Here is a 72,089-nt window from a genome sequence, read left to right as displayed (position 1 = left end):
GATCTGGGGAGTTCCCATCGTGGCGCAGTGGTTAATGAATCTGACTAGGAACCATGAGGTTGCGGGTTCGGTCCCTGCCCTTGCTCAGTGGGTTAACGATCCAGCGTTGCTGTGAGCTGTGGTGTAGGTCACAGACGTGGCTCGAATCCTGCGTTGCTGTGGCCCTGGCGTAGGCTGGTGGCTACAGCTCCGATTAGACCCCTAGCCTGGGAAACTCCATATGTCACGGGAGCGGCCCAAGAAATAGCAAAAAGACAAAAAAAAAAAAAAAAAAAAAAGAAATCCAGATCTGGGAGCTCCTGTGGTGACTCAGTGGTTCAGGAACCCAAGTAGCATCCATGAGGATGCGGGTTTGATCCCTGGCCTCGCTCAGTGGGTTAAGGATCTGGTGTTGATTGGACCCCTAGCCTGGGAACCTCCAAATGCCCTGGGTGTGGCCCTAAAAAGACAAAAATGACCAAAAAAAAAAAAAAAATCCAGAACTGGCTGTTAGGTGTGCACACGGCATGTGCTATCATGACTCTTTTTCATTATTTATAACTTCTCTGAGAAACCCAGCTCTCTTTAGCTGTATACACTTATGCACATACATGTGTATATACATATACACATATGTATAATAAGTGCTTCAGAATTACTAACTTGTACACTTGTAAGAAAATATTTACTAAGAGGATTACCTTTCATGTGCACAGTTCTTTTTTTTAGCTTTACAGTTAAAGTATTGTTTTGCAAAGTTATTTAGTTTTTCTCTTCCTCAAGCTCTTCACTCTTCGTTGTATTATTCAATAGTACAGTTATGTTGTTACTTTTATATTCCATTTCAGATTCATGCAGGCACACATTTCCTGATTAGTTTTCACTATTTTCTTTAAAGTATTGCTTGTGTAAAATATTACCATAGCTTTAAGTCCCAGAGCTATATAAAAGGGTATATTAAAAACTGTGCCACTTCCTTGTCATCTCCAGTACCCAGACCCATTGTTCCCTTTTTTCTACCCCTTCACCGACCACTCCTATTGGTAAAAGATTTTTTCAGTTTCTTCTTCTTTTTTTTTTTTTTTGGTCCTTTTGCCATTTTCTTGGGCCACTCTCGCGGCATATGGAGGTTCCCAGGCTAGGGCTCTAATCGGAGCTGTAGCCACCAGCCTACGCCAGAGCCACAGCAACGCTGGATCCGAGCTGCGTCTGCAACCTACACCACAGCTCACAACAATGCCGGATCGTTAACCTACTGAGCAAGGCCAGGGATCGAACCCGCAACCTCATGGTTCCTAGTCGGATTTGTTAACCACTGCGCCATGACGGGAACTCCCCAATTTTTTCAGTTTCTGATTGATCCCTCCTCATTCTTTTGCACAAATGAGCAGGTATATGTTTATTACATCTACTTCTTTCTTAGATAAAAGATAGCATTCTGTAACTACTATTTTACACTTAGCTTTTATAGCTCAGCAGTTTATACTGGAAATCACTCCATGTCAGCTCACTGAGGTCTTCCTCTATTTTACAGCTATATAGTATATCCTCATGTGGATGCAAGCATAGATTACTCAGCCACTTTCCTGTAGTATTTGCACAGTATTTCCAAGCTCCATCCATGTTGCAGCATGTATTGACATTTAAAAAATTTTTTTTATTTTTAGGACAGCACTTGTGGCATATGATAGTTGCCAGGCTAGAAGTCGAATCAGAGCTGTAGCTGTTGGCCTACACCACAGCTCACCACTGCTGGGGATCCTTAACCCACAGAGCGAGGCTAGGGATTGAATCTGCATCCTCATGGATACTAGTTGGGTTCGTAACCTGTTGAGCCATGACGTGAACTCCAATATTTCATTCTTTTAATTGCTGAATAATATTCCATTGTATGGATATACCAAGTTTTGTTAATTGACCTGTAGAATTAAAATCTCCAAAAAAATCAAATGGAGACTTTTTCAAATCAAGTGGAAATCAGATTCTCCCCCTTCATAGGTTTTGCTTTTTTTTTTTTTTAATTGTTGAAAGCTGTAGTAGTACATTTATTCACTGACTTTCACAAAGTATTTTTGCAAAGGCTGAATTCCTTGTTGCCTGTGGTTACTGAAGTGTCTCTCTTTCTTAGCTTCTTTTTAGCTAGTTTTTTGTTTGTTTTCTTTTTATGGCCACATCTGTGGAATATGGAAGTTCCTGGGCCAGGGGTTGAATCAGAGCTGCAGCTGGGGCCTATGCCACAGGCACAGCAACACTGGATCTGAGCCACATCTTCGACCTATGCCCCAGCTTGCAGTAATGCTGCATCCTTAATTCACTAAGTGAAGTCAGGGATCAAATCGAATCCTCACAGAGACAGTGGTAGGTCCTTAACCTGCTGAGCCACAAGGGAATTCCCTTAGCTAATTTTTTTGACAGGGATTTCCTTGAATTCCAGGTGCTTTTATTTAAAAAAAAACAAAAAACAAAAACCACAAAACATCCCCACAACAAAACTTTTTTTTTTTTCTTCGCTCAGATTGGCTCTGTGTTGCCCCCACCCCCCCACCTTTAAGGGCTGCACCTAAGGCATACGGAAGTTCCCAGCCTAAAGCACAGCAATACCGGATCCAAGCCGCATCTGCAACCTACACCACAGCTCAAGGCAATGCCAGATCCTTAACCCACTGAGCGAGGCCAGGGATCAACCCTGTGTCCTCATGGATCCAAGTCAGGTTTGTTAATGGCTGAACCAAGAAAGGAACTCTGACCCTTCTTTAACTTTTAGCCTGGCTTGTGCTAAGCCTAGGGATAGCCTGAGGTGAAATCTTAGTGTCTTCTTAAATTTGTCCTGAGTTTGTGTCTTTCTCTCAGCATGCATGAGGTTTTGTAAACTCCCCAATATATACAGTACCTTGGAATGCCATAATTTCCCAAAGGAACTCTTCCCAGCTTTTGCTCCTGGACCTTGGTCCAGGAATGGGATGGGGCAAAGGCAAGTAAAAATGCCACTGCTTTGAAGTCATCCCTTTCTTGATTCAATGTTCACTTGGTCTTGCAAACTTTTGACTGCTTTTTTTCAGTTTCTGACATATTTGGTTCTGGCAGTTCCTGCTTGTGTTTTTGATGTTTCTGTGTGGGGATGAAAGCTTGGTGCTTCAAACTCTGCCATTTTGCTGATGTTACTCACCAGCATTTAATTTTTTTCTCTGTCTATAGAATGCTGGTTTGACAGTTTTTTAATCCTTTACATTTTAAAGTTGTCTCCTACCTTTCTCAGTTTTTAGTTCATAACATAATGTGCCTTTTTACTTTTTATTTTCAGCAGATCACTATGTGCCAAGAATATTGACCTTTCAATTAACCTTTGGCGGGATGGCTGAACTTGTTGCCTTATACTCTGTCCCATATTTTTAAAATCAGTTATAATCCTCTTTTCTTCTACTTTTTGAAACATATGAATCATAGCAATTTTGACTGCTCACTCCCAGTCTAGGTCATTTCTGGTCTTGTTTCTATTGACTGTTCATTCTGTTATCGCTCACCTATTTTTCCCTTTTGTGCATGTTGATTTTTTTTTTTCTGGTCAATGGGGATGAAAAATATAACTTTTAGCAGCTCCAACTTGATTACACTTTCTTTCCTCTGACTTGTAAAGCCATGAGCACTGGCCCCAAAGAGAAGCCACTGTGAGGGAGACAACAGCTTTTCCCTTTGAAAACCTGAGTCCTGAGGGGAGTTTCCCACTAAAGGAAGAGGGCAGTGATGCTGTCACACCAATTCTCTTCTCACATCTCTAGATATACCTGGGTTTCCTGCGTATCTACTGCCTGGGGATGTGGAACATCAGGATTTTCTATGGTGCTCTGTTCACATGAAGGGTTTGGAGAAATTCTTGGTGCAGGTGGAACAGCAGGAGTTGAAAGTTTTCTCTCAAAGATTTGGATCCCGCTAGCCTCAATTATTTTGCTATTCTCAAAAGCTCATTTCCTTCTTCTAGAGATTTTATGCGAGAAGAATAAGGCTTCTTTTCCGATTTGTATGGGATGACTTAGTGGAGCAAGGTCAGAAGAGCAATTAGGGAAAAGGAGGTGATGTCCAAAGTTGACAAAGATGTGGGGGCAGGAGGCACTTTCATGTGCGACTCGTTACCAGTCCAGAGCTTTTGGAGGGCCTTTGGCATGTGTACTGAAAGGCCTTACCAGTATGTGTACTTGGCCCCAGAAAGGCCATGTTTATGATCCCATGGAAAACAACTAGGGATGTTTGCAAAGATTTTTTCCAATAGGGGTATGAAAATTCTGTTTATAATAGTGAACAATTAGAAGCATGTTTAGCTGCTCTGTTCCATAAGCAGAGTCTTGATTTTTAAAATACAAGAGGAGGAAGGAGACTCTTTCAGGTTGGGCTCTCCAGGAAGTCGACTCTGAGACGGACATTTGCGTGGAGGCTTTTGGGATCACAAGGTGTGGAGGAGAAAAGAAGGAAGCAGGACTGGGTAGAGAAAGAGAGGGGGGCTATTACGCAGTCTCAGTACAGGCATCAGCAGACCACACGATGAGCTCCAAAGTCACAGCTGCTCCAGCATTAAGTGGAAGGGCCAAATCTTTGCTTTTGTGTCAACCAGTTATTGGACATGGGCTGTCTCAGGAACGGGGGCTGCTTGGGGGCAAGGTGACTCTCTTAAGTGGAGGACTGCCTGCTGGTGGCAGCACTTCCAGGGGCTGGAAAGTAAACTCTTCCATCCTGAGCGGGGGGGCCTGGTGGGCTTGGCAGCATCCACTGCAGCCCATGATTTCATCACCTGGATTCACTTCTTCCTGAGTTTTGGCAGAGGTAACACCAGGATCCTGGTGGGCCCTTTTTCCTGGAAGAAACTTAGGAGAGGGATGAACTACAGTCTCCCCTCCCCCTGCTGCTGGTCTTAGGGCCACACCTGCATTCACTGGTGCCCTCGCCAACCTCAGTTAGCTCCTTCGCTAGCCTTGGCTTTGCTGGTGGCGAGACTCAAACACTCGTCCCTAAGGCCCTGGTCTCCGTGTGCTTCTCAGGCTATGACTGCTGTGCTTATAATTTACCACCAAATGGGCAAGAAAGTAGCAAGAGATATCCTAGAACTATGGGGAATTACCTGGGTGCCAAACCTATGTCTCCCTTCTCCCACTGTGTGATATTAGCTCTGCCTCCTCCCAGTGATCAGGGTTGAACACCCCTGTCTCAATATAGATACCTCTTGCTGCTGGCTGGCCCCTCAGCAGCAGCTCTAGTTTCTATCTCAACAGGGCTATTGATGTGTTTCCTGAATGACTTGTCTGCCTTGGGAATCAAGCCTGTAAACCTGCAGCACCTAGGTTTGCGGGATGGAGAAATACATATTCCTGAGTCAGCAAATCTCTCCCACTTCTGCTCCTTGGTTCCTAGTCTGTACATTCCATTCCCAGGAACACAGCTTCTATAAGCTGACTTAAGGCATAAGCTGCTCCCTGAGGATGGTGCCCGTCCTTGTAAAGTACTGCCTTCATGCTGGCACTTAGGGTGTGCCTTCGACAGGCTGTTCCACCTCCAACATCTATCAGCCGAGCAGCTTCTGGGGATGTGGTATGTGATATGACCAGTGGAGGCCATGATAATATGCATGCTCCTTTACCGCCTCTGCTATAAAGTGTGACAGCATATGGATGAATCATTCCATAAACCCCAAGACAGTGAGTGGTTTTGTCTGAGGCCTTGCAAGCAGGAAGGGCAAATACCTAGAGTACGGGTTGATCCAGTCATATGAACTGCTGTTGCTCCCAGAACAGAAGGGGTCCAGGGTAGCCCACTTGCCATCAAAGGTCTGGCTGGTCACCTAGCGGGACGGTAACCACATTGGGGACTTAGCACTGGAAAGCTTGTTGTGAAAAGGTTGGACATTCAGCAGTTGCAGAAGATAAATGAGGCTTGGGAAGGGACAGCCTGTGAAGCTGGGCATATGCAGAGCTTCTACCTCTGCCAGCAGGGCCCCTCCATTCATGTTTGTACGGCCCGCACTGAGAGACTGAACAGAAGCTGACTGACATCCACTGAGATCTTTGATAGAAATGAAGTGTAAAAGTTGAACTTACATTTACCTGGTTTTTCCTTTGTTTATGGAGCCCAGGCAGAAAATAACACTCTTATTGTCAGAGTTGGGGTGTAGCTGGCAGGTAAGGGGCGATATCCTACAGGAGACAGCCCTGCAATTTGCATTAAAAATTCCCTCAAAGCTTTAGCTGACTCCTAAGCTATAAACAGTGAAAATAAGAGCTCTGTAAAAAGCAGCACCTGAGCGGCTAAATGGACGAGCAGATTTCAGTACTGGAGGAGAGACGTTATAAAGACCAAGACCGATCAAGTTAGAAGCAGCATGCTGGAGAGTAAAGACCAAAAACAGACCAGCTGTAACTCAGCCTCCCGTCAATCACAAATGGGATCAGGGTGACCCACTTGTACTGTAGCTCTTTGCTAAAATAAAACTTGATCCTCCTTAGAGGAAGATAAACCAGGGGCTTCCAGAATTTTTTCACCTATAATATCTGGCATCAAATGAAACATTAGAAAGCATGCTAAAAAAAAAAAAAATCAGCTGACCAAATAGCAAGAAAAATAACAGATACAGGAACAGGCCCAGAAGTGATTCAGCTACTATAGTTAACTATCAAGAAATTCTAAATAACTATTATCAATACATTCAAGAGAAGAGAATGGAGAATTTCAACAAATACCTAGAATCCATATAAAGACAGGACAAAAATTCCAGAAATAAAAAATCTCACTAAAATTAAGAATCCAAAATGTGGGTTGAATAACAGATTAAAAACAGCAGAAGAGGTATTAGTTAATGGAATGGCAGGTCAGGGGAAAGTATCAAGTCTGATGGACAGAGAGAAAAAAGGATGGGAAATAACAGAAAAACTTGAGAGAGACCTGGACCACCATGAAAGGTCTAACCTGCATATAATTAGAATCCTAGAATAAGGGAGGGAGGAAATGGGGCAGAGGCAATATTTAAAGAAACACTGGCGGAGGATTTCCACAGCACAGTCTCAAGAAGCTCTACACGTTCAAACATGATTTAAAAACAAATAAGAGGAATTCCCCTTGTGGCTCAGTGGGTTAAGAATCTGACTAGTATCCATGAGGAGGCAGCTTCGATCCCTGGCATCGCTCTGTGGGTTAAAGGATCCAGTGTTGCCCAAAGCTGTGGTGTAGGACCTGGCATTGCTGTGGCTGCGGTGTAGGCCAGCAGCTGCAACTCCGATTCAACCCCTAGCCTGGGAACTTTCATATGACCCGGGTGCAGCCCTCAAAAGAAAAGAAAACAAACAGGAAACTCCAACGCCTAGGTACCTCACATTAAAACTTATGAAAACCAAGGGCAAATATAATATCTTAAAATTAGGAGTTCCTGTCGTGGCTCAGTGGTTAACGAATCCAACTAGGAACCATGAGGTTGTGGGTTCTATTCCTAGCCTCACTCAGTGGGTTAAGGATCCGGCATTGCTGTGAGCTGTGGTGTAGGTGGCAGATGTGGCTCAGATCCTGCATTGCTGTGACTGTGGTGTAAGCTGGCGGCTACAGCTCCGATTGGACCCCTAGCCTGGGAACTTCTGTATGCTGCAGGTGCAGCCCTAGGGGGGAAAAAGAATCTTAAAAGTAGCTGCAGAAAAAATAAAAATAAGTACAGAACACATAACTGACTTTTAATGGAAACTTTGGAAGCCAGAAGACAATCGAATGCTATTTTATTTTGGAACGTGAAAGAAAAAAACAGCCACAACAATGGAAAACAAATGCCAAACTAGAACCCTTAGCCAGGTGAAAATATCCTTCCTAAATGAAAACAAAATAAAGACATTCTGACAAAAGCTGAGGCAAGCCACTGAAATGTTACGATAAATACTAAAAGGAATTAACCAGGCAAAGGGAAAATGATCCTGCTGGAACAGGAACTTCAGGGAAGAATGAATCACACCAGGACAGGAATATATGGGAGTAAGTATAATAAAGGTTGCTTAAAACAATAATAGTAATATCCACTTGAGTTTAAAATATGTATAAACGAAATATATGACAACAATGGAACAAAGGGCAAAGAGTAAATGGAATTAAACTATTTGTTTTTTCATTGCTTTGAAATATTGAAATACTAATTTTAATAGAGTTCCAATGAGCCAAAGAAAATTTAAAGGCAACAATTTTCAGACATTTCAGTATCAGGGCAACCTTCCATTTTAAAAACTATTGAGGAAACCAAAGAATTTTTATTTATGCATTTTATATCTATTGATATTTATTGTATTTGAAATTAATATTGGAAATTTTTTAATGTTTATTAATTTATTAAAAATAACAGTATTAAACTATATATTGAAAAACCTTTTAAATAAAAACATCTTCAAAACAAAAAATTAGTGCAAAGACTGCTATTGTTTTAAGTTTTTTGCAAATATCTTTAATGTCTGACTGTATTAGTTTGCTAGGGCTGCCATGACAAAAATCCCACAGACCAGGTGGCTTAAACAACAGGAATTTTGGGAGTTCCCGTCATGGTGCAGCAGAAACGAATCAGACTAGGAGCCATGGGGTTGCGGGTTCGATCCCTGGCCTTGCTCAGCAGGTTAAGGATCCGGCATTGCTGTGAGCTGTGGTGTAGGTGGCAGACGAGGCTCAGATCACATTGTTGTGGCTGTGGCGTAGGTTGGCAGCTGTAGCTCCAGTGGAACCCCTAGCCTGGGAATCTTCATATGCTGTGGGTGCAACCCTAGAAAGACAAAAAGGAAAAAACCCCAAAACGGGAGTTTGTTTACTTACAGTTCTGGAAATGGAGGTTCAAGGTCAAGGTGTCTGCAAGGGCGATTTCTCCTGAGGCTCCTCTCCTTGGCTTGCTGGAAGTCACCCTCTTGCTGCCTCTGCACAGTTGTCCCTTTGTGTGTGCACTGCTGGTAACTCTGTGCATGTAAGTTTTCTCTTCTTATAAGGACACCAGATTTGTATTAGGATACTCCCTAACAGCCTCATTTTAACTTATCACCTCTTTAAACGTCCTGTTTCCTAAAACAGTCACATTCTAGGGCACTGGAAATTAGGGTTTCAACACATGGAAAAAACTCCAATTTATACTTATGGGAAAAATGGGAATGAAAAAGGTAAATAATATCTTAGAGTTATTATGAAATAGTTCTGCTGCTCTAGAGTAACAAGCAAAATAATAAATGAATGTATAATTAAACCGAATAAAGTAGAAAATGAGATGATGAAACATATTTGATTAATCCAACAAAAGCAAGAAACAAGAAACAGGTACACAAACAGGCAGAATTACACCCGGATATATTAGTAATTACATTAGATGAAAATGGATTATACCCATAAATTAAAATATAAATATTATCAGACTACATAAAGATAAGACCCAAAATATATGCTTCTTACAGGAGACACATTTTACATATAAACACACAGATTAAGTTAAAAGTTAAAGAACAGGAGAAAGACACATACCATGTATATTTGCATAAAACATTAATGTAAACAGCAGCTTAAAACTACTATCATTAGCCCAGAGTTCTGTAGGTCAGAAGTTCAAGCATGGCCCAGCTGTTGACTCCTGTCTGGACAGGCTGAGGAAGAAGCCACTTCTAAGCTAAGAGTTCTAAGCTAACTGTTTAGCACAATTCAGTTCCTTGAAGTTACAGGACTGAGGTTCCTGCATCCTTGCTGGCCATCAGGCACAAACTGCTCTCAGTTCCGAAGGGATGCCTATGTTCCTTGTCACATAGCCTTTTATCTTCCAAGTCAGCAATGAGGAATGCCACTCCCACTGAGTCTCCCCCACATTCCAAAGCTCTTTCACCAGGAAGAGCTCCCCGCTTTTAAAGTTCTCAACTGATTTGGCCTAACCAACGAAGGTTAATTTCACTTTTTTGTGTCTACTGATTTGGGGCCCTATTTATATTTACAAATCCCTTCACAAAAGCATCTATGTTAGTTGCTTTGAATAACTGGGAACTGCTTGTATATCAGGGGCTAGGTATCTAGCAACTAATTTAGAATTCTGCCCATCATGCCATGCAGACACTAACCAAAATAAAATTGTTTTGGCTATATTAATATCAGAAAAAGTAATACTTATGGCAAAAACATTACTAGAGACAGAGAAGGATATTTCATATTGATAAAAGGGTCAACTCAGTAAGAAGATATAACAATTCTAAATTTAAATGGCTGAATAATATAGCCTCAAGCAAACATTAACAGAAATAAAAGAAGAAAAAGATAAATTCACAATCACAGTTCAAGATATGAAGACATCATCTTTGTAGCTTACAGCCCAAGCAGAAAAATAAATCAGTAAAAATATAGAAAATTTTAAGAATAGTATTAATCAACCGGGTCTAATTATTTATAGGACAGCACATCTAACTGTGGAAATTTCAAGTGAAAAGAAATATATATATATTTTTGGTCTTTTTGCCTTTTCTAGGGCCGCTCCTGCAGCATATGGATGTTCCCAGGCTAGGGGTCTAATCGGAGCTGTAGCCACCGGCCTACGCCAGAGCCACAGCAATGTGGGATCTGAGCCTGTGTCTGCGACCTACACCACAGCTCATGGCAACGCCAGATCCTTAACCCACTGAGCAAGGACAGGGATCGAACCCACAACCTCATGGTTCCTAGTTGGATTCGTTAACCACTGAGTCATGATGGGAACTCCTAAAGTGAAAATTCTTATTTCCACGCTATTTTCATGTGAACATGGAGCACTTACCAAAATAAGCCACAGGATGGGCCACAAAGCAAGTACCAACAAATTTCAAATGACTGAAATAATATCGTGTGTTCTTTGACCACAGTGGAACTAAACTACAAACCATTAATAAATAAACAGAAAATTCACAAATTCATTAAAATTAAGCAACATGCTTATAAATAACCCAAGGGTCAAGGCAAAAATAACAAAGGAGCTTAGAAAGTATTTTTATATGAATGACAATAAAAATACAACATATCAAAACCTTGGTCAGAAAACTTAATTAAAATGGATCAGAGACCTATACATAAAATAAAAAACCATGCAACTTTTAGAGAGAGACATAAGAGAAAAAAGTTCAGGACCTTAGGGAAAGTGAATATTTCTTACGTAGGACCTAACAAGCATAAGAAAGAAATATTAAACTGATATCCTTCAAAATAAAAAGTCTGCTCTTCAAAAGATACCAGTAAGAAAAGTTAAAAGGGAAGCCAAATTCTGGGAGAAAATATTTACAACACGTATCTGACAAAGGACTTTTATCTAGACTATATAATCGTCATCATCATCATCATCACCTAATTTAAATGGGCAAAAAACTTAGATACCTCACAAAGGTGAGATATAAGTGGCCATTAAACACATTAAAAATGTTCATCATTAATCATCAGAGAAATGCAAACTAAAACCACCATGAAGTACTACCCCATTGATTAGAAAAACTAAAGACTGACTTTTTATCTGAAAGCAACATAATATTGTAAATCTATACTTTAATAAAATAAAAAAAATTAAAGACCGACAATACCATGGGTTGACAAGCCTAGGAGTAACTGGAAAACTCATACACAGTTCGTGGGTTGCAAAATGTATTCTTTGGAAAACAACTTGACAGTTTCTTATAAAGTTATACATACATTTATCATATGACCCAGCAATTCCAAAGCTAGGTATTTATATAAATGAAAATACTTTTATACAAAACTTGTGCTTGAATGTTCACAGTTGGTTTATTCATAATAGACCTAAAGTGGAAACAATCCAAATGTCTGCCAATGCTGAATGAATAAATTATGGTATATTAATAAATGGGAATAAGGTACACAACATGAATGAATTTCCAAATTCATGGGTGAAAAATGGTAGAGAGAGAACAGTAAACACTATATAATTCCATCTGTATGAAACTCTATAAAAAGACACCTCTAATATATAGTGACAGAAAGCAGATTAATGGCTTCTTGGAACCACAGAAAATGAAATTAAGATGAGAGCCTTTATAATAACATCAAAACATCAAATACATAAATTAACAAAGTGTTCAAAACTTCGATATGGAAAAAATACAAAAGTTATTGAAATTAAAAGATGTGTATAAATGAAAAGGTATGGCATGCTCACAGATTAGCTGTTTCAATATTGTCAAGGTGTCTATTCTTCCTAAAATTAACCTCTACATTTGATGTAATACCCATTGAAACCCTAATTTTTAATGTGGAGCGATGGAAAAAATCATCACCAAAAAGTGCATATAAAAATGCCAAGGACCTAAAATTGCCATGACAATTTTGAATAAAAATAAAATTAGATGACATCTACCACTAGATGCTAAGATTTACTATAAATCTATTTATAGAACAATGGAACAAAATAGACAACCTAGAAAAAGACTCTCACATAATCGGATCTCTTATTTATTGCAAGGGTACAACTGCTAACCAAAGAGGAGGGGCAGGAGTTCCTGTCATGGCTCGGTGGTTAATGAAACTGACTAGTATTCATGAGGACCTGGGTACCATCCCTGGCCCTGCTCAGTGGGCTAAGGATCCAGCGTTGCCATGAGGTGTGGTGTAGGCCGGTAGCTACAGCTCCGATTCAACCCTAGCCTGGGAACTTTTATATGCCTTGGGTGTGGCCCTGAAAAGACAAAAGATAACAAAACAAAACAAAAACAAAGAGGAGGGGAAAAGATGGTCTTTTCAATAAATGATGTCGAATAAATTGCATATTTGCATGGAAAATATCAACTTTGATCTCTACCCCACACCACACATAAGTACAAATTCAGATGGATTGCAACCTAAAAGTGAAAGGAAAATAGTAGCTATGCAGAACTAAATGTAGGAAAATATCCTTATGACTTTGAGTTTGGAAAAGATTTCTTAAACTGGGCACAAGAAAGCAGTAACCAGAAAAGACTGATAAATTATTCATAATAGTTAGAGTTCAGAGATGGGATTAAGATGGTGGAGTAGAAGGACTGGAGCTCACCTTCTCTCATAAAAACCACAAAATTACAACCAACTACTGAACAACCTTCAACCAAATAGACTGCAAACTAAGAAAAAAAGATATCCTACTCCAGAAGGAAAAGAGGAGGCCACATCGAGATGGGAGGAGGGGTGATTATGTGATGTAAGCAACCCCATACCCACTGGGTGGGCAGCCCACAGACTGGAAAGTAACTATCACAGAGACTCACCTACAGGAGAGTTCTGAGCCCCACATGAGGTCCCCATGCCTGGGGATCTGGCGTTGGGAGAAGGAGTGCCTGAGCATTTGGCATTGAAGGTTAGTTGGGCTTGTGTGCAGGAGCTCCACAGGACTGGGGGAAACAGCAACCCCACTTTTGAAAGGTGCACAAAAGCTTTCATGTGCATTGGGTCCCAGGGCAAAACAGAGACTCCGTAGGAATCTGGGTCAGACCTGACTGCAGTTCTTGGAGGATCTTCTTGGGAAAACCAGGGGTGACTGTGGCTCATTGTGGGGGAAAAATATTGGAGACAAAGGTCCAGGAATATTCATCAGCATATGCTCCTCTAGAGGTGGCTATTTTGGGAAAATCTGGCCCCACTCATCAGGGCTAAGAAGCCCTAGGCCAAACAATAATCCAGGTGGGATCACAGCCCTACCCATCAGCAAACAGGCTGCCTAAAGACACCCCAGGATCACAGTCATCTCTAATCTCACCCAGAGACAAAGCCCCACCAACCAGAGGGATAAGAATCAGCTTCACCTACCAGTGGACAGGCACTAGTTCCTCCCATCAGGAAGTCTATAGCAAGCTCCTGAACCAACTTCAGCCACAAGGACAGTGAACATCAGAAGCAAGAGAGGCTACAACTCCATTGTCTGCAAAAAGGAGACCACACTAAAAATCTATACAAAATGAAAAGGCAGAGAATTATGACTCAGATAAGAAAGCAAGAAAAACCCGTAGAAAAACAGCTAAGTAATCTGGAGATTATCAACCTCCATGAAAAAGACTTAGACGGGAGTTCCCGTCGTGGCGCAGTGGTTAACGAATCCGACTAGGAACCATGAGGTCGCGGGTTCGATCCCTGGCCTTGCCCGGTGCGTTGACGATCCGGTGTTGCTGTGAGCTGTGGTGTAGGTTGCAGAAGCGGCTCAGATCCCACGTTGCTGTGGTTCTGGCGTAGGCGGGTGGCTACAGCTCCGATTGAACCCCTAGCCTGGGAACCTCCATATGCCGCGGGAGCGGCCCAAAGAAATAGCAAAAAGACAAAAATAAATAAATAAATAAATAAATAAATAAATAAATAAATAAATAAAAATTTAGAAAAAAAAAGAAAGAAAAAGACTTAGACGGATGATAGTGAAGATGATTCAAGAGCTTGGAAATAAACTGGAGCCAAAGACTGATAAATTATAAGAATCATTGAGCAAAGAAAAACAAGATTTAAGGATTAAGCAAGCAGAGACGAAAATACAATAACTGAAATAAAAAATTCATTAGATGGAGTTCCCATCATGGCTCAGTGGTTAACGAATCCGACTAGGAACCATGAGGTTGCGGGTTCGATCCCTGTCCTTGCTCAGTGGGTTAAGGATCTGGCGTTGCCATGAGCTGTGGTGTAGGTTGCAGACACGGCTTGCATCTGTTGTTGCTGTGGCTGTGGTGTAGGTTTGCGGCTACAGTTCCGATTCGACTCCTAGGCTGGGAACCTCCATATGCCACAGGAGTGGCCCAAGAGATGGCAAGAAGACAAAAAAAAAAAAAAAAAAGAAAAAGAAAAAGAAAAAAATTCATTAGAAGCAAACGACAGCAAAATACAGGAGGCAGAATAAGCAATGTGTAAGACAAACTAGTGGAAATCACTGATGTGGCACAGAAAAGAGATAAAAGATTGAAAAGAAATGAAGATAGCCTAAGAGAACTCTGGGACAATGTTACATGCACCAACATCTGTATTATAGGGGTGCCAGAAGGAGAGAGAGGAAGGGCCAGAAAAAATATTTGAAGAGATAAGAGCCAAAAATTACCCTACCATGGGAAAGGAACCACTCACTCAAATCCAGGATGCACAATGAGTACCATATAAATCAAACCAAGGAGGAACATCCCTAGACACATATTACTCAAACTGACCAAAATTAAAGACAAAGAGAAAATATTAAAAGCAGCTAGGGAAAAGAAACAAATAACATACAAGGGAACCCTGATAAAGTTATTAGCAGATTTTTCAGCAGAGACTCGGCAGGCTAGAAGAGAGTGGCATGATATACTTAAAGTGATGAAAAGAAAAAACCTCCAACCAAGATTAGTCTACCCAGCAAGGTTCTCATTCAGAGTTGAAGGAGAAATCAAAACCTTACCGACAAGCAAAAGCTAAGAGAATTCAGCACCACTAAACCAGCTTTACAACAAATACTAAAGGAACTTCTCTAGGTGGAAAAAAAAAAAGCCACAACTAGAAACAAAAATATTACAAATTACAAGGCTCACCAGTAAAGGCATACATGTAGTAAAGGTAGGAAATCATCCATACACAAATATGCTACCAAAATCAGAAACTGTGAGAAGAGGAGGGTACAAATGCAGAACACTGGATGTGCACTTGCAATTAAGAGACCAACAACTTAAAACAATCTTGTGTATATATACATATAGACTCCTATATCAAAACTTCAGGGTAATGGAAAACCAAAAATCTACAATTGATACACACAAAAATAAGAAAAATCCAAATATAACACTAAAGATAGTCATCAAACCACAGGAGAACAAGAGAAGAAGGGCAGAAAAAAGGTCCACAAAAACAAATCCAAAACAGTTAATAAAATGGCAATTAGAACACACATATCAATAATTACCTTAAATGTAAATGGACTAAATGCCCCAACCAAAAGACATAGACTAGCTGAAAGGATACAAAAACAAGACCCATATATATGCTGTCTTCAAGAGACCCACTTCATTTCTATGGACACATGCACACTGAAAGTAAGAGGATGGAAGAAAATATTCCATGCAAACAGGAATCAAAGGAAAGCTGGAGTAGCAATATTCATATCAGACAAAATAGACTTTAAAATAAAGAATATTATAAGAGACAAAGAAGGACATTACATAATGATCAAAGGATCAATTCAAGAAGAAGATATAACAATTGCAAATATATATACACCCAACATAGGATCAATCCAATATATAAGGTAACTGCTAACAATCTTAAAAGGAGAAACTGACAATAACACGAGAATAGCAAGGGAATTTAACACCCCTCTTACAGCAACAGACAGGTCATCCAGAGAGGAAATCAATAAGGAAATAGAGGACCTAAATGATGCCCTTAAACAAGATGGACTTAACAAATATTTATAGAACATTCCATCCAAAAGCAGCAGAAAACACATTCTTTTCAAGTGCACATGGAACATCCTTTAGGATTGCTCACATTCTGGGCCACAAATCAAGCCTCAGTAAATTTAAGAAAACTGAAATCATATCAAGCATCTTTTCTTTTTTTTCTTTTTTTTTTTTGTCTTTTTGTCTTTTCTAGGGCCGCTCCCAAGGCATATGGAGGTTCCCAGGCTAGGGGTTGAATCGGAGCTGTAGCCACTGGCCTACGCCAGAGCCACAGCAACGCAGGATCCGAGCCACGTCTGCAACCTACACCACAGCTCACGGCAACGCTGGATCCTTAACCCACTGAGCAAGGGCAGGGACCGAACCCGCGACCTCATGGTTCCTAGTCGGATTCGTTAACCACTGCGCCACGACGGGAACTCCCTCAAGCATCTTTTCTGACCACAATGTTATATGACTGGAAATCAACAACAAGAAAAAAACTGAAAAAAACACAAACACATAGAGACTACACAACATGCTACTAAACAACCAATGGATCACTGAAGAAATCAATGAGGAAATTAAAAAATACCTAGAAGCAAATGACAACAGTCCAGAACCTATGGGATGCAGCAAAAGCAGTTCTAAGAGGGAAGTTTATAGCAATACAAGCCTACCTCAGGAAACAAGAAAAATCTCAAATAAACAACTTAACTTTCCACCTAAGTAACTAGAGAGGAACAGAAAGGACCTAAAATTAGCAGAAGGAAAAAAATCATAAAGATCAGAGCAGAAATAAATGAAATAGAAACAAAGAAAACCATAGAATAGATCGATGAAACTAAAAGTTGGTTCTTTGAAAAGATCCACAAAATTGGTAAACCCTTACCCAGACTCATCAAGAAAAAAAGAGAGAGGACTCAAATCAATAAAATTAGAAATGAAAAGTGAGAAGTTACAATGGATATTACAGAAATACAAAGGATCATGAGACTACTATAAGCAACTATATGCTGATGAAATGGACAACCTAGAAGAAATGGACAGATTGTTAGAAAAGTACAATCTTCCAAGACAAAAAATAGAAAAGATGAATGGGCCAATCATAAGTACTGAAATTGAAACTGTGATTTAAAAACTTCCAACAAACAAAAGTCCAGGACCAGATGGCTTCACAGGTGAATTCTATCAAACATTTAGAGAAAAGCTAACTCCTATCCTTCTGAAACTATTACAAAAATTGCAGAGGAAGGAACACTCCCAAACTCAGTCTATGAGGCCGTCATCACCCTGATACCAAAACCGGACAAAGATACCACAAAAAAACCCAAAAAACAAAATTACAGGCCAATATCACTGATGAACATAGGTGCAAAAATCCTCAACAAAATACAAGCAAATCGAATCCAAAAATACATTAAAAGGATTGTACACTGTAATCAAGTGGGATATATCCGAGGGATGCAAGACGTTTTCAATATCTGCAAGTCACTCAATGTGATACACCGCATTAACAAAATGAAGAAGAACCCTATGACCTTCTCAATAGATGCAGAAAAAAACCTCTGACAAAATCCAACACCCATTTTTGATAGAAGCCCTCCAGCAAGTGGGCATAGAGGGAAACTATCTCAACATAATAAAGGCCATATATGACAAACCCACAGCTAACATCATTCTCAATGGTAAAAAGCTAAAAGAACTGCTGAGATCAGGAACAAGACAAGGATGTACACTCTCGCCACTACTATTCAACATAGATTTGGAAGTCCTAGCCACAGCAATCAGAGAAGTAAAAGAAACCTAAATTGAAAAGGAAGAAGTAAAACTATCACTGTTTGCAGATGACATGATACTATACCTGGAAAATCCTAAAGATGCTACCAGAAAACTGTTGGAGCTCATCAATGAATTTGGTAAAGTTGCAGGATACAAAATTAACACACAGAAATCGCCTCCATTTCTGTATGCTAACAATGAAAGATCAGAAAGAGAAATTAGGGAAACAATCCTATTTATCACCACATCAAAAAGAATAAAATACCTAGAAATAAACCTAACTAAAGAGACAAAATACCTGTTACTCTGAAAACTATAAGATGATGAAAGAAATCAAAAAGACACAAAGAGATGGAAAGACATACCATGCTCTTAGATTGGAAAGAATCAATACTGTCAAAATGATTACACTACCCAAAGCAATCTAGAGACTCAATGCAATCCCTATCAAATTACCAAGGACTTTTTTCACATAACTAGAACAAAATATTTTAAAGTTTGTTTGGAGGCACAAAAGACCCAGAATAGCCAAAGCCATCCTAAGAAAGAAAAATGGAGCTGGAGGAATCAGGCTTTGTGACTTCAGACTATACTACAAAGCTACAGTCATCAAAACAGTGTGGTACTGGCATAAAAACAGAAATATAGATCAGTAGAACAGGAGAGAAAGCCCAGAATTAAACTCATACACACTTATAGTCAACTAATCTATGACAAAGGAGGCAAGAATGTACAATGGAGAAAAGACAGTCTCTTAAATAATTGGTGCTGGGAAAACCGAACAGCCATATGTAAAGGAATGAAAGTAGAACACTTCCTAAGACCATACACAAAAATAAACTCAAAATGGATGAAAGATCTAAATATAATATCGGATAGTATAAAACTCATAGAGGAACACACAGGCCGAACACTCTCTGACATAAACCACAGTAATATCTTCTCAGATCCACCTCCTAGAGTAATGACAACAAAAACAAATAAATGGGATCTAATTAAACTTAAAAGTTTCTGCATGGCAAATGAAACCCTACACAAATTGAAAAGACAACCCTCAGAATGTGAGAAAATATTTGCAAATGAAGTGACTGACAAGGCATTAATCTCCAAAATTTATAAACACCTCCTGTAGCTCAGTAACAAAAAAACAAACAAGTCGATGAAAAAGTGGGCAGAAGATCTAAACAGACAATTCTCCAAAGACATACAGATGGACAAAAAACACATGAAAAGATGTTCAACATCACTCATTATTAGAGAAATGCAAATCAAAACTACTATGAGGTACAACCTTATACCAACCAGAATGGTCATCATCAAAAAGTCTACAAACAATAAATGCTAGAGGGTGTGGAGAAAAGGGAACCCTGTTACACTACTGGTGGGAATGTAAATTGGTACAACCATCATGGGAAACAGTATGGAGATTCCTCAAAAAAACTAAAAATGGAATTATCATTTTATCCAGCAATTCCACTCCTGAGCATTTATTCAGAGAAAACCATGACTCGAAAACAGACATATACTCCAGTGTTCATTGCAGCACTATATATAATAGCTAAGACATGGAAGCAACCTAACTGTCCGTCAACAGAGGAGTGGATAAAGAAGATGTGGTACATATACACAATGGAATATTACTTGGCCATAAAAAGGAAGGAAATAATGGCATTTGCAGCAACATGGATGGACCTAGAAACTATCATGCTAAGTGCAGTTAGTTAGACAGTGAGACACCAACGTCATATGCTATCACTTATGTGTGGAATCTAAAAAAAAAAAAAAAGGGATACGATGAACTTCTCTGCAGAATAGATACTGAGTCACAGATTTTGTAAAACTTAAGTTTTCCAAAGGAAACAGTTTGGAGGGTGGGCATGATGGGCTGGGGGTCTGGGAGGGAAATGTTATAAAACTGGGATGTGATGACTGTTGTACAACAATAAATGTAATAGAATTCATCGAGTTAAAAAATAATAAAAGTAAAAAAAAAGTTGAAGAGTTTGATTCAAAAGACACCATTTACAGAGTAAAAAGACGCTGATGGAGAAGTGATATTTATAACACAAATATCTAAAAATATTTATTCTTGGATCTAAAATACTTAAAGAATACTGTAAATGAATAGTAATCAATTTTAAAATGGGCAAGTATTGAGCAGGCATTTCTCCAAAAAAAAATATGAAAAAAGCCAATAATGGAGTTCCCGTTGTGGCTCAGGGGCTAATGAATCCGACTAGGAACCATGAGGTTGTGGGTTCGATCCCTAGTGCCTTGCTCAGTGGGTCAAGGATCCGGCGTTGCTATGAGCTGTGGTGTAGGTTGCAGATGAGTCTCGGATCCCATGTTGCTGTGGCTCTGGTGTGGGCCGGCGGCTACAGCTCCGATTTGACCCCTAGCCTGGGAACCTCCATATGCCACAGGAGTGGCCCAAGAAATGGCAAAAAGACAAAAATAAATAAATAAATAAAAGCCAATAAACACCTAAAAGGGGACTCAACATCATTAGTAAGGAAATGCAAATTAATCCTAAAATGAGATGACATTGCACACTGGAACCAGGTTTTAGCACCTTCCCAGTCCATGGGAATTGCTCTAGTAAAGAAGCCCTGGGTCATCTCCATACCCTAACCCAATGTCCACTTCAGTTCTTATGTTATTTGAACCTGCTGACCATATTCCTTCTCCTTTCTAAGGCAAGGATGGGAGATAGGGTTTAGTTGTGGTGAGGGCTTGAAGGTACAAAGGAGCAGCCAATAGAGCTGGCATCAAGTCATGTTTCAGACCCTCAAACTTTCCAGTCAGAAAGTGGTATATTTTATCAAAAGCATTCATATCTCTTGGTAATTGTTAATAAATTTCATTATTAAAATTCAATCAGGACCTGAATAGACATTTCTCCATAGATCTATAGATGGTCAACAGGCACAAGAAAAAAATGCTCAGCATCACTAATTATTAGAGAAATGCAAATCAAAACTACAATGAGGTACCACCTCACACTGGACAGAATGGCCATCATTAACAAATCAACAAATCACAAATGCTCAAGAGGGTGTGGAGAAAAGGGAACCTTCCTACACTGTTGGTGGAAATGTAAATTGGTACAACCACTATGGAAAATAGTATGGAGGTACCTCAGAAAACTAAATATAGAACTACCATATGACCCAGCAATCCCACTCTTGCGCATAATATCAGGACAAAACTTTCATTGTAAAAGATACATGCGCCCGTTATGTTCATTGCAGCACTATTCACAATAGCCAGGACATGTAAACAACCTAAATGTTCTAAATTGATCAATGAATGTTTTAAGAAGATGTGGTATACACAATGGAATACTACTCAGCCATAAAAAAGAACAAAATAATGCCATTTGCAGCAGCATGGATGCAACTAGAGACTCTCATACTAAGTGAAGTCAGAAAGAGAAAGACAAATACCATATATCACTTATATCTGGAACCTAATATATGGCACAGATGAACCTTTCCACAGAAATGAAACTCATGGACTTGGAGAACAGACTTGTGGTTGGCAAGGGGGAGTGGGATGGAGCGGATGCACTGGCAGTTTGGGGTTAACAGATGCAAACTCTTGCATTTGGAGTGGATATGCAATGAGATCCTACTGTATAGCACAGGGAACTATATCTAATCACTTCTTTTTCTTTCTTCTTTTTTTTTTTTTCTTTTTGTCCTTTTAGGGCCACACCAGTGGCATATGGAGGTTCCCAGGCTAGGGGTCTAATAGGAGCTGTAGCTGACGGCCTACACCAGATCAACAGCAATGTCAAATCCAAGCTGCATCTGCAAACTACACCACAGCTCATGGCAATGCCAGATCCTTAACCCACTGAGTGAGGCTAGGGATTGAACCTGCAACTCATGGTTCCTAGTCAGATTCGTTTCCACTGCTCCACGACAGGAACTCCCTATATCTAGTCACTTGTGTTGGAACATGATGAAGGATAATGTGATAAAGAGTATATATATGTGTGTGTGTGTGTGTGTGTGTATACACATGTATACATATATATACATATGTATAGACTGACTCACTTTACTTTGCTGTACAGTAGAAATTGACAGAACATTGTAAATCAAGTATAATGGGAAAAATAAAAATCTAAAAAAACCCCAAATATATACATGTCAAAAAATTCAATCAGAAATAGTAATTTCAACTGCAATGTCAAACTATTCATTTAAAGACTGGAGACAGCTCACATCATTCATCCAACATCCACTTCCCAATGTTAAATACTTATCCTAGCATTGTGGGAGAGGTATTTGATTTTCTTCTTCATTGTCCATTGAAGTGTAACTCTATGTGCCTTGTCCTTTTTGTATATCAGGCCCACAGTCTGTTAGGGCCTTCTGGTGTCAGGATCACAGCCTCTGGGTTCCTTTTTTGAGTCCAGGACTCAGTATTTCCAGAACTTCCAAGCTTTTATACATGGACTTGGGAGTCTGTGGCTATTTCCATCTCTATACTCCATCAAACAATGTTCTGTGGGGCTGTACCTAGAAACTTTTCAGCATTGTGATCTTTCCTTTGTGCCATGTTGAAAGTGGAACTTGTCTCTGAGGATTCCTGGACACAAGTTCCAGATATTCTCGGATATGTTTTTCATTTACCTGAAATTTCTTTTACCTCCTCCAAATGAAACTGAGAGAGTGGGGGGTGCCAAGATGCTGGATGACTTATTTGGGATCTAGGTGACATTGAAACCAATTTCCATGCTCTTATATCCATGACCACTCCTGCCCCTTCAATGTACATCCAGCATCTAGCATAATTCACATAACAGGTGTCCAATGAATTAGCTTCGCAAGAGAAATAGGTTTTTCATGTTTATATAAATGTTACATGCTCACGGCAAAGAAAAATTTTAAACTACACAAAAGCACAGAAAATAAACAAAACCCACTGGATTCTCCAAGTCGGAAATAATGGTTGTTCTTTTTAGAGACTGTCCCTTCATTCATGGCTTTCTAAAGTTCATACAAATGCAGTTTATACCATACATACTACATTTACACTTTTCTATTTTCCTAGTCTTTCCCCCGACTCACCTCACTACTTTTCCTTTTCTCTCTTCCTCCAAGGTAACCAGTATTAACAGCCTGGTATATATTCTTCCATACTTGTTTCCATGGTCATCTATCACATACATGCATATATGCATAAATGGGCATGATCATTATCGTAACAAAAACAAAAACTTCTACATATACTTCATTTCTGTAATAAAGCAATTATTGATAAAAAATTATGTAAGTACCTTGAAATCAACTAGTATAGATATAACTCATTTAAAAAATTACTCTCATGCTGTTCTATGGTATGGATACATCACAATTTATTGACCCATTGCCCTATTAGTGGGCATTCACTTTGTTCCAGTTGCATCTTTTGTCTTTACAAACAATAGTTTTACAAATATCCTTATTCATGCATATTCTTTTGCACTGATGCTATCATTTCTGTGGGACCAATTCCCAAAAAATGAGACGGCTGGGTCAAAGTGCTCTTATTTAAGGTTTTTAAGTAAAAACTGAAATATATATTGCTGGATTGCTGGTGGAAATATAAGCTGATATAATCACTTCGTAAGAGTACATGCAGTTTGCCAAACTCCACTAGCAAAAGTTCTCTTAATTTTTCTTAACTCCATGAAGTGGAAGTACCATCTCACTGGTTGTTTTAATTAGCATTTCCCTGAGTACTATTTACTTAGGTTCATAATTTTCATAGGTTAATGCATCTGGAGTTGTTCTAAATAGTCATCTAGTTCATGTGGATTAAAACTTAAATGTAAAAAAATAAAATTATCAAAATCCTAGAAACAAATTTTGGCTCCTATATATAACCTGCAAATTAAGGGAGATCTTTTTAACTAAAAGCGAAAATCAAGAATATAAAAAGGAAAAGATGAAAATACTTCACTGTTAAAAAAGGCTTAAAATCTTACACGATATAAAAAAGTATAAAGAAATACCAGGTTAAGAAAAACATTTGAACACACATGACAAAGGATTATATTTCAAGTATATTAAGAGCACCTCCAGATTTATAATAGACAAATAGGAAAACAGGCAAAAATATAGGCAATTCATTGAAGATAATTTGTTAAACGAATAAAATATGAAATTTGGAGGAAGCTTCCATTTACCCTTTTTATTATGAATTTTCTTATAACTTCTATGACCAATTGCTTATCTACATTCTTAAGTGTCTCCTCGGTGTGTATTTTCTGGCAACTTGCTCCTGAAAAATTCCCCCATTCATAAAATATAGTTTATAAGATTTTTAACATCTGGATAATTTACTGTTCTCTATACTAACTGAATTTCTCTCTGATGTATTCTCTGATGTACAGTAAGGCTTGAGCTACTCCTAAAGGCTTTTCCACATTCATTACATTTATAGGGTTTTTCTCCAGTGTGCATCCTCAGATGTACAGTAAAGTCTGAGTTAGTTCTAAAGGCTTTCCCACATTCTTCACATCTATAGGGCCTCTCTCCAGTATGAATTCTCTGATGTAGAGTTAGCTGTGATAGAGTAATACAACCTTTCCCACATTCCTTACATGTATAGGGTTTTTCTCCAGTATGTGTTCTCCAATGCACTGTAAGGTATGAACCCCTCCTAAAGGCTTTCCCACAGACATCACATTTATAGGGTTTCTCTCCACTATGGATTTTCTGATGTTCTGTGACATGTACCATCTGGCTAAATGCTTTACCACAGTAATTACATTTAAAGGGTTTCTCCCCAGTATGTGTCCTTTGATGAGTATTAAAGCCTGAGTTACTTGTGAAAACTTTCCCACATTCATTACATTTATAGGGTTTTTCTCCAGTATGCCTTCTTTGATGCACAGTAAGCTGTGATGTATTAGTGAAAGCTTTCTCACATTCACTACATTTATATGGTTTTTCTCCAGTATGAGTCCTTTGATGTACAATAAGGTATGACTTAGTTCTGAAGGACTTTCCACAATCATAGCACTTGTAGGGTTTTAGGCCAGTATGAATTTTCTGGTGCTCCTTGAGATTTACCATCTTGGTAAACGCCCTCTCACAGTCAGGACACTTATATGGTTTCTCTCCAGTATGAATTCTCTGATGTACAGTTAAGTGTGATTTTATTCTGAAAGATTCCCCACATTCATTACAGAGGTAAGGTTTCTCTTCAGTATGAATCCGCTGATGTATAATAAGAGATGAAGAACGCATGAAGGCCTTTCCACATTCATTACATTTATAAGGTTTTTCTCCTGTATGCATTCTGTGGTGTACAGTAAGGCATGAATAATTAATGAATGCTTTCCCACATTCATTACATTTATAGGGTTTTTCTCCTGTATGAATCCTCTGATGTTCTGTGAAATTTGCTATACGATTGAATGCTTTCCCACATTTGTTACATTCATATGGTTTTTCCCCAGTATGAGTTCTTATATGTACAATTAGGCTTGAGTTACTTCTATAAGCTTTCCCACATTCATTACATCTAAAGGGTTTCTCTCCGGTATGAATCCTCTGATGAACATTAAAGATTGTTGTATTTTTGAAAGATTTCCCACACTCATTGCATTTATATGGTTTCTCTTCATTATGGGTCTTCTGATGTACACTAAGATAAGACTTATTCCTAAAGGCTTTCCCACAATCATTACATCTGTAGGGTTTCTCTCCATTGTGAGTTTCCTGATGTCTTGCAAGTTTTGATTTATCACTAAAAGCTTTTCCACATTCACTACATTTATAGGGCTTCTCTCCAGTTTGAATTCTCTGGTGCTGATTAAGGCGGGCACACTGGCTAAAAGATTTTCCACAGACATTGCACTGATAAGGTTTCTCCTTAGTATGAATTCTCTGGTGTACCATAAGTGATGAAGAAGCAATGAAGGCCTTTCCACATTCATTACATTTATAGGGTTTTTCTCCAGTGTGAATTTTTTTATGTTGACTAAGATATGAAGGCTGGCTGAACATTTTCCCACATTCATTACATTCGTAAGGTTTTTCTTTAGTGTGAGTTCTCTGATGTTGAATGAGTAACGACCTATAACGGAAGGCCTTTTCACATGTACTACATTTATAAGGTTTTTCTTTATTATTGTTTTTTTCCCCTAAAGTGAGTTCTGAAGCAGGGCTTATGATTTTGCTGCCTTTTGTATCCTTGGAAATTTTCTTCCCCAAACAGGTATCTGTAATCAAATCTAAATTCTCTGTGAAAATTTCCTCATGTGTTTGGTATTTGCTGTGGGACTCTTCTGTGATAACTCCCGGTTCTAGAAAAGGAATAAATCCAAACCTAAAGCCTTTTTGAATCATGGGAATTTTCTTGTGTGTAACTATTCCTTGACTCAAATGACTCTCCTCACTATTGTGCAATCTCAATATCCTGTCACTCCATTTCCATAATTCTCCCATTCTGGTGTCCCACAGGCCATTTTCTGTGAGTTTCTCTACTACGGTATCATGTGGAAAATGTTCTTCAAAAATATTCTCTGGTAGTATAGTATTCTTGGTTGTAGATTTGGTCCCCAACTCTGGGAGGAAAAAAGAGAAAAATCAAATGACCCCTACTTTCTAAGTTGAGATCATACTAAATAGGACAACAAAAGGGAAGCTTGAGTTGATAATGAATATATGTTTTCAACTGCTTGCAAACTGGCATTTTCTAGGAATAAAGAAGGTAAGGTTAAGGAATGCTGATTGAGCAGAGAACCAAAGTAGTAAATTCAAGGAGTTTTTCTCCTATTAAAAAGTTCTTTAGTGGTAAACTCTCTATAATCCAAATTTCTTAAATATTTCCTCCTTTTGCCATTCCTTTTAGAGTCAAATTCTTTATTTAGAGAGCATTCTTTATTTAGAGAGCCTTGTTTCTCATTTACTCCACAAACCAGACATTTGTCCTCAATAATACTTTTGTTCTCATTCTTTGTTCACTAGCTTTTTTGTGAAGGTTTTCTTGAATTTCCCTGTCACAGTAGTTTTTTCAAGTCTTTGTATGTACCTTTTTATAGCACATTTATGGAAGAGGACACTCTGATTTTTCAGAAAGTAGGTTGAATAAGTTGGTCAAAATTAACATAGCTTTGAATATTACAAACAATGATTATTATCAAGGATAGTTTTGCAAACTTTTTATGGATCTTAACATTTCTGACAGCTTCAAAATTTTCTTAAAAATTATATTGTGGGGTGGTGGTCTTACAATTTGCATATGCAGCTCAACATTATTATTATTATTTGGCCTTTTAGGGCTGCACCCTCGGCACATGGAGGTTCCCAGGCTAAGGGTCAAATCAGAGCTACAGCCACCAGCCTACACCACAGCCACAGCAACACAGGATCCAAGTCGATTCTGTGACCCCACCACAGCTCACAGCAACACCAGATCATTAATTAACTGAGTGAGACCAGGGATCGAATCCCCATCCTCATGGATACTAGTTAACTTTGTTAACTGCTGAGCCACGATGGGAATGCCACATTTTACTTTTTAAAACATTTTTAAACTTCTTAAACACTTCTAATTTATTTCTGGGTAATTAATTATACCTAAATGTTTAAGAAAACTGACTAAAAATCTTGTGTGGTTAGTAAAATGGTTTTATAACTTTAAAACTCAAGGTAAGTAGAACTTTCAATGGGTTCACAGGGCTAGACAAAGATCTGAATTCAGGATCATCCAAAAAGACAACTCTAGATGTTCCCCTATGGCTCAGTGGGTTAGGGATTTGATATAATTTCCGTGAAGATACAGGTTCAATCTCTGGCCTCACTCAGTGGGTTAACGATCTGACATTACTGCAAGCTGTGGCACTGGTAAAATGCAGCTTGGATCTAGTGTTGCTGTGGTATAGGCTGGTGCTGTAGCTCTGATTCAACCTCTAGCCTGTAAACGTCCACATGTTGCAGTGCGGCCATAAAAAGCAAAACAAAACAAAATCCAACAACTCCAGAAAGCAAACTAAAAAATTCAGCTCATTTAAATATCTAACTAAAGAGACAGGATTTTTTTCACAAAAAGAAAACTGGAGAGGAGTTCTTGCTGTGGCACAATGGGACTGGTGGTGTCGCTGGAGCACTGGGACTCAGGTTTGAGCCTGAGCCCAGTGCAGTGGTTGAGGACCTGGTGTTGCTGCAGCTGTGGCTTGTATCTGATCCCTGGCCCAGGAACTCCATATGCTGTGGAGTGGCCAAAAAAGAAAAAAAATTGGAGAGAATATGACACTAGCAGATCTGAATAAAAGAAAATATTGAAAGGTATTCTTTTGAAAATAATCCTAGGTAAAAGCTCAGAAATGAAGAAAAATGATGAGGAAAAGAAGGTAAACAGATAAATCTGAATCTATAATATTGACCGTATGAAACATTAATAATAAGAGATTTGACATATATATCATTAAAACACATAACCTCAGTATTCAGGTTAAACCGAAAAATCTAGTCTAAGATTCTTGTATTGTATGGGAAGAGGGAAAATTTGTATTAGTCTGCTGAATTAAGAATGCATGCGTTTTTTTTTTTTTTGTCTTTTCTAGGGCCGCTCCCACAGCATATGGAGTTCCCAGGCTAGGGGTCTAATTGGAGCTGTAGCCACCGGCCTACACCAGAGCCACAGCAATGTGGGATCCGAGCCACATCTTCCACCAACACCACAGCTCACAGCAACACAGGATCCTTAACCCACTGAGCAAGGCCAGGGATTGAACCCGCAATCTCATGGTTCCTATTTGGATTTGTTAACCACTGCGCACGATGGGAACTCCAAGAATGTATGCTTTTAAAGATTAACTACTAAAAAAAATAACTTAAAAATTTGTAATTACCAAGTGATTAGAGGAAGAAATAGAAAAATATAAGATGACAAATCTAAAAGGCATGAATGAGGAGAAAAAGAATATAGAACAGGCAAGAAGGTAGATTTAAAATAGACTTTAAGGAATTCCCGCTGTGACTCAGTGGTTAACGAATCCAACTAGTATCCATGAGGATGCGGGTCTGATCCCTGGCATCGCTCAATGGGTTAAGGATCTGGCGTTGCTATGAGCTGTGGTGTAGGTCACAGATTCGGCTTGGATCCCATGTTGCTATGGCTGTGATGTAGGCTGGCAGCTACAGCTCCAATTTGACCCCTAGCCTGGGAACCTCCACATCCCACAGGTGTGGTCCTAAAAAGAAAAATAAATAAATAAATAAATAAATAAAATAGACTTTAAGGTAGAAACAACAGAGATAAAGAAGACACTTCATAATGAAAAATGAAAGGTTTTTTTTTTTTTTTTTTAATTCCGTAATTTCTTCCAACCACTGCCTCGTTCCTCATTTCTCTTTCCCTCTTCATATGGAGGGGGATCGTTCTCTAAAGAGTCATCAAAACCATCTCCAATGTCTACCTTTCATTCACTCTCTCACATATATACATATATAATATTTGAAATATAAAAATATGTAACACATGTGCAAGTCTCGGATGGCATAATAAAATGAATGTGCAAATAATCTAGAATCCATTATTCCTTTCCATCTACAGCATCACCCTAATCAAAGTTACTATCATCTCTTGCCTACACTATTTTAATAATCTCTTTACTAAATTTCTGCTTCATGCCCTACATTCAATTTCCATCAACAGTGTTATTTGCTAGCCACTCCGCTCCCCGCTTTTTTTTTTTGCCTTTTAAGGATGCATATGTGGCATATGGAAGTTCCCAGGCTAGGGGTCAAACTGGAGCTGCAACTGTGAGCCTATGCCACAGCCACACAGGATCTGAGCCGTGTCTGCAACCTATACCACAGCTCAAGACAATGCTGGATACTTAACCCACTGAGCAGGGCCAGGGATCGAACCCTCATCCTCATGGACACTAGTCAGGTTTGTTACCACTGAGCCAAAAGGGGAATTCCTTAAAAACCCAATTAAAACTTCTCAGAGCATTCATGCTCACTTTGGCTAAAATTCATGGTCTACAGAGCCCTATTAGTCTATCTCCTATATGACTCTCTATCTTAAGTCTATACCAGTCAGGCAGCTTCCTTAGATTTTTAGAACACATTACATTCTTTTTTTTTTTACTGCTTGGAATGTTCCCCTTCTCTTCCCTTGGCTGGCTTCCTCTGACCCTTCAGGTTTCACCCTCAATGTCACCTCCTCAGAAGCCTTCCCTGACTATACTCTCTGAAGGAGGCCTCTCCATCTCCATTCCCATTACTCTTTCACTTCCTCTTAGCTATTATAACCATTATTTATCTTGCTTTTATTTACTTGTTAATTGCCTATTTCTAAAATTTAATCTTCATGAGAGCAGGGACTAGGCCATCTTACTTATTGCTGTAGACACAGTACCTAATCCAGTTCAGAGTATATGGCTAAATATTAAATGTTGATTATTTAATATTAATAAATACTGGTTAAATAGATAAATACTGTATTTTGATTCTCAACTGATTCACTGTCTGTATTCTCAGTTGGTTAAGATCTTCGAGGAGAGGAAGGTTACCCTAAAATTTCAGCAGGCTTGCCAGTGAAGAAAATTAAATAATCTGTCAATAGGTTTAGCCTAAAAGAAATCAGTGGTGATCCCTAAGTAAGCAATTTTAGGAAAATTGTGAAGGCAGAGGTATCAGATAATGGTTAAACAAATAAGAAAAATGTAAAGTTAACTGGAAAGGATAGAACTTAAAGGGTTATTTTATTCATGTTTGAATGAAGAAGGAATGATTATTAAAATCATATTCCCAAGAAAGTAAAATAGGATGGATGGGAACTCAAAGTAGACGACAGAGAAAGGGTGAGAGGAAAAAGCTGAGGGAAACAGAGGGAGAGCGGGAGGGAGGTGTGAAGAGAGAGAGGAAGTGGGGGGGAAACTTTTCCTCTGAGGTAGCTTTGAGAAGAGATACTTCCCAAATATTTCAGAGATTCTGCTCAATCCATGTCCTTTTAACTATCCTCTTGGTTCTTACTAACTCACCTGGATTGGAGGTTCTTGATATCTCTCTCACTACCACCCAAGGTCCTTTCCCATCTTCCAAATGAGATATCATGTCTGGTTTGGAAACTGCAAGCCCTGTTCAGACAAAAATGACTAAGATTTGACTGTGCACATGAGCAAGAATTAGTGCCAAATTTAGTCTCAGATCTTGATTTTCTGTGCAGAGTGGCTACTATAAGAAGTTCTAGAGGTGTGGTATCCAATATGGCTGCCAATAGCCACACGTGGCTATTTAATTTTGAATTGAAATTAGTTAAAATTATATAAAATTTAAAATTCAGTTGTTCAGTTGGATTAGCTAGATTTCAAGTTCTCAATAGCCACAGTGGTGGTGCCTGCTATAAGGGAGAGCACAGATCTAGACCATTCCCATCATAGCAGACCATGCTACCGCACAGCAGTGGTACAGAGAATCACAGGAATCTCAAAGAAGTTCAACACTATGACCTGTTAGGATCTAGATCATGGGAATAATCTCAGTTTAGAAGGAACATAAACATATTTTTTCCTTTCTTTCTAGAGGCACTAATAACTCATTTATGAAAGTGAAAAAACTTTAGTCCTAAATCTGAGGGACTGTCAACAATTCACAAGATTCCAATGAAATATGTATTTCTTATTCTACAATGGACATACCATTTAGTTAAGAGCCAGAAATAGCATAACTTCCAACAACATGTCCCTAAGATTATGACATTTTGCTGCTTAAAACTAACCCCAAATTCAATTAAATACTTTAGAGGGTCTATATCTTCAGTAAATCTCATTCAATACGCAGATACATGATCAGAAGTTATCCTTACCCAAGGAGACAAGATTCCTATAATTCTCTAGCATTACATCCTTGTGTAGGTTCCTCTGTGTGGGGTCCATCAACCTCCACTCTTCCAATGTGAAGTCTATAGCCACATCTTTAAATGTCACCAATTCCTACAATAAATACAGAGATCACCTAGGGACTGTACAATTACCTGTTAGGCAGATTAATACATACAAAACTGGGGAAGAAAACTAGAAAACTAGGAGTTTCCACTGAAACCATCTTTTCTCCCTCAAAATCCTGCCTAAACTTTGTATCAACTTTTTCAGTTCTACTTTATAAAATTATGGCTTAAAAATGACATAGTTTATCATTGAGATTATAGATACAGAATATTATAAACTCTATTTGAGAAAGAAAAATAAGAATTTATGGGACTTTGGGGATCTTCTTTAGTCAGGCTATAAAATACATCTGCTCATATAAAAAAAATCAAAGAATGAGCCATAAAATTTTCGTAATGGTTACCTATTGGAGGAAGCACGGAAGAGAGCAAAGAGGACTGGAATAGAAGCTAGACTCCTCTGAATATTTGTTTGTAGATTTAGCTTTTGAACAATGTAAAAAATTTACATTATTATTAAGGAATAATTAAATTTAAAAAGCAATTCCTGGAGTTCCCATTATGGTGCAGCAGAATGAATCCGACTAGGAACCATGAGGTTGCAGGTTTGATCCCTGGCCTCATTCAGTGGGTTAAGGATCCGATTTTGTTGTGAGCTATGGTGTAGGTCACAGATGCAGCTCAGATCTGGTGTTGCTGTGGCTGTGGTGTAGGCCGGCAGCTGCAGCTCTGATTAGACCCCTAGACTGGGAACTGCCATATGCTGCGGGTGCAGCCTTAAAAAGCAAGATAAAAATAAAAGTAAAAATTAAAAAATAAAAAAAGCAATTCCTAAAAATTAAAAGTAAAATGGTACCAGTTGACAGCATACACATTCATCAGAGAGAAACTATTCTGAGTATCTTTAAAACACAGTAATTTTTCTGTATATCCCTTGTGAGATACATTCTGAGGAGAAAAAGAATTGCAAAAAAAAAAAAGCAATACATTTTCAGTAAATAATCATATTGTTGGTGGCAGTGATAGAAATGCTATTTTGGAACTGTTGTGTATGTACTATTAGATAAAGCAAATTAGTATATTGATATCCTTGAGAGCTAATAAATTTTACACGGAAGAAAGAAGGTATGAGATTTTATAAACTTCACAGATTCAAAACTGAATTAGAAATACCAGTATAAAATTATGAAGTATCTTATTTTTAAGGAAAGCACCTCACATACTTCCTAGCTTTGCTCGCTCAAAAGTCTAGAAACAATAACCAAAAGGTAGCACCATGCAGTCTTGGCTGTGGTTTCTCCATATTACTTTGCACTAAAAAGAAACCAGGGCCTGGAGCTTTCTGTACTAAAAAGCAAGGAAACCATCCAAGACTACTGGGATCACATCTAAGAATTAGCGACAACTTGAAGAGGCTCCCACCAGCCAATGATGGGACAACCTGAGCATCAATAAGAATAGTTAACTGAAATAAATAAATAGTAACTGAAATATATGTAATACAATTAAAACTATGATTTCATTATAAAACCATAAGGATACTCATTCATCATCTTTGGAGGATGCCTGGAAACTGGTAAATTAAGAGGAAGAATCAACCCTTTGCCCTTCTTTTCCTATGCAAAATATATGTAGTCTGTACAGTATTACAAGGTAATCAGATAGTTGATAAGCAGAGGTTTCTCTTTATGGAAGTACTCCAGCTAATACCTCTAATGAATTAAAGGATGATCAGTGGTACTAACACACTGAAATGGCTTCAACTAGGCATTATGTAACTTCTGGTGGTAGATATCAGAACTATGAAATACCAGTGCCAAAAACATTTTTAAAAGTCAAAATCTGAATCTGATCAAGCCTCTAGACTTAACTAACAATATAAAGGGAATACGGGAGAGAGAGAAGCATGTTTAAAAACCCCATGGGACTCCTTGAGAATCAGAGACCTTTTATATGTGTAGGAGAATGGGATGACATGGAAAGCAGGAGACCGAGAAATTCCCAAAGAGGGAAAATTCCCAGAGTGGAAAACTGCTCGAGGTTGGCTGAGATTTCAACTTCTAGGCTAAAATAGCCCTCCTGCAATTGAGATGGATGTTCTCTAGTCCACTGCGGTCCAATTAGAAACATGTGTGAGTTGAAGTTCCCATTGTGGCTCAAAGGGTTAAGAAACTGACATAGTTCCCTAGCCTGGAAACTGCCATATGCCCCAGGTGAGGCCCTCAAAAAAAAAAAAAAAAAAAAAAAAAAGAAGAAGAAGAAATAAATATGAGTCATGTAATTTTTCAGCAGTCAATAACGTGAAAAGAAAACAGTTAAGATTAATTTAATAGGAGTTCCCGTTGTGGCGCAGTGGTTAACAAATCTGACTAGGAACCATGAGGTTGCAGGTTCTATCCCTGCCCTTGCTCAGTGGGTTAACGATCCGGCATTGCCGTGAGCTGTGGTGTAGGTCGCAGACACGGCTTGGATCTGGCGTTGCTGTGGCTCTGGCGTAGGCTGGCGGCTACAGCTCCGATTTGACCCCTAGCCTGGGAACCTCCATATGCCGTGGGAGTGACCCAAAGAAATGGCAAAAAGACAAAAAAAAAAAAAAAGAAAAAAGATTAATTTAATAAATTTTAACCTAGTTATCTAAAACTATCATTTCAATATATAATCAATAAAATTCATTAAGGAGCAAAAAAAAAAAAAAAAACCACACAAACATGGGGATGCAATCATTAAAATCCACATTGTGTGAAATTCCAAATCAGTGCTGTCAAATAGAAATATAATGCAATCACAAATGCAATTTTAAATTTTCTAGTAGTCACATTAAAAATAAACAGGTGAAAGTAATTTAAATGTATTTTATTTAGTCTAATACACAAAATATTATAATTTCAACATGCAATCAATACAAAAGTTATTAATGAGATAATTTACATTATTTCTGCATTAAGTCTTTGAAATATGATGTGTACTTTAAAGTTTACAGCACATCTCGATATCAACTAGCCACACTGTAGGTGCTCAACAGCATGTAGCTAGTGGCTTCAGTACTGGACAACACAGGTCTAAAATACAAACAACTTGGCTTCTTCAATAAACTATTACAAAGGGAAAAAAAGAGGGAAGGGGAAACTTTTAAATTAAAAGTGACCTAAGAGACAATATTAGTTAATTATAACACATGAATCAATTGGGGAAATAAATACCAACTCAATAATTGATAATATTAAGGCTTACTGTTAGTTTTTAATTTTAATTATGGTATTACACATATCACTAAAATCTGTTATAGATATGTAATAATATATTTAGATAAAATTATATAATATCTTGGATTTGCTTCAAAATAATTAGCAAGGGAGGGTAGTATTATATATGCCATATGACTGTCACAGGTTGGTAACTGTTGAAGGTTCAGTGGGGTTCATCACAAACCACTCTACTTTTTTATTAATATATTGCCTTGTATTTTTTGGGTATTGATATGAAGGCTTTTAATGTAATGACTGAATCCTCACAATAAGGAAAGTGCTATTTATAGACAAGGAAATTGAGCCATGGACAGGTTAGGTGCCTTGCCTAAGCTTACAGAAGATACCAAGCCTAGATTCAAATCTAGGCAGTTTGGTTCCAGAATGCAAACTCATAAGCACTATACTCTAAGATCTGGTAAAGTAGGAGTCCTAATCAGCTAACTAATCAGGTAAAGGTCTCAAGTTAGATCATATTTGGTGAAGGTCTGCTCTGTATCAGAAGAAAGAGATTTCCTCTGGAGTGTTTTTCTGCCGTACAAACACATATGCTTGTCAAACTGTTTAAATCTATTTATTTGGACCTCAAAGTTAGTGATGCATGTTTTACATAATTCTGTAAAAATAAAACATGGCTAATGTGGGAGATGACAGTTCATACATTTTATTGTTAATCACATCACACATAATTCTGTCAAATTAGGGCTGCCACCCTTGAGAGAAATGAAATCTGTCAAATAGATGCTACTAGCTCTTGGGTTACCACACCTATCAAGCAATATGGTATTCACTGTGAACCTACAATGTACTGGAAAATTATGAATTAGGGACAGTAAAAGAGGTATATATATATATATGCACTTTTTTTTTGGTCTTTTTGCCATTTCTTGGGCTGCTCCCACGGCATATGGAAGTTCCCAGGCTAGGGGTCCAATCGGAGCTGTAGCCGCCGGCCTACACCACAGCCACAGCAATGCAGGATCCTTAACCCACTGAGCAAGGCCAGGGATCAAACCTGCAACCTCATGGTTCCTAGTCGGATTCGTCACACATAACTCATATTACAATGAACTCACTGGGTTTATTTTTTTTTTCGTATTTGGAGCTAAGCCCTGGGAAAAATCTAAAAAGGCCCTCAGCTCTCACCTTTGGCTATCTTGAGGCTATGCAAGCAAGAAGTGAAGTATGTGATACAGGATATTTTATCAATAGGAACTGCAATATTATCTTCTGTCAAATTAGGGCTGCCACCCTTGAGAGAAATGAAATCTGTCAAATAGATGCTACTAGCTCTTGGGTTACCACACCTATCAAGCAATATGGTATTCACTGTGAACCTACAATGTACTGGAAAATTATGAATTAGGGACAGTAAAAGAGCTTCTTTCTCCTTCTCCCAATTAGATACAATGCCAAGTATTACCTTTACCAATTCTGGTTCTTCTACTTGAAGGTGATGGTCTTCATCTGGCTGGAAAACTTCAGGACTCTGAGGGGATACAGGGTAAGATCACTCAGTGACAGGCTGCCTGTTACCTACAGCATGGCCTCAGCAAAAACCACCAGTCCACTGTGGATGCAGTGTTTATGAGATAACCTCTTTTAATGTTCTATTTAAGGATGCAGTGTTTATGAGATAACCTTTTTTAATGTTCTATTTAAGGTCCCACAGCAACATTCAATCATAATCTTCTTTCACCTTGTTTGAGACAATGACAAACACACACAAGCTTCAGATTATTAACTGCAGGGTTTTTTAAAGGGGGCTTTTAATAAAGAACCTAGCAAAACAAACAAAAAACTTATAAAAGGTCTTAGATACTACACAATTTTTTTTCACATGAAGATGAAATCTGTTTCTCAGAAATTATCTGTATTGCTCAAGAATCATATTCAAAACCTACTGACACCACTGGTTTTCTACAGTTGTGAGTTCATTACTGTGGATGGGGGTGGTGGGAGCAAGTTTCAGCACTTATTCAGGAAATATTTCAGGGACCTCTCACAATACTGCTTTTTCCAAAATCTTAGATACCATATGCCTACAATGGCCTGATTGTAACCACAAAATGAAAATTTTACTATACCTTCTAGTAGTACTTATTGATTTTAGATTTTGTGCTATTTTTTAAAGTTACGGGTTATAGAAATATTAAATTTCATTGAGAAAAACATTACCTTAGCTCTTCCTTCTCAAGTTCTTATCTCAAAAAACACAAATATTCAGCTTCCAGAAAATGAACCATGATGTGAACCTCAACCTTAGATAGAGACAGGTTTGATCAGGCCAAAACTAGACAAATGGTTTAGATCCACTGATCAAGTGCAACATTTTAGTTTTCATTTATCTTTTCAAGGGTAATGTCTTAAGGACTATTTACACATTACATATTCTTGCTATAAAGAATAAAAGATTACTACTACAGGTTATATGGATAGTTACTATAATGAATTATACTTGTTGGTACTACCCTTTCTTCTGAATCTATTTCAAAATCACTGCTAAAACAGCTTTAATCACATTACTATCCACTTCAACCACACCCAAACACTTAAATGTCTTCAGGGAAACATTACAAGATTCAGATCGAACATCTAAATTTCGAGTCATATCTTTCACAAATTTCCATCTTGAATCACTAACTCACTCACTGTTTCCTGTCTCAGAGCTTTGCTTTCTCACCTGAAGTACCCTCGCAAATAATTTATGACAATTTAAATCCTACTTGCAATTGAGTACCAGCTTAAATCTTACCATCCTCCTGAGCTTTCCATCATCAATTTAGCCCACACTAACATCCATTTCTTTCTTTACATAGCACTCACCGACTTTATCACACTGCTCAGCAACTGTCAATCACCTAAATTAACTAATTCTTTTGTACGCCTTACCTCAATGAGTGTGTAAGCTGCCTACAGCCAAGCATGTGTCTTAAACATCTTCTTTCTCTCCATGTCATGTATTAAGCTTGATCACTTCTTTTTTTTTTTGTCTTTTGTTGTTGTTGTTGTTGTTGCTATTTCTTGGGCCGCACCCGCGGCATATGGAGGTTCCCAGGCTAGGGGTTGAATCGGAGCTGTAGCCACCGGCCTACACCACAGCCACAGCAACTCGGGATCCAAGCCGCGTCTGCAACCTACACCACAGCTCACGGCAATGCCGGATCGTTAACCCACTGAGCAAGGGCAGGGACCGAACCCGCAACCTCATGGTTCCTAGTTGGATTCGTTAACCACTGCGCCACAACGGGAACTCCAAGCTTGATCACTTCTTAATGGGCAGAAAAGAGAACACTAAGAGTGGGCACAAGGGGAATGGTCTCTATGATTTCAGAGTATGTATGGGGAAAAAAAAAAAAAAGGAGTTCCCATCATGGCACAGCAGAAATGAATCCGACTAGGAACCATGGGGTTGAGGGTTCAATCCCTGGCCTCGCTCTGTGGGTTAAGGATCCGGCGTTGCTGTGAGCTGTGGTGTAGGTCGCAGATGCGGCTCAGATCTGGCGTTGCTGTGGCTCTGGCGTAGGCCGGCAGCAACAGCTCTGACTGGACCACTGGCCTGGGAACCTCCATATGCCGAGGGTACGGCCCTATAAAAGACAAAAAAAAAAGAGTATGTATGGATATGCATGTGTTTGTGTACATGTATTTTTTCAAAATTTCCTAAACAAAATTGTAGAATTGGAAAATATTCCATTCTACTAACCTATAAATAACAGAAATTTCCTGGGAACATTACAAAGTTAACATTGTAAGTAACTTTCCCAGACTGCCTATTATATCTAAATATAGTCAAAATATTTTTGCAAGATCATGTTTTTTGACATTTGGTTCAATATGCATAGTGAATCTTCCTATAGATTATGAGCTTTACTATGATGAACCTGATTTCCATGGTTCAAACAACTGGATTCAGTTACCAAAAGGGGTGTGGCTCAGGTAGGCAAGTCACATGACTCCAGGAAAAGTAGACATCTCAAACAGGACAACAGGGCACAAAAAGAGGAAATCCCAACTTACCAGAGGTCCAGCTGAAAAAACCATAGTAGCCATAATCTCTCGCTCTGGGCTACCCTCTCTGGAATGAGTGGAGTCCTGCAAAGATATACCGAAGAAGAGAAATAAGCCATGAAAATCAATACTGCCTTGGAAATCTCAGACTCATCAAGTTGGAATCTTGACATTAGAGATGAGTATGACCTCTCTAAAGAACAAAAGATTAGGCCCCAATATCAGTGAGGGAACAGATTCTTACTCGTGTGGGTCTTGAGATTTCAATAACATTAAATGTAGTCACAGCTAGCCGATCAGACATTGTACAAGGAGGTTTTAAACTACTTTCTCACTTGACCTTCACATAACCCAATGGAAACTGTATTTCCATTCCACAGATGAAGAAACTGAGGCTTAGAAAAATTATTTACCCAAGGTCCTGTATGATTCCAAATCAGTCTAATTCCAATGCCCTCACCTTTTTCACTACATTGACTTGCTGTACGAAAGAAAAGCCTTTCCTTACAATCACCTCCTCATCTAACAATGAAATAATCTACTAATTTCTTTTTCTTTGTCTTTCCTATGAAGAGTCGATTTGCTAAAACTTTCATAGACCGCAGCTTCATGTAAAGAGAACACCATATTCTTCCAAACTTAAAAGATATTAGAAACCTTGACATGCCTCTCTCAATCTCATATTCAAATAGATCTTTATCTATCCTTTCTCTTTCAGGCAAACCCAAATAGAAAGGAGGTAGGGATAACAATAACAATAGAAAGTGGAATTCTATGCACAAAGCACTGACAGAGTAATTCTTTTACATTGAAAAAAGTTATACGTCTAATAAAGGTTTTTAACACTGTGAAGAATCAGTGGCAGATGTTCAGATACCCCTCGGCACTGATTCTGCTTTTCTATCTTTGTAGGCCTTGCTGATGCTGAGTTTGTTTTGAAAACAAGAATCTGAGGTTTGTGAACATTCTCTTAACAAGTGCATAGTTGTAGAATGATGTTGCAAGGGCATATAAAAGAGCAGTGACACAGTGAGCCTTGAACTTTCCAGATCTTGAGAAATTTTACTTTTTAATAGGAGTTTCTCTAAGGAGTTTGACATTCTCACCACCCAGCAGGGCTAGAGGGGGCCCAAAGGAATCTATGCTGAATCTGTCCCTGCCTTATATGGACAATCTGCCTCCATTAAGAATCCACATCCAAGTGCTTTGTGTTCCAAAGTGCAGCCTAAGAGCAGCAGCGTCAATGCCACTAGAGAGTTTAGGAGAAATGCAAAATCTCATGTCCACCTCCAGAATCTACTGAATCAGAACCAGCTTTTTGTTTAGAAATCCCTAGGTGATTCATATGCACACACTAAAGTTTAAGAAACACCAATCTAAAACACATCATTCCAACAAACGGAACAACCTAGAAGAAATGGACAATTTACTAGAAAGTGACGACCTGCCAAGACTCAATCATGAAGAAACAAAATCTAACAGACTGATCACTAGTAGGGAGATTGAATCAGTAATCAAAACTCTCCAGGAGTTTCCTGGTGCCCTAATAGGTTAAGGACTTGGCACTGCCACTGCTGTGGCACAGGTTTAATCCATGGTCTGGGAGCCTCCACATGCTGTGAGTGTGGCCAAAAAAACAAAACTGTAACTTTATGCAATGACATGGTTTTATATACAGAATTTCCTAAAAGACCATGCCAAAACTTTAAGAATTAGTAAATAAATTCCGTAAAGTTGCAGGACATAAAATCAATATGCAAAAGTTTGTTGTGTTTCTAAACACTAATAGTGAACTATCACAAATAGAAATTAAGAAATCAATCTCATTTATGATTGTTTAAAAAGGAATAAAATACATAGGAATATATTTTTTTTTTTTTGTCTTTTTAGGGCTGCACCTGCAGCATACAGAGGTTTCTAGGCTGAGGGTCCAACCGGCACTGTAGCTGCCAGCCTATACCACAGCAACACTGGATCCTGAGCTGCGTCTGTGACCAACACCATAGCTCATGCAATGCCGGATCCTTAACCCACTGATGGATGCCAAAAATTGAACCTGTGTCCTCATGGATGCTAGTCGGGTTCCTTAACCACTGAGCCATGACCAGAACGCCACATAAGAATAAATTTAACTAAGGAAGTGATAGACCTATACATTGAAAACCTTAAGACATTAAATGGAAAGATATTCTGTGTTCATAGATTGGGAGAATTAATGTTACAATGTTCAAACTACCCAAAAGCAATCTACAGATTCAATCCACTATCCACCAAAACTCTTAAAGGCATTTTTCACAGACAAATAATCCTAAAATCTGTACAGAATCACAAAAGACCCCAAATTGCTAAAGCAATCTTGAAAAAGAACGAGGCTGGGGGCATCATGCTTCCTGATTTCAAACTGTATTACAAAGCTATAGTAATAAACACAGTAAGGTATCAGAAAAAGAAGATACAGATCAATGGAACAGAATACAAAAATAAAGCCACATATTTATGGGCAATTAATTTACAACAAAGGAGCCAGGAATATACAATAGGGAAAGAATAGTCTCTTCCATAAATGGTGTGGGGAAAACTCTACAGTCACTTGAAGAAGAATGAAACTGGACCACTAACTTATACCGTACACAAAAATTAACTCAAAATAGATTAAAGGTTTAAATGTGGACCTGAAACCATGAAACTCCTAGAAACAAAACACAAGCAGTAAGCCGCCTGACATTGGTCTTGGTGATTAATTCTTGGGCGCCAAAGGCAAAGGTAACAAAAGCAAAAATAAACAAATGGAGAAGTTCCCTGGTCCCCTAGTGGTTAAGGATCCTGTGCTGTCACTGCTATGGCTCAGGTTTTATCCCTGGCCTGGGAACTTCCACATACCATGGGTGCAGCCAAAAACAAAACATACAAACAAAAACTCAAACCACAACAAAAAACCAAATGGGACTACATCAAACTAAAGCTTTCACACAGCAAAGAATAATCGACAACAAAAAGGCAACCTGTGGAATAGGAGAAAATATTTGCAAATCATATATTGGATAAGGGGCTAATATTCAAAACATAAAAAACTCACACAAACAGCCAAAAACAAAAAACAATCTGAGGTAAAAATTGGGCAGAGATGAATAGAAATTTTTCCAAAGAAGACATACAGATGGCAAACAGGTATGTGAACAAGTGCTCAACATCACTAATCATCAGGGAAATGCAAGTCGAAATCACAATGAGATACATCTCACATCTGTCAAAATGGCAATTATCAAAAAGTCAAGAAATAACAAGTGCTGGCAAAAACGTGGAGAAAAGGGAACACCTGCAACCCTGGTGAGAATGTGAACTGGTGCAGACACTGTGAAAAACAGTATGGAGGTTACTTCAAAACTTGAAACTATATAATGACCATATTTTCCAGTAATTCCACTTCTGGGTATTTATCAGAGGAAAAGAAAACACTAACTCCAAAACATATCTGCACGCCCATGTTCAGTGCAGCATTATTTACAGCAGCCAAGACATGGAAACAATCCAGGTGTCCAATGATGCATGAATGCACAAGACGTGATGTATGCCTTTCACGGAAAAGAAGCCACAAAAAGGGAGGAAATCCTGCCATTTGTGACAAGGGTGGACTCTGAAGGCACTGTTAGGTGAAACAAGTCAGAGAAAGACAAGTACCACAGATCTCACTTACACGTGGGAATCTCCAAACAAAACACCCTACCAGACTCACAGAGAACAGATTAGTGATTGGGTTGGGTGGCTGGGGTTGGGGGCCTAGCGGTGGCGAAAAGGGTGAAGGTCGTCCAAAAGTACAAACTTTCCCTTTTACAATAAGTCAGGGAGTCCCTGATGGCTCAGCGGCTTAAGCAGCCCGTGTTGTCACTGCTGTAGCTCTGGTGACCGCTGTGGCGAGGGTTCAATCCCTGCCCTGGGGAACTTTCGCACGCCGGGGGCAGCCAGGGGAAAAAAAAAGATCAGTCTTGGGGATGTGATGTACAGCACGGTGACTGCAGTTGGTGACGCCCGTTGCGTCGGGAAGCTGAGCCGGCGGGAAAAGAGGCTCCGTCGCCGAAGGCCGAGGAAGGGGCACCTGTCAGGTCCCGGCTATTGAAACCTAGCTCCCTCCGTGTCGGGTCTTAGCCCAGCACCGAGGTTCTCGCCTTCCAGGCCGCCCGTTTCCCTCGCCGCCCTCTGCCCACCCGGACCCGCTCCAACCTCCGTCCAGCCGCGTCCCCGCCCCGAACCCGCGGGCGGACCCAGGACCCAGCGCCGCCTGGCCGCCGTCCTCTGAGGGAGGCCGCCGTGCTCGCCTCTGAGGTGGGCGGGTCCGCCTGGGAAAAGGGCCCTGCCGGGGGCGGCCCCGCCCGACGCCGCCGGAAGCCGAGTGCCCGGCGCCAACGGTGGGGCGGCGGGAACAGGGACCGGTGCCCGGGGCCCCAACTACCTGACGGCGACTGAGGAGAGGGCGCTCGCGGAGCAGGGAGGGAACGCTTCCAGCAATGGCGCCGGCGGCGGGCGGACGCAGATGCGCAGTGCGCCTGCGCAGCGGCGGGGACTACGGAGACCAGAATCCTCCGCGCCTCCGCAGGGCTCTTTTACCTCCTCTTTGTTCGCATTGATGCTGGAGTTGTTTGTAGACACATTGGGGGACCTCGCAAGTTCAGTCGGGATGAGTGGGCACGATTGTGTGTCAGTCACTAGCGCTAGGCATACAAAGAAGAATGACACAGGCCTTGTCTCGGAGCACTTCCGTGTGACTAAAGTAATAAAGACTTTCAGAGAACAGAGAGCCACCTGCAACTAATTAAAACCCTGCAACTAATTAAAACGCGCGGGGACCTGCACGTCCAGGCTTCTGCCTCTCATTCAGGTTCCGTTAGGAAAAATCGTAACGCCTTCATTATAATTTCCGGGTATTTGAGCTTATTTCCTTAGTTCATCATCATCATCATAAATTAAATATTAGCTTTTTTTTTTTTTTTGGTCTTTTTGCCTTTTCGAGGGCCGCTTCCTGCCGCATATGGAGGTTCCCAGGCTAGGGGTCGAATCAGAGCTGTAGCCACCAGCCTACGCCAGAGCCACAGTAACGCGGGATCCGAGCTGCGTCTGCGACCTACATACACCACAGCTCACGGCAACGCCGGATCCTTATCCTGCTGAGCACGGCGAGGGACCGAGCCCGCAACCTCATGGTTCCTAGTCGGATTCATTGACCACTGCGCCACGACGGGAACTCCAATATTAGCTTTTCAAAAGGTGTGTTTTCCTTTGTCTCAGTTTCAGTTTTAATGCCAAAAGGCCATAGTCTTCATATTCAGTCAAATGATTCAATGATGAGACTTTCTCCTCTCTCATCCACTTTTTTTTCATTTTAATGGCCGAAACTGCTGCATATGGAAGTTCCGGGGCCAGGAATTGAACCCACCTCTCTGTGACCCGAGATTTGTAGTCGGATTCCTAACCCACTTTACCACAGTGGGAATTCCTCTCACCAATTCTTTTCTTGTGTGCCTTGGATTCTCTGCTGCTGATTGTGTATGAGATGGAGATCTGCAGGGAGACATAAAGTGAAACTGAACTCAGTGCTAAACTGAGCTCTTGAGCTCTCAGAGCCAATGAATACCATCTAAAGCATTCTCTAACCCAGTGACCCTTGAACTATCACAGGAGAAATGCAAGTGGGAAATCTAACTCCTGGCAGTAACAAACATATCTGAAATGGAAAATACACTGTTTAGGATGAAGAGCAGATTAGACGCTGCAAAAGAAAAGGTTAGTGAATTTGGTGACCTAGAAACACGTGGAGAAAAAAGTGGAGAATTAATGGAACCAGTGAGCTACACAGCAAGACCACGTAGACCGTGTGATTCGAAACTGAGGAGGGATCTGTTGTGGGGCAGTGGAAACGAATCCAACTAGTATCCACGAGGACATGTATTTGATCCCTGGCCTTGCTCAATGGGTTAAGGATCCGATGTTGCCTTGAGCTGTGATGAAGGTCTCAGATGTGACTCTGATCTGGCGTTGCTGTGGCTGTGGTGTAGGTCAGCAGCTATAGCTCTGATTCAACCCCCTAGCCTGGGAACTTCCATATGCCACGGGTGTGGTCCTAAAAAGAAAAATAAATAGTAATAATCCTAGAAGGAGAAGAGAGTGTGAGGATGTAGAAAAATATTTAAAGAAGTAATGGCTGGATAGTTTCAAAATTTGATGAAAATTACAAACCCACAGATCCAAGAAACTCGATGAAATTCAAAAAAAGACATGAAGAAAACCACACAAAGGCACACCATAATCAAATTTCTACAAACCAGTAATAAACAGAAACCTTAAACACAGCTAAAGAATATGATGTCACTTATATATGGGATCTGAACTATGACACAAATGAACTTATTTACAAAAGAGAAACGGACTCATGAAGAAAACAAACTTATGGTTACCAAAGGGGAAAGTAGGGGAGGGATAAATTAGGAGTTTGGGGTAAAAAGATAGAAACTACTATATAAAACAGATAAACAAGTTTCTACTGTCACAGGGAATTATATTCAGTATCCAGTAATAATCCTTAATGGAAAAGAATATGAAAAAGAGTATGTATGTATATACATACAATTGAATCACTTGGCTGTACACCAGAATCTAATCCAAAATTGTAAATCAACTATAATTCAACTGAAAGAAAAATCTGCATGTACTAAAGAACAAAGATAATTACTTCTCACCAGAAAAACAAAACAAAACAAAAAAAGCAAGCCAGAGATAATAAAGCAACACCTTTAAAGTACTGGGGGAAAAAAAGCCCAAGGAGTTTCCTGGCTGTCTAGTGGCCCTTTCACCACTGCAGCCCAGGTTCAATCCCTGGTCTGGGAACTGAGATCCCACATCAAGCCACTAAAGACAAAGACCCCTAGAAGCAACAAGAAAGTAAGGACACCATACCTCCACAGAAAAATAATTCTAATCACAGTGGATTTCTCATCAGAAACCTCAGAGGCCAGAAGGAGGTGGGACAATACCTTTCAAGTGCTGAAAGATAAGTTAACTGTTAACCCAGAAAGATTTTGAGCTTGATCAGTGACAATGCAGCAAATATTCTTCCTCTCCTGTTTCTGCCCTTGTGCTGCAATTTAAAGGTAAGAAAATAAAATACATTGCTTGTATAAGTTCTGCTAAAATTCTTCCTAGAGATGAACCAGAAACTATTTAATGATAACACTAAATGATGTAAAGCAGAGAAACTGGAAGAGAAACTAAAAGTGAAAGAACAAGAGGAAGCATGGGTTAAAATAGATGATCTAGCAGAAAAGGTTCCCCAGTTTTGTAGTCAAGCAAGTGCCTTCTTGGGTTGATGACATATGGGTCATTTTTTGTTTGTTTTTTAGGGCTGCACCCACGGAGGGGGTTTCCAGGCTAGGGGTCTAATCAGAGCTACAGCTGACGGCCTATACCACAGCTCACGGCAATGCCGGATCCTTAACCCACTGAGTGAGGCCAGGGATCGAACCCACAATCTTATGGTTCCTAGTTGGATTCGTTTCCGCTGTGCCATCACGGGAACTCTGACACATGGGTCATTATTAGACAACTGACAGATGGTAAGGCAGTCCATGAAGGGGTTCTTCAGGCAAAGAAGTGGCCAAAAAAGAAAAGAAAAATTGTTTCCGCATGATTGTTGCCAGCATTAAAAAAAAAATCTTAGAGGAGTTCCTGTCATGGCCCAGTGGTTAACAAACCCGACTAGTATCCATGAGGACATGGGTTTGATCCCTGGCCTCGATCAGTGGGTTAAGGATCCAACGCTACCGTGAGCTGTGGTGTAGGCCAGCAGCTACAGCTCCAATTCGACCCCTAGCCTGGGAACTTCAATATGCCTCAGGTGTGGCCCTAAAAAGACAATAACAAACAACGAAAAAACAAAAAAACAAACTTACAGATATTATTCTTTGCTTTCATGTTCTAACATAACTCACAGAAAAAAGTGACTCAGAAATGCCCAGCCACGTTATTTCTATTTCCTGTGCTCTTTACTTTTGCTAATGACATGTATACTGTGTCCTACTTCTTTTATGTACCTCCACGGCCAAATTTCCGTCTTTTGTATAGCACCAAGATTCTTGGAGTAAATTAGTGGGATAAATTTATTTTCAAAAGATCTTTCTCTATTTTGACTGGAATTAGAATTTGAAAGCTGTATTTTTATTTGCAGAATTAATTTCTTTATTCAGACATTATTGCCCTTTAACAAGACTCTAGCTTAATAAAGTCTCTAAGAATTTCATATTTTGCATAAGGTTAGAATGAGATCATCTTAAGTTGTATCAGATTTTGCCTAATGCAAACTGCAGCTGCCTTTAGCAATAATTTAATGCAAACAGCTTGTTGTGCTGCGCATGACTGTGACATTCAGCTGCTTCAGTTTAGAACTTCATATGGTTCTAAGAGTTTAGGAGAATAATGATTTTTAAAAACCCTTTTTCCATTTTTAGAAAACACAGTATAAACACATAAGTGAAATACAGTATTTAAGTTTTCATCACTGTTCAAATGAGGTTTATGTCTCACAATGTTGCATGTATTAAGCTTTTATTTTAGATGGAATATCAGGAAAAAAAACTTTGAACTTAATGCTTCATCTATTTTCCTGAGGATGGCCATTATTTTGACTTATTTATCATGCTTGAAAGCTATTTGAGATGTTTATTGCTATTCTAAACAAGTGGTTCTGGTTTCTTTTGTTTCTGGTATAAAGGTATATAACTTAGTGTTAAATGTCTTGATGCATAAAAGATAAAATGTGGCTTAAGATCTGTTTTTTTAATCTAGATCTCCCATATCCATTAAAATATTGTGAAAAGTAGAGAAAGTTCCTCATGCAGCTATTGTGTCTGCTGCCAGTTGGTTTCCTTTTAAATCCATTGCCGATGTTTATTTCCTTGTGTTTTGGAGGAAGTCATTTTAGGGGGTGGTCTTATTGTGTCACAGAGCAAGAGGAAGTACTAAATTAAAATGTTGCCCCAGCTTACAGTGGAAAAGCACACCTGTGTGAAGATTCTCACACCTGAGAATATTGACAATTACTTATTCACTTTGCAATCACTAAATCTATAATTCTAAAGTGGTTAGACGCCTTCTTCTTTGGGAAGAAAAACAGCGTTTTTTTATTGTTACATAAAGCAGTGTCTCATGTATATTGAAATGCCATCGTCTGAACTTCCAGCTTTAGCTGATATTTGATATCTCAAGTACCTTGATCTTGGATGTTCTGGATGCTCAAAAGATTTCTGGAAAGGACATTGTTCTCCCCTAAGGAATAGTGTTTTGCTAAATATTTATTGGAACTTTTGCTTTTGTTCCCAATCCCACTACATGGGTCTTTGGCTAGCCACATAACTTATGTCCATAGATCACTGTGGCTTCATGCCTTTTCTACTTTCTTTGGGGCTCTGGGATACAGCAAAGACCAACCAACATACAGAAGAACAACAACAAATGTGGGTCAACATGAGGCTGAGAAATGGCAACTTCTTCCGGGGGGGGGGGGAAGCTGCTTGTCTTCTAGGAGTCACTGTCCCATGACTATTCCCGTATGCAACTCGAAGGTGTTCTTTGTGCCTCATGGCTGCTTCAGTTCTTCTTGACGGGGACCCTAAATGTAACAAAATATCAAACCCATCAGCTTTTCAGATTCACCACATCCCAGGGCTTTTTCTCAAAGTGACAAAGCATAGTTTACAGAGAGCAAAATAAGGTAAAGAAATGAAATCTCTCTCATACAGTGATTATAGAAAACCAAGATTTATTCAGTGCCAAGGATAAGAAAAGAGGGACTTGATCAAAAACTAGGGTTAAGGTCTTGACCCTTTCTCTGCTTCAGGATAACCTCCAAGGAAGTATAAAGATTTGCACAGCAGAGGGTTAACAACAATCTAAATCTAGGACCAGCATAATCCATGTGAATGTTACTCAGAACCTGCTTTGTATGTTCATCAAATGAAATACTAGTCTTTGAGGGTCAGGTGGGAATCCAAAGCATATTTTGATTCTCAAGCCTTAACTTTATATAGCTAATGTGAAATAAACAATACTCTCTGTATAGCTGGGTCTCCACTCTGGATTCAGAGGAACTCTGTGTTTGTGTGATGATAAGGCTATGAGCCCTCCACTTAACCTACCAGATGAGAACTTCCTTACTAAGTGAGATGCTCTAACAGGGCTCTGATGTGACAGAGGGGCAATTGGATTTCACAATGACCGTATTGCTAACCACTCCCAAGGACTTCTTCAATTTCCACAAAAGGGTATGGGGGTGAGGGTTAGGGATCAATCTTTTGAGATTTCCGTCTAGAAACATTCAGAATGATCAAATCAATGGATATAAGAAACATCCTGTTCATGGCTCAAGGCTATGTATCATGCCACTAGAATTAGATGCCTATAGAATGGTCTCTCAAGCAGGATTTTATGGGTCTTCTGCTTAAACACTTGGGTATTTAACACAGTGATAAAACCAACTTACATTTCTTCACACTCAGTGATTTTTCAGGGCTGCTCTTCAGTGTGAATCTTTTGATGTCTGATAAGAGATGAACTGCACTTAAAGCTTTTCCCACATTCATTACACCTATAGGGTTTCTCTCCAGTATGAGTTCTCTGGTGCTGGATAAGAGCTGATGAATGAATGAAGGCTTTCCCACATTCATTACATTTGTACGGCTTCTTTCCTATATGAATTCTTTGATGTTTAGCAAAATTTGAGCTCCGGCTGAAGGTTTTCCCACATTCATTACACTCGTAGGGTTTCTCTCCGGTGTGAATTCTCTGATGTTGAACAAGATGTGTGCTCTGACTAAAGGTTTTCCCACATTCACTACATTCATATGGTTTTTCTCCAGTATGAACTCTCTGATGTTTAGTAAGGGATGAGCAATGGCTGAAGGCTTTCCCACATTCCTGACACTTATATGGTTTCTCTCCAGTGTGAGTTCTTTGATGTTTAATGAGTGCTGACGAATGAATGAAGGCTTTATCACACTCATTACACTCATAAGGCTTTACTCCTGTATGAATCAGCTGGTGCTGCACGAGGTGTGTGCTTCGATTAAAACCTTTCCCACACTCGCTGCACTCATAGGGTCTCTCTCCAATGTGAATCCTCTGATGTATTGCAAGGGATGCACTTTCTGTGAAGGCTTTCTTGCATTCACTGCATTCAAAGAGGATTCTAGTATGAGTTCTCTGATGTTTAGTTAAATTAGCCCTGTGGCTGAAAGATTTCCCACACTCACTGCAGCTGTAGGGTTTTTCCCCAGTATGGACCCTCTGGTGTCGAATGAGCACTGAATGGTAAGTGAAAAGTTCACCACAATCATTGCATTTATGAGGTTTTTTCTCTTTATATGTCCTCTGCTTTTTCATTAAGGTTGACTTCTGTTTCAATCTTTTTTCAAGAGTATGAAAGGCATATGATCCCTTAGGACCTCTGTCTTGAGTAAGAAGGATTGATTTCTGACTCAAACTTTCCCAGTAAACACCACGCTCGTGAGTCCTCTCTGCTGGGAGTGAGTTCATGTGGGTGAACATTTCTCTCAAGTGTCTCTCCTGATTTTCTTGCTGATTCTCTAACCAATTCTTACATTCAAGAGTTGTCCCCAAGTTGGAGTCACAGACAGCATGCCTTGTCAGCCTATCTTTTACTCCAACCTGGCCTGATTCTTCTTTAGAAAAGTCTTGCACTGAAGTTGAATCTTTGCTCTCAGGTCTTGTCTCCAAGTCTGAAAGAAATTGGAAATGCAAATTTCCTTCGTTTTCTGAGTTCAACCAAAGGCAGTTCTGTAATGAGTAAGAGTTAATGAAGGTGAGAAGCATGGCTTCAACAAGTAAGTGCATTTGACTCTTATAAGATGATTTGCAAAGAGAAGAAAAGTGGAGGGAAACAAATGCACACAATATATGCACAGGAAATCAGCAGACTTGCTCCAGGAGTCAGAATGGGGTAAAGATAACCAGAAAGACAGGAGAAGGAGGGACCATAGATGAAGCACCATATCACCAGATGAGCAGGAAATGAGTATCCTAGATTAGGATGGGGGGAACAACTTCTGTTAGAATATCAAATGCTGTCATAAATATCCAGGTAGTTACCATCTCAGTGTAGAGTAGTTACAACTTATTTTCCAGTCACCCAACCCTACTCAAATCCTAATAGGCATTCCATTTCCAGTTTGAAATCTTCTTAAGAATCTTTTATAATATATCCTTGTTCAAAAATCTATGATCTCCCAAAGATAGAAATGGGATATCATAGGCTTACATTTTATTTAAATATATTAGATTATATGTGCACAAGGTTAATCATTACAACACTAAGGTAATGAAAGACTGGTAACATCTCAAATATCTTACTATAGAGAACTGATTAAACTATGGTATATACATATAATGGAGCACGTGCAACTTAAAAAAATATAAGAATGACCTCTACATATTGCTAGGAAGTGGTCTCCAAGATATAGTAAATAAACTTAACCCAGCCCCAACAAGCTATAAATGAGTGTATAGTTTGCTACTTTTCATGTAGGGAAAAGGGAAGACACAAATATATAGGTGTGTTTGGTTATATTTTCCAAGACCAAGGATGGATAAATGAAATATTAATACAAAAGACAAGGCAGGGATGTAAACCAACCTCTCTGAACATATCTAATACAAAACTATTAGAATTATAAAGAGATAAATGGAACACAGGAGCAATTTAAGAAATAAGGTCAAGTATACATAGGAATTAAGAATAATAATACAAAGGTGGTGTTTCAGTCAGTTAACTAATTTGTTTTTCCAACAAATGGTGCTATGACTGATTAAACATTTAGAAGAAAATTAAGTTAGATTTGCCCCTCAACCCAAACAGCCTAATTAATTCTGTTCATACAGCTATTTGCTCTTCTACCCATTTATCCAATGGATGTCTATCATTTGCTAGGCTCTGGGGAAAAACACAGTCCCCATATGTACAATGAGAGAGAATTTAGTCTAACATTCACAAATATACATAAAAATGCACTGAAGTACTGAGAAATAAAAGGTGAAATCCGACTAACACTTCTGAAGAACCCTGCTATGACAGACTGAAAGAAGGGGACTCTAGGGAGAAGTGGGAAGGCTTCCCTGAGAAGGTAAACAACTGAGCAGAAATCAAAGTGGGGCTGGGGTTCAGGTGAGTATTCTGGGTCACAGGTACAGAAGCAGGTGAGTGTTCCAGGTAGAGGGAATTATATGTACAAAAACCCCAGGGTAAGAAGGGACATTTAAGAGCACAGTGGCTGTGAGCATGGACTCTGAAATCAGAATGCAAAGATTTAAACCCAGCTGTGCTGCTTACTCACCGTGTGACCCAGGGCAAGATTATTTTACCCATCTACTTCTAATTCAGCTTCCTTATCTGTAAGATGGGGCAATAATAAATAGTACCTATTTCATGAGGAATAAAAACACCTACCTTAATGACTATTAAATAAAAAATATTTATAAAACACTTAAAACTCTGACACAGCACAGCTGCTACGTAAGTGTTAAATCAGTCAGACATAAATTGATAAAAGGTTAGCAAGGTAGGTAGAGGCAGTGATCTCTAAGTGTGGTCTGCAGATGCCCGGGAGTCTGTAGGTTCAAAACTCCTTTCAAAATGATGCTTATATATTATTTGCCTTTATCACTGTCCTGACATTTGTGCTGATGTTGCAAAAGTAATGGTGGTAAAACTACCCACAACTTCCACAGATCAGGACAAGACTAGTAGTTATTGTATTTTTCCATACTGTGTACTCTCAGTTAAAAAAATGAAAGCCAGTTTCACTTAAAAATGTCTGAGGAAACAACAAGAAATATTATGAATTTAGTAAAATTACTTTATTAAATTTTACACCTGGACTACATGCTTTTTTAATGTTCTAGATGATGAAATCATAAGTATTCATAAAGCAAGTCTGTTCACATCAAAGTGTGATGGTTCTCTTGGAGGAAAACCACTCATGAGATTGCCTGACAGCTGAACTAGCCACTTTTTCAAGGACCACCAGTTTTACTTGGAATGACTGACAAACATTATCTATGTTGGGCACCTGGTAGATATTTTCTTAAAAACTGAAAAAAAAAAAAAAAAAGGCTGTAACTTCAAGAAAAACAACTGACAGTATGTAATGGGTTCATAATTGCTATTTTAAAATTAATGATCTATGGAGTTCCCGTCGTGGTGCAGTGGTTAACAAATCTGACTAGGAACCATGAGGTTTCGGGTTCGATCCCTGGCCTTGCTCAGCGGGTTAACGATCCGGTTGCCGTGAGCTGTGGTGTAGGTTGCAGATGTGGCTTAGATCCCGCATTGCTGTGGTTCTGGCGTAGGCCGGTGGCTACGGCTCCAATTAGACCCCTAGCCTGGGAATCTCCATATGCCGCGGAAGCGGCCCTAGAAAGGGCAAAAAGAAAAAAAAAAAAAGAAAAGAAAAGAAAGGAAATTAATGATCTAATAGTTAAAAATCTTTCTCATTTTCATTTCTATTATAGCAGCTATTGGTAGATAGAGCCCACATGAACAAAGCTTGTTAGGGTCCTCAATAATTTTGGGAGTTAAATTAGGTCCTATGATGCTAAAACCATTAAGGGTTGCTAAGATAGGGTACAGAAATGGAGGCAGAAGAGGTATAAGGCTGGAATAACGGGTAAGGGGAAGATGTTACAAGGGTTTGTTAGGACTCAAGGATTTTTTTTTTTGTCTTTTGTCTTTGTTGTTGTTGCTATTTCTTGGGCCGCTCCCGCGGCATATGGAGGTTCCCAGGCTAGGGGTCGAATCGGAGCTGTAGCCACCGGCCTACGCCAGAGCCACAGCAACTCGGGATCCGAGCCGCGTCTGCAACCTACACCACAGCTCACGGCAACGCCGGATCGTTAACCCACTGAGCAAGGGCAGGGACCGAACCCGCAACCTCATGGTTCCTAGTCGGATTCGTTAACCACTGCGCCACGACGGGAACTCCAGGACTCAAGGATTTTGACTGTTATCCTGAGAGTAATTCAAAGCCATGGACATGCTGTAAGCACAAGGGTGACACCATCGGACTCGCATTTTGAAAATGTCACTTTCACTGTGATGTAAAGGATGGAGGTGACGGGAGGCAAGGCAGGGAGATTATCAGAGAAGCCCAGGCAAATGAAAAGGAGATGGAGGGATGTTAACAGTGAAGAAAGACTTAGAATGTAATTAGCTCAACATGAGAATGAACTGGGTACAGGGGGGTGGGGCCTGTAAAGATCTCTCACCGACTGCTGGCATGTACAAAGTGATAAGGCAGCTAGTGTCATTAAGATACTTACTGGGAAGGGATCTTGTTGGTGAGGGTGCAGAATTGGGGTATATAACAGGCATTCAGTTTTAATCATGCTGTTTTGAGGCATCTTTGACACAAGCAAATGGAGAGAGCAAACAGTTACACAAACATTCAAACAGGAGGCCTGAGGAAAGGTCTGTGGTGGAAACACAAATCTGGGATCCATCCAAAGAGAGAAGGTAATTCAGTTGTGGGAATGGATGAGACTAACCAAGGAGAAAGCAGAGGCTGTAAACAAGTGACCAGTTGGACAAATCTGACCCTCAGATGTGTTTTTTTGGGCCCACACTATTCATACAAGTTTTTGAGATCAGCTACCAACACTTAAAAAGAGGAAGACTTGATGCAGAAATTCAAATTTTAGGTTTCTCTTAAAAAACAAAACTATAAGCATACTAAGTGACAACCAATTAGAGCAGTTTGGCAACTTCAGCCTAATGCCTATTTTCTAAATAAAGTTTTATTAGAACACAGCCATGCCCACTGATTTCCAACATCTGTGGCTGCTTTCATGCCACCATGGTACGCTGAGCAGTTGCAGCAGAGGCCAAGTGCCCCACAAGGCCTAAGTGGCTGACTATCTCCCTGCCACATGAACAGTCTGCCAGCCCTGCAGTGAGAATGGATGGAGCAGCAGCCCCTTTCTGCTGAGGCTCGTGCCCCAGCCTCCCAGTCCCCACCCTGTCCACCTCACTCATCAAGGTTACGACCTGGACCACATAGCCAATTATGATTCCAGCTGTGGAGGTGGGGAAAGTCAAATCAAACCTTGAGTAGTTGAAACATTTAAGTGTTCAGAAAAGAAAGCCAAGAAGATACAACCAAAGAAGTAAGAGGCAATTCCAAATGGATTAAGGATTGAAAGGGAAAAAAAAAATCAAAGGACAAAGATTCTACAAGAGGACAGAAGCAAATATTTCCATAATCTTGGAATGAGAAAGGCCTAAGTACTAATCAAAAGAAAAAAATACAAGACTTTAATACATTATTTATTTATTTATTTTTTGTCTTTTTGTTATTTCTTGGGCCACTCCCGCAGCATGTGGAGGTTCCCAGGCCTATGCCAGAGCCACAGCAACGCGGGATCCGAGCCAAGTGTGCAACCTACACCACAGCTCACAGCAACGCCAGATCGTTAACCCACTGAGCAAGGGCAGGGACCAAACCCGCAACCTCATGGTTCCTAGTCGGATTCGTTAACCACTGCGCCACAATGGGAACTCCAAGACTTTAATACATTAAATTTGTACATTAAAAAGTATAGCAAGAGAGTTCTGTTGTGGCTCAGCAGTCACAAACCTGACTAGTATCCATGAGGACTCAGGTTTGACTCTTGGCCTTGCTCAGTGGGTTAAGGATCCAGAGTTGCCATGAGCTGTGGTATAGGTCGAAGATGCGGCTCGGATCCCATGTTGTTGCGGCTGTGGTGTAGGCCAGCAGCTACAGCTCCAATTCAACCCTTAGCCTGGGAATCTCCATATGCCGTGGGTGTGGCTCTAAAAAGACAAATAAATAAATAAAATATATAAAGAACTCTAACAAATCAAGAAAAATACGTGAGGAGTTTCCACTGTGGTGCAACGGGTTAAGAATTAGTCTGCTCGGGTCCCTGCAGAGGTGTAGGTTCAATGCCTGGCCAGTGGGTTAAAGGATCCAGTGTTGCTGCAGCTTTGGTGCAGGTTGCAGCTGCTGCTCAGATTCAATACCTGGCATGGAGAACTTCCATATGCCACAGATGTAGCCATAAAATTTGGAAGAAAAATAAAAAAAAAGGAAAAGAAAAATATGTGAATGGCCCAATTTCTAAAAACAGGCTAAGGATATTAGCAGGGAATTTACGAGAGGAAACCTAGATGGCTACTAAATACAGGAAATAAACTCATTCACAACTAGAGAAATATAAATTTAAAAATTTGTGCAGGAGTTCCCGTCGTGGCGCAGTGGTTAACGAATCCAACTAGGAACCATGAGGTTGTGGGTTCGATCCCTGGCCTTGCTCAGTGGGTTAAGGATCTGGCATTGCCGTGAGCTGTGGTGCAAGTTGCAGACACAGCTCGGATCCCGTGTTGCTATGGCTGCAGTGTAGGCCGGCGGCTACAGCTCCGATTCGACCCCTAGCCTGGGAACCTCCACATGCCGCGAGAGCAGCCCAAGAAATGCCAAAAAAAAAAACAACAACAAAAAAAATTGTGCATTGTACATTGTGTGTGTGGTATACTAGATTCATACCAACTGTACCAACTAGTTACCTCCAGGCATAAAGAGAATGTAAAAACTTTCACAAAATCTGTAATGTTTCTTATTTCTTAAAAAGAGAAAATACCACACACTTGTAAGAGTGGCTAAAAGGAGGAAGAGAGACAACCTTAAGTGTCGAAGCTAATGAGAATCACCTACTATTCTCATTTGTGAGTGGGAATGTAGTTGGTACATGGCCTCTAGAAATCTGTTTGCTAAGATGCACCAAAAGTAGACAGCACCTGCCCTGATGCAACAATCCTGCTTGGACGCGTACGTCCTATAGAAACGCACGCCTGTGTTCGTTACAGGACGTAGGGAGCAAAGCACACAGCCAAAATCTGGAAACACCCATGTGCTACCTCAGGAGAATGGATAAATGAGCCAACACAGTGACAGAACGAGACAACAATGAGGGTGAACAGATCACACACCATGCAACTACACAGACGCATCTCACGGCAGTGTTCTGGGAGGGGGCCAGACACAAGAGCACACTCGGGATGACTCCTTAAATAAAGTCCAAGAACAGTCAAGACTACTCTGGTCTGAGAAATTAGGTAAGGTTACCCTGGAAGGAGGGAGGTGACTTAATGCTGGCACGGAGTGCTTCTGGGGTGCTTGCTCTGGGTGCTAGCTACATCAATGTTTCAATCTGTGAAAATTCATAGAACTGTACAGTTATGCTATTTTAATCTATCTTATATTACCAAAAAGGAAGAAAAAAGGCAAAGAAGCAAATATGAGCATGTTTGACCTTGGTATCATTTTATTTCCTTGATTTTTTTATGTGTTTAAAATGCTATATACTTACTTATCTTAAAAAAAATTTTTTTTTAAGTTTTATGGCTGCAGCTGAGGCATATTGAAGTTCTTGGGCCAGGGACTGAATCTGAGCTGCAGCTGCGACCCATGCCACAGGTGCGGCAATACTGCACCCTTTGTTCCACTGTACTGGGCCGGGGATCAAACCCCTACCTCTGCAGCAACCTGAGCTGCTAGTCAGATTCTTAATGCACTGCGTCATGACAGGATCTCCTAAAATACCATACAATTAAAAATAAGGTATTTACAAAATAAAAGCATTGCTGGCACTTCTAATAGTCTTTCTCAGGCACTGAAAAGTGCCCCTTCTTTAGTGTCCTGTGGGGCTTTGCTTTCTGAAGACTCCCTTCTTTCTGACTCACCTGAGCAGCTGCTTTTGGGGACTTTTCTCTCAAGCATCGAAGGTTCTTTTCCATTCTTCAAACTGTAGTTCTCAGGTTTGGAAACTGGAAGCCCTGCTCATAATAAAAAAAGAAAGAAGAAAAGGGACTCAGCTCTTTGCAACGGGCACAAAGCTCTATCCTAGAGACTGGTCCAAACCCCTAGATCCACAAAGAACATGGGACATTATAGAGGGGGTGGGGACTGCTAAGTGAAGCTTAAAATACGCGCAGCAAGAGTCTGGGCCTGGTAAAAAGTTTATATGCATCTGAAGTGACAAATATTTCTGCCTGTTTAAAAAAGAAAAAAAAAAAAAAGAAGAGAATTTCTCTTCACTCCTTTATTGCAGGAGTTCTGGGGAGACACTGCAGGCTAGTCCTCAGCGGGAGGCAGTTGGGCAAAGTGAGGCCCAAGTGGCAGCAACACAAGGCTGTGGCTGTTGTGACTAGTTGTTTTCTGATGTTTTCCCTTTCTTCCGTCTTCAGTTATAGGAACCTGCTTTCTTGGGGGTTTTATTACCTGTGGTTTGGGAGGAACTAACCTAGTTCCTTCCACCCCTCATATGAACACATGTGTACACCGCCCCCAGAGGTGGACATGGATCCACGCTGGCCAGAGCGTACTCTCTCCCTGGCTTCAGTAATCGTCTCACTGATCAACAAGTGACCCTATTTGCTGAAACTCCCAGGCAGAAGCTCTCTTTTCCCCTTAGCTCTACGTGGAAGGATAAAGTAGCCTTAGAGCTGCCAATGACCTGAGATCAGGCAAAGCTATTACAATTACAACGTAACTAAATAAAAGAAACTCCTGACACTATAGCTGTTTTCCTTTTTATTTATTTATTTATTTTTTGGTCTTTTTAGGGCCGAACCCACTGCATATGGAGGTTCCCAGGCTAGGGGTCGAATCAGAGCTGTAGCCGCCAGCCTGCATCACAGCCACAGCAACGCAGGATCCAAACCACGTGTGACCTACACCACAGCTCATGGCAATGCCGGATCCTTAACCCATTGGTTGAGGCCAGGGATCGAACCCACGTCCTCATGGATGCTAATCGGGTTAACCGCTGAGTCACAACAGGAACTCCAGCTGATTCCTTTTCAAGCAAGTGTGAGTTAGGTTTCTGTCACTTGACTCCGAAGATGCCTGATACAGAACGAGCCTAGACATTTCCCTGGGAACCTCGAGCAGAAAGAGACTCTCTCTGGGCCTAGAGGGATAGACACTGGACGATTGCTGAACACAAAAGTGGAGGCTTTGTTAAGCTGTTTCCCTCTCAGTAAAGCAGTAATAGCAATAATGCCCCATCGGCAGGCTCCAGACCCACAGAGGGCACCCATCCTTACAGAGCGAGGCCAGGTTCCTGTAGTTCTCCAGCATCACGGCCCTCTGCGCAGGGTCCAGCTCCCCCCACTCCTCTGGCGTAAAGTCCATGGCCACGTCCTTGAACGTCATTGATGCCTGCGACACAAAACACACCACCACGTTTTGCTCGGTAGTCTCCCTTTCTCCCCCAGCCTCTGTTGGCCCTGGAGTAGACGCAGAGATATGTTCAACAGGGGGACGGACTATGATAAAGGACAAGCATTTGCATGTGTTCAGATGCTGAACACTCCACATAAAGTCACTGGTCATGACTGGAGCACCAGCATGCTGCCCAAGAGCCAATATGAGACCCAAAGAAGTAAGCTTTCTCCAGAGAGACCAGCATTGTTTTCCGGGTAATACAGTTAAAAACGAACCAACCAGTCAACAACCTACTTTAGTAAACAAAACACAGGCGGAGAAAAAAAGGCATGTTTGTTTAATTCTCCTTGTGAGTCCTCAATAAAAACTTGAAAAGTCAATCGATACAGAACTTGCGACAGGACAAGTCATGGAATGAACAGACTGGTGCCAAATCCAGTGAAGCATGGAAACGATTCAAGGCAAGAAACATTAAATTGGAAAATGACAGCAACAAATTAATTAAGGGTACAGAGATAACATATAAATGTTTATGTGTAAGTACCCTAGGATTAAGATATATAACACCAAAAAACCCGAAAACTATATGGAAAAAAGAATGAAATAATGTCATTCACAGAGACATGAATGCAACTAGAGGTTATTATACTAAGTGAAGTAAGTCATACAAAGACAGATACCATATGATATCACTTATATATGGAATCTAAACTATGGCACAGACGAACCTACCTACAAAATAGAAACAGGCTCAGACATAGAGAACAGACTTGTGGTTGCCAAGGCGGAGGAGTTTGGGGGAGGGATGGCCTGGGAGGCTGGGGTCAGCAGAGGTAAACTATCACGTGCAGAGCGGCTAAACAACGAGGCCCTACTGTAGAGCATAGAGAACTACATTCAATGTCCTATGATAAACCATAATGGAGAAGACTATTATAAAAGAATATAAAAATGAGTGTGTATATATGTGTGTGTATGTATAAATGAATCACTTTGCTGTACAGCAGAAGTTAACACAGCATTGTAAATCAACAATACTTCAATAAAAATTAAAAACAAAAAAAATACGGAGATAGACACATACTGGTACTGAACATTGCTATTTAAATAAAGCCATAAGAATGGGAATAATATTCCAGATTGTTGAAATACATACATGCCAAATGCTATAAGTGGATAGAAAACGCCTTCTATTTAAATATTCATGAGGCATTTGTAAAAATAACAAAGTAAATGTTAATAAATTCCAAAACAGAAATGAAACAAAGCAAAAACTGATAATTGAAAAAAATCATTCAAAATAATGAAATAAAATGCAAAAATCAATGCCAAATGGCTAAAATTGTATTCAGAGGAAATGTTTTCATGTCGTTAAAAAAAAGTAATTAAATGAACAAAGCTACAAATCAAACTAAAGAAAAAACCCAACAACAAACTAAGGAAAACAGAAAGAATTACAGGATAGAAGCAGAAATTAAGGGGGAGAAAAATAAGAAGGATAAGACAGCTGGGAAATCTAAATAAGATCAGCATTACAGTAGTATACCAATGCTAAGTTCCAGATCTTGGAAAAAGAGAATAATAAAGTGAGTTAAAATGTTAAATTTTGGAGAATTTGAATGGAGAGCCTGTGAGAGCCTTTTCTACCATTTGCTATATTTCTATTAGTCTAAAATTATTTCAAAAAAGTTTCAAAAAATAGAAATAACCGAGACTTAAAAAAATATAAGAATCATCCTTGGAAAATAAAATGTAAAAATTATTAAGTAGCCACTGAGGAGACAAGCTATTACAAGAAAAAAATGACTGAGCCTACAATCTGCATATTTATAGCTAAACTGACATTTAGTAGGCATTAATTTCTAAACCATATACGAAAAAAATCAGAATAGCCAAAATGCAAACTACTGCACAAAAGGCAGAAAAGAAATTCAAAGAAGGAAAGCACAGTAAACAGGATTATAAAAATCACAAGGCAAGAAAAATGTGAAACATACGAGTAATCATATTCATACAAATAAATTAATTTGTTATAGCCACAACCTCTTTACGGAAAGGAGACCTAAACAAAATCCCAAAGGTGGGAGATGGGGGGTAGGGAATGGGAGGAAATATGCCATATGTCTGAATACAGTAGTGGAAGCTCAACAAAAACATATGGGAAAAATATACACCAAACTATTAGCCTCAGTAGAGAGAGGTGTGGGACTGAACTCGGGAAGGGAAGTACACGTAATTTACATTTATATGTGTCTGTGCCGTTTACCTGGTTACTATGAGCAAGAATTAAAACTTTAATATAAAAAAAAATCTAGTAAGTAAAAGAAAAATACCCCAGGTAAATTCCAGTGAGACAGCTGCGATACTAGCATCAAACAAAATCTAACGTGATGCAAAAAGGATAGAGTTTTAAAACTGTCCATAGAAGGTGTAATCCATCCTAAAGCTGTAACTAGCCTTAAATCTAATACCAACATGCTGAAATATATAAAACAGTCACCCTTCTGGCGTGCGTGCCCTGACTTTCCTCTGGCTGCTACGCCTGGCCACTCTTAGTCCAGGCAGTTCAGGCAGTACTAGTTCCATCTCTGACCCATGGGTGGGATGTGCCTTTGTGTGTGTGTGTGCAGGTATATTTTTTGGTCTGATTGTTACACTCAGATTTGGCAAAAACTGGTCCAAGAATGAGCCTAAGACCGTTAAAGAGTTGACCTCAGTACTTTTTCTGGAGTGACCAGAAGGGAAGATATAAACCCAAATTAGTTAGAGGCCAGCCTGCACTAGAAGAAAAGTATGCTTGAGAGCAAAACCCACGAGACAAAAGAAAAGGTCAGTGATTTGGAATGGATAAGCCATGAGATCCTGCTATATAGCACTGGGAACTATATCTAGCCGCTTGTGATGGAGCAGGATGGAGGATAATGTGAGAGAAAGAATATATATATGTGTGACTGGGTCACTCTGCTGTCCAGTAGAAAATGGACAGAACACGGTAAACCAACTATAAAAGAAAAAAATCACTATTAAAAAAAGAAAAGATCAGTGAAACACAGAGAATAGGGTGGGGGTGTGTGTGTGTTTTAGGGCTACACCTGTGGCCTATTGAAGTTTCCATGCTAGGGGTCAAATCGGACCTGCAACTGCCAGCCTAAACCACAGCCACAGCAACTCGGGATCCAAGCCATGTCTTCGACCCACACCACAGCTCATGGCAATGCAGGATCCTTAACCACTAAGCAAGGCCAGGGATTGAACCCACATCCTCATGGATACTAGTCAGATTTGCTGTGCCACAAAGGGAACTACAAGAATAGTTTTTTTTTTTGTCTTTTGTCTTTTCTAGGGCAGCACCCGCAGTATATGGAGGTTCCCAGACTAGGGGTCTAATCGGAACTATAGCCGCCAACCTACACCACAGCCACAGCAAATCAGGATCTGAGCTGCATCTGCGACCTACAACCACAGCTCACAGCAATGCCGGATCTTTAGCCCACTGAGCAAGGCCAGGGATCGAACCCGTAACTTCATGGTTCCTAGTTGGATTCGTTAACCACTGAGCCATGACGGGAACTCCCCAAGAATATGTCTTAATGTCACTGCTTGAACACAATCTTAGCCAAACCTGGATTTTTCATTAGTCAGTAAATATGGCTTTTTGCTTTCAGTTTGAATCCTGTTTTCATCAGCTGCAACTTAATGCTTCTTGATTAAGAAAGTCTCCAATATTAATAATGTAAGGCATTCGAGAAACCAGTGGAGGCAAGCAAGTATATAAGGATCTTGAGAAATCGTTTTTACACACCGTAGCAATGTGCAATGCCCACTTTTTACACTCTGGAGTCACACAGCAAATTGAGGAATCCTTGGGTTGTAGTATATGACACATCATGGGTGGTTTTCCTCCTACCCAACTGAGTTTAATAAAAATTTTCAGATACACAAAAAGTTGAAAGACTAACACACTATTCACTGATATACTACAACTACCACTTAAATTTGACAATTCTTAATATTTGGCCTTGGAGAAGAGGGAGATTGGAAAGTAAGCTGCAGACTTGATAACAGTTCATTTCTAATATAGATGAGCATTCATCATCTATTTTTGTATGTTCATAACTCATTCCAGGACTTAAGGTGCTTTTTTTTTTCTTTTTTCTTTTTCTTTTTCGGCCAGCAGTATATGGAAGTTCTTGGGCTAGGGGTCTAATAAGAGCTGCAGCTGCCGGCCTATACCACAGGCACAGCAATGCCAGATCCAAACCCCATCTGCAAGGTCTATGCTGCAGCTCAGTAGCAACGCCGGATCCTTAATCCACTGAGCAGGATGAGGGATCAAACCCCATCCTCACGAATACTAGTTGGGTTCTTAACCCGCTGAGCCACAACAGGAACTCCAAGGTGCTTTCTTAAATTTCCACTTAACAGTCATGTGTCACATAGTGAAACATACAATTTAAGAGGTATGTGCCCTGCTGTCTTTTAAAATAGTTTCCCAAATTACTAAGCACAGAAATTAGCTAGTAGGTGATGCTCCTTCCAGGCTTGTGGAGTGACAATAAATATTGGATGGAGAGAATACCACGAGGAAGTACAAAACACTTTCCACGGAGTCTATTAGCCACTCAAGTCATCTCTTAGAATTAGAACTCTGTTCTCTAGATGGGCTCTAGCAGACACAGAAATGCCACATCAGAAAGTGGGGAGTGCATGTGTACTCTGAGAAATACAGTGCCATTTCAATACTAGCTCACCTGGGATCTGGCAGTGAGGCGAAGGGCTGCCACTTCTCCCTCTTCTGTGCTCTTCTCTTGGGAAAATGGAGAATCCTGGGAAGACAGAGCTAAGGACAAGAAAGCAGAAAGGAGGCGGCCTAGATCTATCTTGTGATTCAGATTTACAAGTTTAAACTTCCCACCACCCTACTAATGATGCTCTCTACAAACGCTTCTGCTGAAGGGAGCCAGAAACAACCCAGCATGTTGCTACCTGAGGCTTCAATTCACTCAGTGGCAGCACTGTGACACATCCAGGAAGATGGCATTCTCTGGTCTGGAAATTAAAATAAGTTTTTTTTTTTAAATTTTCCGAGCTTAATCTAGATTAAATTAATATGGGAAAGAGAGGCTCCATGCTTTTGAAAAATTAACCTAAAAATTTCTGGTTAAAACCTGCAGGCTTACGTTAAAGGTAAATCTCTGGATCTCACCCCCAAATAATTATCACTGCTGAGACTGGGGTATGATTTACAAACTGAACAAGTATGGGAGGGGGCGGGGTGTGGATTCTGATACAGGAGGTCGCAGACCAAACTTCAAGAAAGACTGACCTAGAAGAACTGGAAGTCAGTCATTGACTCCGATGCCTATTTTCTCTGAGATAAGACAAAAATTTCTGCTCTACTGAAACCAAAGAGTTTTTGTGCAAAGTGGAACGACAAGTGTGTTAAATACTTCTGCCAACCCATAAAGCTAAACTTTCAGACCCACTGATGAGACCAGGATGATACGTATAATCATCACGGAGGAAGAAGGTGTGAGAGGAAGTGTGAGGCTACGCTCAAGCCTCAGAAGCTAACATTTCGCTCACATTTGGGGGAGGCTTTGGAGGGTCCACTGTGCACCAGCTGGAGTGGAAGAGGGGTGAGCCCACACCAAGCCGTCCACTCTCACTCACCCGTCCATCCCCAGACAAAGGAGCCGAACAGCTCTGACTCCCGCGCCCGAGGAAGACTGTGGCCCTGCCCCCAGCGCAAGTTCAACACCAGCCCTCTCACCTCTCTTCCCGGGCATTTCGGTCTCCATGGTTACCACCTCCTCCTGGCCGCGAAGGTTCTGCTCTTCCCCCAGGGCCGACCTCTCAGGGCAGAAGCGTGGAAGCCCCGAGGCCCCGCGTTCCTTCTTCCCGTCTCCCCTCTCGGGGCTCCTCCAAAAGGCTTCGTTCCGTCCCGAACCGGTTCGGCCCTGCGAGCCTGGCACCTGGAATCCCAGGACAGCATCCCTGAGGCCAGGAGCCTCTGCTCGCAGCTGCCCGGGGACCGCGAGGCCGGAGAGGACAGCGCTCGAGCCGCCGCCGAAGGGCGGGCGCGCAGACCAAGCCCCCAGCCCGCCGAGCCCGCCGCCCCGCGCTCGCACCCGCGCCCGGGGGCCTCGTGCCTGCCCTCGACGCTCCTTGCTCCGGCGCGCACTCTACTAGGCGGGACGCAGACTAACGCCCCGGGGGCCACCGCCGGGGCCGGGCGAAAAGAGTGGCACCTGAGCGACAACTCACCTCCTACCACGGGCCTGACAAAGGCTACGAACTTCTCGGGCCACCGGAGTCACGCATGCGCGAGATCGGGGGCAAGGCTGGCGAACCTCCACCGGCCCGGGAACTACGATTCCCAGAACCCCCCGGGCGTGGCCGGACTCCGCTCCCCTGCAGGTGGGTGCGAGCGTGGCGCGGTTGGGGATACCGACAGCCGTGGTCTCTCTCTATCGCGAGAGTAGCGGGCGCTCGGCCCGCGCAGGATGCCGCGCACTTAGGAGAGCGGGAACCGTGCTCTTGCTGGGCCCGCGCTCCGTCTGCACGTGGGGCTACTGAACCGCACCCCGCAAATCACTACGGTGTAAAGTGTGTGTTAGACCCCAGACTCAAACTTTGCTTTCAAACAGTGCGAAAGGTGTAATTTGCAGAGCGGTGTTCAGCGTCCCTAGGCCACTCGGAATACTGAAAATTCACACGAGATAGGTGAGTTGTAAAGATTCAACCAGTTGCAACAAATGTGAGGAACACGTTCTTACAAGCAGAAAAGTTAAGATTATCAAAAGAGATGTTCTCTCAAGGGAGCGTGGTTAGTCTCTAATTTTGTTATGGGACAAATCTACCCACCTCAAACTTAAAATGTCTGAATTGCCCCATCGCTCCTCAGAATAGCATCGCTGCTCACAAACCCATTTGAAAAAGCCAGAACCAGAATATCCTCAACACTCACTGTTTATCACCAAGCCCTGTATATTTTCTTTCCTTCCTTTCTTTTTTTTCTTTTTCTTCCTTCATTCCTTTCCCTTTCCCTTTCTTCCATCCTTCCTTTCTTGCTTTCTTCCTTTCTTTTCCTTCCTTCTTTTCTTTCTTTCAATTTCTTTTTCTTTCAATTTCTTTTTCTTTCTTTCAATTTCTTTTTCTTTATTTCAGTTTCTTTCTTTCAATTTCTTTCTTTCAATTTCTTTCTTTCTTTCTTTTTTCGGGGTTGAGGGGGTGCAAGGGCGCACATGGAAGTTTCCGGGCTAGGGGTGTAATTCGATCTACAGCTGCCAGCCTACGACTCAGCAACTTCCATATCCAGTGACCTACACCACGGTTCATGGCAACACTGGATCCTTGACCCACTGCGTGAGGCCAGGGATCGAACCCGCATCCTAATGGATACCAGTAGGATTCGTTTCCACTGAGCCACAACAGAAACTCCCCTTACATATTTTATTTCTTGACTTTTCAATTTGTCCATCTTTCTTTTTTCCCCACTAGCGTTATTTTAGGTCTAGTGTTGCGGAAATATCGATTGCCTCTGTACAGCCATGAGATAGAAACTCTGAGACAGAGTTTGGGGAAACGAAAAAAGTACTTTTAATTGCTAGGCAAAGAGGGGAACACAGCAGGCTGGTGCGTCAAGGACTGTGCCCCACCCTTGGAGGGGGTAGTGAGGAGCCTTAAACTGTTTGAGGAGCCGGGAGGGATCAGCTCCTGGACATTTTCCTAATGGGTGGGTGGTGAGGTCCCTGGGAGTTCGTGTCCTCAACCTTCTGGTTCCAGCTGGTCTGCGATCTGCATGCTAATGGGCAGCACACAGTTGATGTCTTCCTCTTGGTGGGGCTTCAGCACCTGCAAAACAGCTCCAAGGACATGGCTCAGAATATTTTTTACGGTTCTTGAAGAAGTAATTAAAGGTCCTTGACTTTGTTGAATGGCTAAACTGTTATTCTGTCTTGCTAGACTGTTTTCCTTTTTCTCTGTATTTTCTTCTCTGATTAAATTGTTTAAAGTTTTTCTATAGTTAAAAAGGCAGGTGGGGGGCATGAGTAGGGTCCACTCTGGGGAGGCTTTGCAGGGTCCTGCTGGGTTACACTAGCTGCTAACATTTCACTAGGATGATAGTACCAGCCTTGTAACTGATTTCTCTAACTTCCCACCAATTTTTTTGGCCACATTTCTGGCTGGCGATCATTCTAAAGCAAGAACGCGATGTTACTTTAGTGCTTAAGACCCTTCAATGGCTTTCAAAAACTTTGAGGCAAGGCGATTTTTAATTCCTTCAAGAAAGCACCCCTTTCTTCCCATCATCTGAGCCTCTTGTTAGTCACACCTTTGTGTAATTCCCTCCCTCCCCTTAAGTGTACTTAGGACTTGTGACTCACTTTTAACCGAGGAAAACAACAAAGATGACATGATTCTAATGCTTGTTTTGCTAGGAGTAGCAAAACGGTGAAGCAAGTACGATGTTGGAGAATCTGTGTAACAAGGGACTGTCGGCCAGCAAGGACCTAACGCCTGCTGACCACCCCCAGGTGGTTGGAAGTGGATCATTCCTCAGAAAGTCTTAACATGAGAACTCGGCCCTGGCCAACCCCTTGACAGCCAGCTGCAGAGGACTCAGCCAAGCTGTGCCTAGGCCATCACCCACAGACACTGTGAGATCCTGAGTGGATGCCGTTTTGAGCTACTAAGTATGTAGTAATATTGTTATGCAGAAAAAGATAATCAACATGACATCCTGACATAAATGGCTAGCTCCTTGTCCAAAACCCAACCTGAAACCTGGATGCCTCTGGAAGGAGGGAGGTTGTTGAATTGAGAAACTGTTGAAAAAATTGATTGGAAACCCGGGACAGATGGCTACAGTTGGTTCTGTGTGTGTGTGTGTGTGTGTGTGTGTGTGTGTGTGTGTGTGTGTGTAGGTGGGGAGGGAAGGTAGCAGTGACGGAAAGTTCCAGATGGCCCTGGACAGATGGCTACAGTTGGTTCTGTGTGTATGTGTGTGTGTGTGTAGGTGGGGAGGGAAGGTAGCAGTGATGGAAAGTTCCAGATGCCACAAGGGGACTTCTGGGAGGAGCTGTAGGGAATGAGGGTGCTTTCTAGTGTTTCTCCTTTCTGTTCCCTCCCATATTGCCCTGGGTAAATCTTTGCCTTCTGTTTCACCAATGCACAGCATAGCCTTAGAGCTGGATGGGGAGAGACTGGATGATAACAGTATAAGCAGATGTACCTCAAAGGGTCTTAAACACCTTTCTCCGACCCTGACACACACACATACACACACCCACCCAGATGATTCCTGCGAAAAGGAGGTGGTGCTGGAGAGGTTTTCTGCGGGTTAAGATCACCTGTTAGGAAGAAAGTGGTAATTGGTGAAGGGTTTTGCCCGCATTTTAACACCATAGATTCTTGGTTTTGAAAACAACTCAAATCCCCCAACCCCCTGCCCCTTACACATAGGTACCTATAATTCACCTGTAGCTTGTGCCCTAGAAGGCCTGGGAAATATTCCTGGAGGAAGTATTTCAGTAAGAAGAAGAAAAATCAGATGCTTCAAGATATAAAGAAAATAAGCGTAAGAGTAATGAGTGAAAAGTTTATTATTGCCTCCTTCATCGAAGAGCAGAGGTAGTGACACGGCGACACCAGCTGCGTGTGTAACGATGGGCTGATGAAATGATGATGACATTGAGGGTGAGGGTGGGAAGGAGAAACAAGAAAGTGAGAGGAACTAAGTTGTCTTGTTAGAAAGGGGATTATACCTTCACAAGCTTAATAAATGGATGGGCAGGGTGGGAAAGAAATAGACGTGTAGGTTTTGTAAGTGAGGTACGAGTACCACAAGAATAAAATTAGGATGCAGAACATTCAAACCAGAAGAAAAAATTGATTATTCAGTAGAAACCCAGACATGAAGAAAACACAAAAAATAAGAAAGTATGGTAAAGGGAAAAACACAGAATACTACTTACTATTATTACTTTTGGAGTTCCCGTCGTGGCGCAGTGGTTAACGAATCCGATTAGGAACCATGAGGTTGCGGGTTTGATCCCTGGCCTTGCTCTGTGGGTTAAGGATCCGGCGTTGCCGTGAACTGTGCAGACACGGCTCAGATCCCACCTTGCTGTGGCTGTGGTGTAGGCCAGCAGCTACAGCTCCGATTCGACCCCTAGCCTGGGAACCTCCATATGCTGTGGGAGCGGCCCTAGAAAAGTCAAAAAGATGAAAAAGAAAAAAAAAAGGCTTTTTTAAAAAAGATTTTTATTTTTTTCTACTACAGTTGATTTACCGTGTTCTGTCCAGAATTGTTATATCATTTATCACAATATATGTAAATGGGACAAACATATGGATCAAAAGGCAGAGAATCTCAGTTTAAATTAAAAACAAAAAATGAGGAGTTCCCGTCGTGACGCAGTGGTTCACGAATCCGACTAGGAACCATGAGGTTGCGGGTTCGGTCCCTGCCCTTGCTCAGTGGGTTAAGGATCCGGCGTTGCCGTGAGCTGTGGTGTAGGTTGCAGACGCGGCTTGGATCCCGCGTTGCTGTGGCTCTGGCGTAGGCTGGTGGCTACAGCTCCGATTCGACCCCTAGCCTGGGAACCTCCATATGCCTCGGGAGCGGCCCAAGAAATAGCAAAAAAGACAAAAAAAAAAAAAAAAAGAACACACACACACAAACAAACTTTAAGATGCAGCAATATGGTTCTTTACAAAAGACACGTTGGAAACCAAGCTACAGAGAAAGTTTAAAAACAAAATGACAGCAAAAAATATTCCAGGCAAATATAGACTGAGAGACTATCCAGACAACAATGTTATTATTAATAAAGATAAATTCTTCTTTTTTTGTCATTTCTTGGGCCGCTCCCGAGGCATATGGAGGTTCCCAGGCTAGGGGTCGAATCGGAGCTGTAGCCACCGGCCTACGCCAGAGCCACAGCAACGCGGGATCCGAGCCGTGTCTGCAACCTACACCACAGCTCACGGCAACACCAGATCCTTAACCCACTGAGCGAGGCCAGGGATCGAACTTGCAACCTTGTGGTTCCTCGTCGGGTTCGTCAACCACTGCGCTACAACGGGAACTCCCAATAAAGATAAATTCAAGACAAAAACATCATAGTGAACAAAATAGAAACATTATATACTTGTGAAACTTATGAAGATAAGTATATTCTATTGTATTTTCCCATATTTGTGCCCTTTCCACTTTTCTTTTGTCTTTCCTGATGTGCCATGATTCTTTCCTTTATTTATTATTTATTTATTTTTAAATTTTTGGTCTTTTTGCCTTTTTCTAGGGCTGCTCCCACGGCATATGGAGTATCCCAGGCTAGGGGTCGAATCGGAGCTGTAGCCACCAGCCTGCGCCACAGCCACAGCAAGGCCAGATCTGAGCCGAGTCTGCGCCTACTCCACAGCTCATGGCAACACCAGATCCTTAACCCATTGAAAAAGGCCAGGGATCGAATCTGCAACCTCATGGTTCCCAGTCAGATTCATTAACCACTGCGCCACAATGGGAACTCCTCTTTCCTTTATTTAAATTTTTTTTTTTTTTTTTGGTCTTTTTAGGGCCGCACCCGTGGCATCTGGAGGTTCCTAGGCCAGGGGTCCAGTCAGAGCTACAGCTGCCGGCCTACACCACAGCCACAGCAATGCAGGATCCGAGCCGTGTCTGCGACCTACACCACAGCTCACGGCAACACGGGATCCTTAATCTACTGAGGGAGGCCAGGATCGAACCGCCACCTCATGGTTCCTAGTTGGATTTGTTTCCGCTGTGCCAAGACGGGAACTCCTCATTCCTTTATTACTCATTTTTTGAGAGACAAACTTCTCTTAGCCATTCTTTAAGGATAAATCTGCTAAATGACACATTCTTTTAGTTTCCTTTCGTCTGAGAATGTCTGGATTTCTTCTTCACTCCTGAAGGATAGTTTAACTGGATAGTCCGTTCATGATTGACAGTTCTTTTCCTTCAGGTTGACAGCCCTTGAAAATGCACCGTTTCCTTCTGGAAGTAATCTTTGAAATGCCTAAAGTCCTTAGCAACTTGTAGAAACAGGGAGAAAGAGTAATCTATTAGAGTGTCCATCATTAGAATCAGACCTCTTGAAATATGTTTGCTAACTTAAGTAATGAAGTCCTTTCACAGGGAGTTCCCTGGTGGCATAGCGAGTTAAGGACCTGGCATTGTCACTGCAGTGGCTCGGGTTCTGCCATGGTGACCTTGGGAACTCCTGCATGCTGTGGGTGCTGCCAAAAATAGAAACAAAAACCACACACAGAAAAGCAAGTCTTGTCGCAAATGTTCTTCCCTGGAGCCTGATAGCTTTGGTTGTGGAGAAACCTGTGCCGTTTCTTCAGAGGCCTCACCTATATAACCTGGTTTAGAACTAAAAACTCAGGACACGTGTCCTTGAATAACAGGTTTGTCCTAGAGTGGGTGGATGGCATGAATTTGTGGCCTGCACTGTGGTGAACTGATTTAATTCTGTTGTGGTCTAAATATTGTTTGG

The 72,089-nt window shown here is 40.6% G+C and overlaps 2 protein-coding genes across 5 annotated transcripts; both read right to left on the bottom strand.

Moving 5' to 3' along the window:
• Nucleotides 1–24,269: 24,269 nt before the first annotated feature.
• ZNF624 (zinc finger protein 624) lies at nt 24,270–43,878 on the bottom strand. Its single transcript, XM_047756832.1, has 7 exons — nt 43,862–43,878; nt 43,707–43,800; nt 39,269–39,343; nt 36,672–36,737; nt 31,923–32,049; nt 31,099–31,194; nt 24,270–26,667 (listed from the first exon to the last, which is right to left on the bottom strand). Exons 1-7 carry the CDS (start codon nt 43,876–43,878, stop codon nt 24,443–24,445), a joined length of 2,700 nt encoding a protein of 899 aa, XP_047612788.1. The 3' UTR covers nt 24,270–24,442.
• Nucleotides 43,879–48,576: 4,698 nt separating this feature from the next.
• On the bottom strand, nt 48,577–65,898 carry ZNF286A (zinc finger protein 286A). Of its 4 annotated transcripts, none has more exons than XM_047757052.1 (7): nt 65,824–65,898; nt 65,330–65,531; nt 64,308–64,396; nt 59,436–59,550; nt 58,071–58,163; nt 49,782–51,036; nt 48,577–48,911 (listed from the first exon to the last, which is right to left on the bottom strand). In XM_047757052.1, exons 2-6 carry the CDS (start codon nt 65,355–65,357, stop codon nt 49,805–49,807), a joined length of 1,557 nt encoding a protein of 518 aa, XP_047613008.1. In that variant the 5' UTR covers nt 65,358–65,531; nt 65,824–65,898; the 3' UTR covers nt 48,577–48,911; nt 49,782–49,804. The 4 variants fall into 4 exon arrangements, with proteins under 4 accessions (XP_047613008.1, XP_047613009.1, XP_047613010.1 ...); XM_047757053.1 differs by lacking the exon at nt 65,824–65,898 and adding an exon at nt 64,543–64,605 and having other exon boundaries at nt 65,330–65,391; XM_047757054.1 differs by lacking the exons at nt 64,308–64,396; nt 65,824–65,898 and having other exon boundaries at nt 65,330–65,392.
• Between the last annotated feature and the right edge of the window lie 6,191 nt (nt 65,899–72,089).

Source organism: Phacochoerus africanus, chromosome 14 (genome assembly GCF_016906955.1).
Source record: "Phacochoerus africanus isolate WHEZ1 chromosome 14, ROS_Pafr_v1, whole genome shotgun sequence".
Lineage (NCBI taxonomy): Eukaryota > Metazoa > Chordata > Mammalia > Artiodactyla > Suidae > Phacochoerus > Phacochoerus africanus.
This window is presented reverse-complemented; position numbering and strand designations above follow the sequence as displayed.

Coding starts and splice junctions, on each gene's coding strand:
- ZNF624 (XM_047756832.1), bottom strand. Junction 39,344..43,706: donor CTCTCCTCAGTCGCCGTCAG/GTAGTTGGGGCC, acceptor ATATCTTTGCAG/GACTCCACTCATTCCAGAGA. Junction 32,050..36,671: donor AAGAACCAGAATTGGTAAAG/GTAATACTTGGC, acceptor TATTTATTGTAG/GAATTGGTGACATTTAAAGA.
- ZNF286A (XM_047757052.1), bottom strand. CDS start 65,357: ATGGAGACCGAAATGCCCGGGAAGAGAG. Junction 58,164..59,435: donor CAGGAACCTGGCCTCGCTCT/GTAAGGATGGGT, acceptor TATTATGAGCAG/GGCTTCCAGTTTCCAAACCT. Junction 51,037..58,070: donor CCCCAAAAGCAGCTGCTCAG/GTGAGTCAGAAA, acceptor AATTTCTTTCAG/ACTTGGAGACAAGACCTGAG.